This window comes from Mytilus galloprovincialis, chromosome 12 (genome assembly GCF_965363235.1).
Source record: "Mytilus galloprovincialis chromosome 12, xbMytGall1.hap1.1, whole genome shotgun sequence".
NCBI classification, from domain to species: domain Eukaryota; kingdom Metazoa; phylum Mollusca; class Bivalvia; order Mytilida; family Mytilidae; genus Mytilus; species Mytilus galloprovincialis.
Window position 1 is genome coordinate 55165998 of NC_134849.1, and position 63113 is coordinate 55229110.

Sequence of the window (63113 nt, forward strand, 5' to 3'; positions counted from 1 at the left end):
TAATCTTTACTACAGCATTCTGATTGTTATTAATTGCTACATATTACCGCTTTTTTGTAAATCGATGTTTGTTTACATTATCAACAAATGTGAGTAACATTCTAGGTCGAGTTGTCGTTCGTGGTGTATAGTTTGTTCCAAACCATTGTTTGTTTCTGGTACAGGTTGGCAGTTGTTTATCAACAATAAAGTTGTTGCAACATAAACACATGTTATTTTCAGTGTGTATGTGTGTTTTTTCTTTCTTTCTAATTAGTTATGATTGTTTATAAAAGCAAAATGTTTTTAAATTCATTTGGAAGACAGGATTGTCATGTAATTGTTATTTCCCTTGTTTAAAAATAGAAATTGCGTGTTTCTATATTTAACGATTTGCATTACACTATTTAGTACATATTTGTTAAATAATATAGATATTGCTGTTTTGAATTCATTGTTACAGAGAATTATATATGTTCTAAAATTCAATATTTGCATCGTTGCTTATCATTTATAACCTTTGTTGAAAGACTTAATCATTTTAGATAAGTTGTTTGAAAATATTGTTGGTTACAAACTTCCTTCTGTTGTTTGATTGAAAGCAGTCAATGGCGCTTTTCAAGGACAGCCAACGCTAATACTGTATATGGTTGGTAACAACATTGAATGATTGAGATGTTTATTGATATAAAAATAAAATATCTTGTATACATGTGCCCCATGTAAAAATTGTCGGATAAGAGGATGGTATCACGGTTTCGTATGCCATGGCAGTGAGTGACTGTTAAATGATACATATGTAACTGTCAGACAGAGTGTTCTGGTTAGTGTCGAAAAGAAAGCAGCGATTGAAAACAGAAATATGTTCATGCTAGGGCACATCATCATAATGGCGCTCATACCAATCTATTGTCATTTATTCGCCCGTCTTTGTACTTCTTCAAACAGTTACCAAATATTTGCAAAATCATTTTAAAAAAGCACCATATAGTTAAAGCGTAAACCCGTTAGTGATGGTCGTTTTCTATTCTCTTACATGTAGTGTACAGTTTTTCTCGTAGTGTGACAGTTTCAAACAAACCGAATTATTTCAAAAGTGAGATTTTTAATTGACATCCAAGTAAAATCAAGTTTGAATGATTTGTAACATATAAAACATTTCCAAAAGAAACACTGAATGACTGGTTGCTAAAAGTTAAAGAGCATGCAAAGCATTTGAGATAAATGTTTGTTTTTTTTTTTCTTATTCAGGTATGATAGTTGGAATTGTTGGATCAGTAATCATTATAATACTGATAACAGTTGTGATTATAGTTTTCATGTTTAGGAGGTAAGCATCATTGTGAATCGGCCTGATAAGGTGTCCACAGGGTTATTACCAACATGCGTATTAATTAGACTCGGGTACGCAATGATAATAATCTTCAGAATATAAAGTCTACACTTACAAAAACAAAAAGTATTCATACGACAACCATTCATTCAAACACACGTGCAACATGCTAAATATATAAAACATTTCACGGCATCAATATCAAAATAATATATCGCTTGCAAACCTTAAGTTTATAGTAATAACATCAAATGCAAAATATGTACAAAACGCAGGTTGCAACTGTTTGCGTGGTCTTTTCTTTTCATTTATACGAAGGTGTATTTTGAAGAACATGTGTATTGGTCACGGGACTATGTCATCCTGTTTATTTTGAGCCACTAATTATATCTCAATAATGTTAACACTGATTTAGTTTGGATCCTTTGTTTTTCGAAAGCATTCACTTTTTTGTTGCGTATATTTTCAAACAATAATTATTTTGAGGTTTTGATGGTAAAATGTCTTGCACACTCGTTAAAAAAATAAGATTTTTTTATTAAGATGGGGTTATCTGTTTCAGTCTTTTAATTTGTTATTTTAGGATACATTCAAGAAAACTTTTATCGTTGAGTACAATTGTTAATGATGAGCCAAGCACAAGTAGAATGGATAGTAATACAGCTACTGCGACGTATGAACAGTTAAATAAGACATATAAAGACAATATTACACATTGCCAATCTTATTATCAATTGATTGTACATGAAGCAGACAAAACCATCAAACACAACACCAGAATTTCAAGAGAGGAAGAAGGCAAATACGAATCAATCGAAGAACCAATTGAAAAATATAATAACGCATTAACTGCGGAATACGAACAGTTAGAACAGAATGAAACAGAGAAAACCACAAACGTGTATGATCCATTGCATTATACACCCGTAGAAGATTCTGATCCGACTAACGCCCGATCTAACACCATTGTTTCAAGAGAAGAAAAAAGAAAATATGAAAGAAGCCAAATCGAAAACGAAACAGATACAAACGTAGTTACTTTAGAATATGAACAACTTGATATTACCAAAACAGACACAAGCACAAAAACGTATGATCAGTTACATGTTACAAACACTGCAGGAAAACAAGCAACTAACGACCTCCCAAAACTTATTGTTTCAGGGGGGAAACATACGAATGATGAATCAACCAAAGATAAAAACGAATTTGATTCGAGAATAGTTCCTTCTGAATACGAACAATTAGATATTACAGACCTGGATAAAAGAACGAAAACATATGATCAGTTGCATTTTAAACATGCTGTGGTCACTGAGCCAACTGACGAACACTGTTACAATTAAATTTTAAGAGAATTACATGTACAATAGGGGACAAAAATAATATGAATACCAGTAAAGACTATTCTTATTATGAACAGTTAGAAGAAAGTGCAGATATATATAAAAGCACGAATTTGTATGACCAACTGCTTGTTGTACACGTGGAAGACTTGACTAATACTAAAGACCATCACGATATTATGACTTCAATAGAGGAACTAACTTGAAAAAAATGAATATTGTAACGCAAACAAATGACATTTAATCGATAGAAAAATATATCAAATCATAATTTTCTAGAGGTTAATTTAACTGGAATATCTTCGGAAATGGCGGATCCAAGGTCCTCAAACTTGAATTGCCACTATTGTTTTTTGTAGAAACAGTACATCAATTTTTGCTATTTCGTTAATTTTTTCGTGCGATTACGCCAAACCAATTGGCTCTCTTCTCGGCCGCTTTACCTCGCGAAAGCATGGCTTATAATTAAATATGTGTAACTACAATCATGTTCCATATTCACGAATGTCACAGACCGAATTTGACCATTTACAGGGTTTGAAATAACATGAGCAATAAGACATTCCGGAGTACCTTAGATCACCCGAAGTGTGTGGTTGAATTCGTGATGCATAGTCTTTAGTTTTCTATGTTGTGTCTTGTGTACTACTTTTTTGTCTGTCATTATGTTTCCTTTTGATTGTTAGCTATGGCTTATCAGTTTATTTTCTATCTATGAGTTCCTCTGATATCTTTCTTCTCTCTTTTTTCACAAGAGATCATATGTTTTAGAATTTAGTAACTCAAATGGCATCTTAAACTTAACTATTAATCAGTACACATCCATTTGTAACCTTCGATTGATTTAGTGTAAAGACGTCATAGACAGTCAGAGAAAAAAACATGACCTGTGCAATGCGAAGTATCGAAAGAATAATCAAAGGTCTAAATGCATTGTTGAATTAGTAACCTTTTGGAAAAAAATATTTAAAGGCTCGATAAGTTTACCCGGATACCAGGGCTCGGTGATCAACATCATCATACAAATGAGCATGTGCTATCCCGGTTAAAATCAGTATTTACAGGTATACCCAAACTTCATAACAAAATTATTGCATATATATATATATATATGTGTGTGTATCTAATTAAAAATAGTACCAGATACGTATACTAAATTAAATTTTGATCTTTGACATACTGTAAATACAAAAGCTGTATTAGGCCAAACGTTAAGGAATTTTTGTTCTTCAATTCTCTTTAACCTCGTACTTTATTTGGCCCTTTAAACAATTTTTGATTCCAGCGACACTGATGAGTTTTTTGAAGACGAAACGCGCATCTGGCGTAAATTTGAAATTTAATCCTGTTATTTTCGATGAGTTTACATACATCGTTTTCACTTCTTATATAATTAGACCGTATAGATGTTTACCTGTTGGAATAGCTTGACACTAGTAATTTTTGTAGCCCTTAATAGCTAAATTTTCGTTGTGAGCAAAGGCTCCGTGTTAAAGGCTCTACTTTGACCTATAATGGTTTACATTTTACAAATTGTGACATTGATGGAGAGTTGTCTCATTTGCACTCTTACCATTTCTTCGAATATCAATATAAAGTTTTTAAATGATCATTGTCCTAGCTGTACAACCAACACCGATGGCGATACATTAATAACCAATAATGCTGACATTTTTGTTTTTTTTATTCAAGACATTTAACGTTCATCTTTAAAACCATATATTTATCTTTTCTAGCGTGTAATATGTTTCCGAAAACATCGGTTGTAAACTGGAAATGTGTATTTTCTTCTTTTATACTTTTAATTTGTATTTTATATAGGCTTTTACAGCGTGACAAAATGTCTCCCAACTGTAATGGGGTAATAGTCAGTTCTCGTGTAAACCTGTCTAGAAATGATCAAATGTAAAATTAAAAACCAATTGTTCAGGGAATAATATTAATTGAAAGTCTACCACATTGATTTTTAAAGTAATTGAAAAGAAGCTAGTTCCGTTTTGCTCAAAGTTAAAATTGGCACCAAATCATAAGTGTCTTCATACTGGTGCGATATATAAATATATATATAAATATATAGATTCCGAGTACTTTTTCATGAAAACAGTGCAATAATATCTACTTCAATTTTCTCAATGCCACTTCCGATCGTCCTTATTCAAGGTCATATGTTATTCCAAGGCTTGTATTTCCTATCATGATTTTCTCGATAGAGGGTTGCTGCTCACAAGGAAGCTATTAAACCAAAAGTTGAAATCATTCCTCTGGAAATTTCATGGACGCCATCATTAGTTGGTTAACCCTAATGGATCACAGATGATATCGGATATGTTCCTAACTACAATCATGATCCCTCTTCACGAATGTCTCATACCGAATTAGACTATTTACCAGGTTTGTAATAATATGAGCAATACGACGGGTGCCATATGTGGAGCAGGATCTTTTTACCCTTCCGGAGCACCTTAGATCACCCAAAGTGTGTGGTGGGATTCGTGATGCATAGTCTTTAGTTTTCTATGTTGTGTCTTGTGTACTACTTTTTTGTCTGTCATTATGTTTCCTTTTCATTGTTAGCTATGGCGTTATCAGTTTATTTTCTATCTGTGAGTTCCTCTGATATCTTTCTTCTCTCTTTTTCGACAAGCGAGTTCCGGGAACAATTGAAAGTCTTTCCACATCGATTTTTAATGTAATTGAAAAGAAGCTAGTTCCGGTTTGCTCAAAGTTAAAATGGCACCAAATCATAAGTTTCTTCATACTGGTGCGATAAATAAAAAAGTTTTTATATAATTTTGAGTGAAATATGGGATATAATATGCTACTTCGGGTGTTGTAAATGTCTCTTCCGGTCTCATAGCTTGATAGCTTCTTTCACACTGATTCCCAAAATATATAGTTGTTATATACTTTTGCTTGTAAATCAGGGGATTATTGGCCACTTCCAGTTTATGGAAAGTCACTTGTAGTCTTTTATGATAATCTAACGTATTTAAATTACAAAATATATAGATTCCGAGTACTTTTTCATGAAAACAGTGCAAAAATATCTACTTCCGTTTTTCTCAATGCCACTTCCGATCGTCATTATTTAAGGTCATATGTCCCCCAACATTTTGTTAAAGGTCATATGGCTATATAACGAGCCAAGTTGAAGTAATACATTTGTAATCAATAAACCTGATAATTGGACATTACAGGGGCACTTACTCTTATGAGATGCCATCAGATTAAATGTAGCATATCTTCATTACAATTAAGCAAACATTTAGCGCTTCTTCTTTTGTGTATATCTTTAAATGTGCTGAAGAAAATGCCAAAACAAAGAAAAGTCCAAATTGAGAACTTGACCTTGACCGTTGACCTTGACCTCATTTTTTGAGTTAGGAGACAGGGGCCCCAGATAAATACATTCAAGGGTCATGCGGTTAACGATTTATGAGTTTAAAAAGTATACCAACAAGTTAATTTGGTAGAGGTAGATAACTCCTATAAAATTTCATCGAATCGCTGCGAACCAAATTGACCAAATATTCCTGAGGATGTAACAAACAAGTTGGAAAGAAAACCTTGTCGATATCTTTTTTTTTTTGTTACGAAGGAGGTGCAACATATTTAATAAACAGAGAATAGGGAGATAACTCAAACAAAAAAAATGTTCGGCTTATATATAAAAGAAGATGTGGTATGACTTTCAATGAGACAACTGTCCACAAGAGACCATAATAACAGAAATTTACCACTATAGATCACAACAATGGGCAAAGCCTATACTGCATAGTCAGCTATAAATGGCCCCGAAATGACAATGTAAAACAATTCAAACGAGAAAACTAACGGCCTTATTTATTTTAAAAAATGAACGAAAAACAAATATGTAACACATAAACAAACGACAACCACTGAATTACAGGATTTTGACTTGGGACAGGCACATACATACATAATGTGGCGGGGTAAAACATATTAATAATATAATAAAATTTCCAAAATCTTTGTCAAGTAGTTCCTGAAAAAATGCGACGAAAATATTCATAAGACGGACGGAATGACGGATGGATGGATGGATGGACTGACGGATGGACAGACAGATGTAAAACAGTATAATATTATCTCCTTTTTTAATGCGAGGGTTTAAAAATCACATGAATAACTGATGACCGGTACACCGCAAATGAATCCTGCATAATCAATAAATGAATGATTTTTTTTCTTGAGGGAAACAAAATTTGTCTTCTTTTAAAACCGTAACATATAAGATGCATTTATGTTAATCTTCATCAAACTGATACAGGTAAGTACTTTGGGTATTAATATTGCCTTTATGATATATGTGAACTCTTCTACCAAATCCAACGATTGACTCAAAATGTATTCAGTCTTATGCCCGTCCATATTGACCACAGTGCTTATAAGAAACATGATGTATTTTTGTGTAATAAGATTGCAAGAAACGGTCAACCTTGACCTTCTGATCCATATTAGCACATTGATTCAACGGATATATGCAAAACAGCAAATTTGACATTTGTAAAATCTTCTCACTTTTACTCTCATATTTGGCAATTCGGTGACTGATAGATAGAGGATTATTGCATGCAGTGCTAGCATTTGTTTAGAAAACAAGTTTATTAATTTAGTTATTGGTTAAAACAAATATAAATCTTGATCAAATCAAGTGCACCTTCAAGGGTGAGCTCGACTTTAGTGACTCATCATGAGGTTATTTGGAATTTAAAGTTTTTGTAAACAATAAACGCTAGCACATCATAGAAAAGCAAGTGAGTAAACTATGTTTAAAATTTTATAACAAAAATCTATGTATTAAAATCTGTGGATTTTCTATAAAACTGTTGGTTTATATGACACAAAGTCCCCTTTTTCTGTTAAATGCAACGAAACATTAAATATAATGCTTGGTACGAAGTTTCCCCTTGGTACTATTATTCATTATATTTGTGGTTTTGATAATATTGCAGTTTGAAAAGTTCGGAATTAACTGGCTACAGAAGGGGTCATAAACCTTAAATAATAATCAGTGTTAATAAATATATGGATTGTCATCAGGTGTTAGTAAGTGACCCACCTCGGGGTGCGGCATGTCTGGATAAGAAACATTTCCTGCCTCCAGCTGTCGGTGTTTCTTATCCATTTACATAAAAGCTCCTTTGTTCTATCAGGGATGATCGGAGCCGGATCATCCCTATCAGATCACCCTAGCTTGAGTTTCGTTGTTTTGCATACTTTCTTTTGTTCTGTAATATTTTTGCGGGAATGTCAAATCCACTATAAAACTTAGAATTATTTAAACGGAAAAGACTATCTATCAAAATTTATGTAGACAAAATCCAGTGTCTATTCAATCTCAATACCTTTAGCATATCAACCCAAAACAAAAACCCCTACACCAGGACGACTGGATACATGTACCAACTAACAATAATTTAACATACTTAAAGGGAGCAAGATATTTCATAAGTAGGGCGATTTGGCAGACAAGTATTCAGTGGGGTTTTAAACTTTTTCTTGTTTAGTGGAAAATAATATGATGCATACACACATATTATTGTTATGTAATACCTTTCTTTTTTAACGTGAAGTATAATAAACGAATTTATCAAAGCTAGCAGAACATTTTTTTCTTAGATATTAGAAGATGTGGTTAGAGGGCAAATGCGACAACTCTCCATCCAAGTCACAATGTATAAAAAATAATTACATTAGATGACTGTATGCTTCATTTTGATACGTTAATCTGATTGGCTAACTGTAATCTCGCGTTTTTCCTTAATCAAATTCATTTCACTTCTACAATAAAGTGCACAGGTAAATAAAAGAAAAAACTTGATATTAATCGTGTTTTCATGATCATAGCGACAAAAATGTAATTATATTATTAAGTATTGAATGCTTCTTTAAGTAATTTCATAGGGTTGTAAAAACGTTTAACGTGCGCACATTTTAAGGATGAAGGGCTTCCGCGCTTCATACAAAATGTACTTCGGTCAACGCTTTTACACCCCAATGAATTTACAAAAAGAAGCATTCAATTCTTAAGTAAACAATTAAATATTAAGTCATAGAACGGCCTTCAATACGGAGCCATGGAACGTTTAACTTCTTACACAAATCTAAAATAAATTACCAAGTCCCCTTGGCAATATCTTTGAACTGATAATTTTTAGAGGTATTTCAACATGTTCAAAAGTGATAAAAATAAACCCTGTTTAACTTCACTAGATATCACGCAATGTGAAGTGCAATATCCGGATGAACACTTTAGTTACAATGCAATTGTGTGTATTTACATATTTACATGTACTTCCTTAATGTTGTGGCTGAAAATGTAGTTTTTAATTAATGAATTCGTAAACATGACTTTATTATTGAAATTCGTTGCAGAATATTCCCGTTTGATCATTGGAATATTAGCACTCTCTGCAATCTGTAATTGCGATAAAGGTAAATACAATAGAAATACAGAGGCTGATATACTAAAGGGACATTTAAACTCATTAGTCGAAAATAAGTCCGAGAATAATTAGATGTCCAACGGCTGTTTTTTCCTGACAAGCTTGGACCGTGCTTGTCTGGCAAACAGCCGTTGGAAGTCAGAGTATTAAAGGACTAGTCAAAAATTAATTGAATATTTTTAGGCTAAATCAGAAACGTACAACATCACACAGTAGTACCTCAAACACAACATATAACACTACAGAATGAGCAACAAAAACCCCACCAAACACTGGGGACTCATGTGCTCCGTAAGGCTAAATAAAATCAGCTCCATGTGTGGCAGCCGTCGTGTTTCTCATATTATTAAAAATCAGGTAATATTATAAGGCTTATTCGGTAACTCACATTCGGGAAAGGGGACTATATTGTAGTTTCAACTTTAATTAGAAACATATCCGATATCATCTGTCAAAACGGATATTGCAACTCGTGGAGGAGACTGCAAAACTTAAACGAATGGAGAAGTTCAACTTCACAACTTGGAACTCTGTGTTTAAAAGCTTCCTTGTGAGCATTTTTTTTTGTCTTTAAGTTTTGTTTTCAACCGACTACCAATGTGTAAGTCAAGATATAAAGCCGACTTAACATTTATTGTATATGTTGTAATCTGTATAACAAGTTCGGTGGAAAAGATCACCAAATATCTCCAGATTATTTTAATTTCATTATACAATTTAGTTTATCAGTAGCCGTACAAACATTGGTTTGATTCATCAATAAGACAGATTTCCACTAGAGACAATAGTATAATATGCCATAGAAGTTTGCATCAATAGGCCGCAATTTGTATCGGAAAAGATCTTTTTGATTTAATCGTCAAGTCTAAATTTAATATAAAAAAAAAAATAGATTGATTTTCTTAAGAAAAAGAAGGCTGTATATTGCTTGGGATTTAACCAGTATAGCTGAATATTATATGCATTTAAATTAAAAACAGATATAACAAAATTTAACAGACTTCTTTAATTTGATTTCCAGATTTTAATTTAACATTTCACAATGAAAGCAAAACATGGTCGGAAGTCAAAGACTTTTGTTTTGTGAATGGTGGGATTCTAGAGGCAGACGAAACCGTCATAAGAAATCATAAGAAAGAACAAGTCAAAATATGGCTCGGTGCTTACAGCTTGATTACTCCATGGGCCGGTGGGTTTGGTAAGTCTATTTGTAAGAAACTATAGCGAATTGACTTAATGACCAACCTGTACGCGGCTTAGTAAAAAAAAATGAGTAGATGCTGTAGATACTAGTTTATCAAACTACTGCCAGTTAAGTCATTTTCAGCATTGTATTGCGGAATACTACAGTCTTGACATACAAAGGACAAGTCCGAACCAAACAAAAGAGTACAATTTAAAAGCAGAATTAGGCTGTTATTTTTGGAATGCGGATTATAGAAATAAATCAATAGAATTTGAACTGCAGACTAAGGAAGAATGTCAGATTCGTTGTCCACGGTCAAAGTATGAGTTTTTTGTCTTCCAGGTAATTTGATTATTATACTTCTGAATCATGTCAAAATCCCAAATTTGAATTGGCTAATACGAGGGAGATAATTCAGCCTATCCAATGACAAACACTCTAATTCTTTCATGAAGACGCTTGATCAATTGTGCGCTTGACGTGATAGTCCATTACTTTAAATTTGAACTAATGACACAACATTCAGTATTATAAATAAAATAACACATAGCTGAGTTAAGGATTGAGCAGATTATTACTTCTCAAAAATAGCATTGGTTTTGCCACGGTTGACAAACGATCTGCTCTATATCCACCTCTCGTCAGTAGTTTCAAATTCATTAATCGATTTAAACGATTTAAAGGAAGAAAACAAATTAAACAAACGCTCACAAGGAAGCGAGATCGAGCACTGTTACACATCACAATTGATACGTTATTCTCGTGCTTGTTCACACTATACGGACTTCATATACAGGAGTGTGCTCCTTACGCAGAAACTGCTCCAACAAAGTTATGAGGAGGACAGACTAAAATTGACACTTCGTAAATTTTATGGACACCATCACGAATTGGTGGATCCATACGATGTGTCTTTAACCAAACTAGCTAAGGACATTTTTACCACATGGTAGATTGTGGTTTGTCATTATGTCGTCTAATCTTTTAATTACCAAACGTGATTTATTCCCGATTGTGACTGTTTTGCTGAGTGTGAATTCCCATTACTATAAGACGTGTTACGGTACTTGTCTATCCCAAATTCATGTATTTAGTTTAAATGTTTAATGTTATATTTGTATTTCTCATCGGATTGTGTCAAATGTGTTGACGTCGTTTCTATTATATTTATGTGTTATGGTAAAGAAAATTAATCACCGCATTCATTTATCAGATTTGATTTTGTTCAACGTAATCAGTACGATATTTTACGTTTGAAGTTAGATTCAAAACAAACCGGACATAACTTTATAATATAGTTAATTGCTACCTTAGTTTGCTATTAATAAGTATTGAAATATGCATTGTTATTAAATGCAATATCAGTATTTAGTTCAAATATGACTTCTTTTTTCATTTTTTAATGATCTGTTTTACATATTCTAATGACGTCATTTTTTGTCATTTTTTACAATTTCAAATATGACGTCACTTGGCGTTAAGGATTAACCTTATTCGGATGTGTCTACATTTTGTGTTGCAAATGTCTGGTTATGTAATGTATTTCAGTTGTTTCCTGTAATTAGTTAATAATTCAGTTTTATCATGTACATCTTTTGAACAGTATTTTTTTATAAATTTACTGTTTGCAAAAGTATAAATTATTCTAAATAATAGGAATGTTCTGGTAACTAACAGAAAACCCTGGCCGTTTTTCGCACAACTTTTTTGATCTTTTGGTTCTCGATGCTGTTCGACTTTGTGCTTGTTTCGGCTTTCAAACTTTTGTATCTGGGCGTCACTAGTAGATCTTGTATGAACAAAATGCACTTCTGGCGTATTAACATTTTGAACTTGTTGCCTTTTGTTGGCTGTTGTTCGTGTGTTTCTTTGTCAATTGTGTTCTCCATTTTATTTATATTGTAGTCCTGTGGTGTTGAGTTGTCATTTTAATGTTATATTTCACATTGCTATAAAAGAGGGAGGTTTGGCATGCCACAAAACCAGGTTCAACCCACCATTTTTTCCTTTAAAAATGTCCTGTACCAAGTCAGGAATATGGCCATTGTTATATTATAGTTCGTTTCTGTATGTGTTATATTTTAACGTTGCGTCGTTTGTTTTCTCTTATTTTTGAGTGTAAATTCACATTGTGATAAGACGTGTCACGGTACTTGTCTATCCCAAATTCATGTATTTGGTTTTGATGTTATATTTCTTATTCTGTGGGATTTTGTCTGATGATTGGTCTGTTTCTGTGTGTGTTACATTGTAGTGTTGTGTCGTTGTTCTCCTCTTATATTTAATGCGTTTCCCTCAGTTTTAGTTTGTTTGGCTTTCCATTTTGTGTTACATGTGTACATGTAGCTGTCAAGCACTACAAGCAGTTTTCGTATGAAATGGACCACGTTGAAGTTTGTTCATTATTCACTCTTCAAAGTAAAGTAATGAATACTGAATAAAATTTGTAGTTGATATTTCAGTACCCTAGTTGACAAGTGAGTAATAAACTATATCATTATTTATAATCGTCGAATTTTGAATAACGAAAAATCAAAAGTGGACGTAATTACCAACAATGATTACTTCAGCGCAGTTGTAATAGTAATCTTATATTAATTCAAAAGTATTCTTATTTCAGTCTCATGAACCTCAATTTTATATCTGATAGGTTTTTTTAAACCTTTCCTTGCCAAGCATATATATATATATATATGAATTTTTATTTATTTTTGTTTTTGTTTATTTTTCAAATAATTTACATTATTGCAATGTTAAACTATTAAGTTTTACCCAACTTATATATGTTACAGGCATTTTCTAAAATTTGGCATTTTGTAAAATGACTGAATTTTCAGGCATTTATTAAATGCATAATCTTGACAGGCATTATACAAAATGACTCAAAATACCTAGTCGTTTTGTAAAATGACTGATATTTTGAAGAAAAATTTAACAAATTGCCTGTTGAGTTTCAGGCAATTTGTAGAAGATGGATATCAGTGACAAAAGTGGAAAAAAACACAATATCTTTCAAAGAAAATAACTAATGGTTCGGTAGAATAAAATTTATTCTCCAAAAACCAGATGTGAAGGATTAAGATATGTTCTTTTTAGGACAACTACGTTATGTACGTTCAGATACCAGTATTGAATTTATGATTTTTTTTGTCAAAATGACAGAAGTACAAGTTGTTCTGTCAAAAGAACAAAATTTACAATCAAATTTTTAGCAAATCTAAATTCAAAACAGTAAAGTGAAACATATGGAGCAGAGAAAAAAGAGGTTTCTTTTAAATTGACTGATTGCTGATTGTTTCCTCTAAGTCGCGAATATGTCATGCATTTTTGAGACGTGAATAAATTTGGTTATAATTCGTATAGGGTATTTCTGCATTGGATTGACATGGATAAAGGACAGAAATTTAGATGGCAGCTTGCAATTGAAATGAAGGTGTTTTGGACAGGGACAGAAAAATACCCCTGCAGAACAGCCATGTAGTTCTAAACATGCAGAAAGTGTTAGATTTAGAGATATATGAAACAAAAAACTGCATTTACCCCTATGTTCTATTTATAGCCATGTTTGCCATGTTGTTTGGCTGCCGGGTTCATGGCACAGATTTTTAAATAGATACTCTAATGATGATTGTGGTCAAGTTTGATTAAATTTGATCTAGTAGTTCCATAAGAGAAAATGTTTGTAAAAGGTTAGGACGACGACGGAAGACAGCTGCCAAGTGATGAGAAAAGCTTACTTGACCCATTTGATCAGGTGAGCAAAAATTGACAAATAACAGTACATTGATCTGATAAGCGTCTCCTGCTTAAGAGGCACCACCCGTCATGGGCAGTGATAAAACCCGATTTTAACGCCAATGTATTTGCAAAAAATCAGGACAAATATTGGGTACAGTTCTGTTATCCAAACATTTTGAAAAATAATTAAAAAAAAATTGTCAAGTTCTGTGCTTGTGTGAATTTGGAAAAATTCAGTTAAATTTATTCTTAATTATTTAAGCTCTTCTTTCTTTTTTAATTCAGTAATTATCATAAATAAAACTGCTCTGGTGTTCAAAGCTCTCACATAAACTCATCATATATACCAGGATTAAATTTTGTATTTACGCCAGACGCGCGTTTCGTCATAAAGACTCATCAGTGACGCTCAAATCCAAAAGAGTTAAAAAGGCCAAATAAAGTACGAAGTTGAAGAGCATTGAAGACCAAAATTCATAAATATTTTGCCAAATACAGCTTAGGTAATCTATTCCTGAGGTAGAAAAGCCTTAGTATTTCAAAAATTCAAACTTTTCTAAACAGTTAATTTATAATTATGAACATATCAATGATGATTGTCAGCACAGAAGTTGTTTTTTCTTCATTTTATTCTATTAAATAATTTCAGGCATTTTGTAAAATGCCTTTCAATTTTTCCAGGCATTTTGCAAAATGTCTAAAAAAAATTAGCCATTATGTGTAATGACTGAATCTTGCAAGCATTTCAGAAAATGCCCAAAGTTTTCAGGCATTTTTCAAAATGCCTAAATTTAGAAAATGCCTGTTACATATACAAAATGATATGTTTTCCATTGATTGACATACTGTTGAGGAAATTAAGGTTTTTATTCTACAATATACTACTTGTTGGTTGTGCTGCTATCGAATCTTTCAACTGTTTGAAGATAATAACATCAATTTCCTTTTTTCTTTTTATCCTTGGTAGAAAACGTAGAACCAGATACTACAAAAGCAACTATTATGAAAAATTGTGTTGTCGTTGAATGTCGGGATAAAAATCGCATTTTAAGCCCAGCCAGCTGTGATGCGCAGTCTGAAGCCCAATGTGGTAATTGTTGTTGATATATGGTTAAAGTGTATGAAATTTATAATGTTATGATAAATTAAGGATAATTAGTTAAAATAACGCGTAGATGCTAACATAAAAATATGTCATTAACTACGAAAATAAGATATTATGGAAACATTGCAGTAAGAATAAGAATCGCCAATATAGATCAGTAAAACTGATCTCTTTTCTACATAACAAACAAAGGTATAAAAATACGAAACATAAAATCTAGAGATTAAAACATGTAGCAACAATGAGCTCTATCACCTCAAGGATGAGCATACATGTATGTGTCTGCTGTTGAACAGTAATCAGTTGTCGTCAGTTTTTGCTTAGTTTGTAACAGTAACCATATCTGAAATTAATTAACACAATGATTGAGTTTCAGAAAACATGGAAGAGAAATCCACTTCAAATTTTTGCAACGCAACTAAATTCTGTGAGAATAAAGACAGCTTCATAAAATGGGACCCAACTTTTTCATGTACAAAGTCTCATGAAAATTTTCACCAGAAGAAACACTGGACAAGTATAAAGCGTTCACACCAAATGTCCCGTTTAACAGCTTATGGTAAATAAAGAGTAGAATAGTGAAAAAATTATCAAATAAAATGTCTATAAATTGACAATGTCTGACTATTTTTTTTCAAATGAAACTTTAAGACCCCGTTTACACTATAAAAAAAGATCATTCCACATCTTTACTGAGATGGATCTTTCGTCTAATGTAAACGGGAAAGATCGATCTTCAAACGGACTTAAAAAGTCTACCTCCAGAGGTGGTTTTAAAAAGATCGATCTTATGTGAATCTATCTTTATTTTAGTGTAAACGCTTAGATTGATCGCGATCGATCTTTTTTTCAGGTGGATGTTATATTTAGATAATATGAAAATAAATCTACGCATGTTTGGCGGCAAAAACACACGTGTTTCAAAACAATGGATGGAATAAGAAAAGTAAACATAGATTCCGCAGTTTTGGGATTATCTTCTAAATCGATGAGTTCTATTTCTTTGCTGCAAATCCTCATTTTCAAACGCATTGACAGTTCGTTTTTTAGCGATTGTCTACACACCTATCTATCTTTAATGACTTGTGATGTATAAACCAAAATGATAATTGATAAATCCATACGAAATCCCAATGAGCAAACTATTTTGTACATCATTTTGCAGTGAGTGCGAGATGCAGAATTTCCTTTAATATTCTACGTTTAGGGTTATTTGTTAACGAAATATAAGCTAATAAGTCAGACCGGTTCTTTTTACGCTGTAGTGTCAACTTTACAAGCGCACTGGATTGCTTGTGCAATGTAAATGCAAACTGATCTTTTTTAAGATCGATTCAAATAAAGGTCGATTCAATTTCACACAAGTTTAAACGGGGTCTAAGAAAACAAAAAACTGTCATATCTTGATACAGCCTCTTTGATCTCGTGTTAGCCTCGGGTGTTTCGCACCGCGGTCAGGTCGAACCAAAGACTTGAAATTTTAAAACGTTTATTTGCTTCTGCTCCGCTACACTCGCGACATATACCAAAAAAGGTATATTATTTCAAAAGGACATTTAAATTTATCAGTCAACGACAAATTCACAACGTCATGGCTAAAAATGAAAAACAAACGAAAAGACTTAAAACAATCTACAAAAAACAACATACACAGCTACGACATATTTTTAAAACAGCATACGTGTACCTTTTTTTAAATAGAAAAAAACATACAGATGAACGCTCTGTGGAATTTTTTAATTATTTGTTTATGTACTGAACATGCTGAATCCGAATGAAAAAATTCCAACTGATCGGTTAGCATACGTTCAATCAGACTATGATATTGTCATTTCAAAATGTTTTAAATTCATTTTATTTCATTTACTATACGGTCGTAAATACAAGACATGAAAAGGCCTTCTCCCCTTATATCAATCCTGTGACTTTTTTTGTTGTTGTTCTGCTTTTTTTAGGGGGGACTATTTCCATTATTTTTTTTATTTTTTTATATATGTTCATATATGGAAAAGTTCCTATAACGGAAGTTTTAACAAGTTATAATGTATACTTCAGATGAGAATATAACATTGATGCCGTTAAAGTGTAGAGGAATTAAAACGTCAGAAGACCTGAATAAGTTTGCTGAATCATCATTTGTTAGCTGTAAAGAGTTTATGATATTTTATTGTAGATATAGTACGGTTATTTTTTAATAATTCAGATAACAACTGTGAAAGTTGACAACCAAGCATTGAACCGTAAAATAATACATTACTGAGTTTACTTAAAAGAGGGAAAAAGATACCAGTGGGAAATTCAAACTCATAGGTCGAAAATAAACTGACAACGCCGTGGCTTGAAAAACAAAAGACAAACAGACACATAATAATACGCAAGATATAACACAGAAAACTAAAGACTAAGCAACACGAATCCTACCAAAAAACTTGGGGTGATCTGTGGTGCTCCATTAAAGTAAGCAGTTATTACAAACCTGGTATATAGTTTACTTCCGTAGGTCACATACAAAATTATTTGCCAATATTTGACATCATAATTATTGTAACTAGAATACAGGCACTAAAATCGAAGGCAGATGACTTAGATTATTAAAAATAAATCTAAATTTTATTTGGTAAATGATAACGTACATGCATTAATAACTGTTACAGATGACAAGGGTAAAACATATTTGTTTTTTCTGTGCTATAATCTGGATAATGCACAGCTAAGGTGTGCATTAACTACTACAGATATACTGCAGAGTTCAAGGGTACATTTACCTTTAGGGGCGGAGCCTGGATTTTGAAAGGGGTGTTATTCCATTTTTTTTTAATATATCATGTTTAATTTTAGAATCACGTGTAGCGAGTCTAAAATTATTTTTTGACGATTTTATGCTAAAACAAGATATGTTTTCCAATCAAACGGTGGACCATATAATATTTTATTGTATTTTTTGTACAATGTTAATCTGAAATCAGTGTTTCACAATCAACCAGCTGCAGATCAATAAGATTTTGTTTAGATGCGACATGTCTTAAAAAACTAATAACGTAGAAAAAAGTTTGGGAGCGGTAGGGGGCAGGGAGGGGAAGTTAAACATTTTTTTTCTGTTTCCTTTATATCTTTAATTTAGGTGCATCGCCACATGGGTAGGTCAACTAAACATATAAATAACATTAGGATAGTCGACCTTCCTACGTCGTTCGGGTTAATAAGAGTCACCCGAGCTGCGCAGATTAAATGCTATATACCGATTTGCTTGGTCAATAACTATACGTCACTCGGGTTAAAGGGTCATCTAGTGCTGTGCAGATTAAATGATATATACCGACTTTCTTGGTCAATAACTATAATATGTAGAATATGTAAATGGTCTATTTTTTGTCACGGGTTGAATTGCTCAAATCCATCTGGACTCAATTTTGGGATTATTAGATTGTTTCCGTTTGCATTTCAGAAAGTTGTGGTGCATTATTTGTTGACATTTCTTTTTGGTTAATTTATGTACGTTGCTGTTTTTGGATGTGTTTTTGGTTTTAGCCATGTTTTTACTGAACCAAACGAATAAGGGCAGTTTCCAGTTTTATATGGACAGAGGAATCAAAACTAAACTGTTTCCTTGTTGTGTCTCTTCTAAATTTTTTTTTAGAGGATTGTACATCATATCCCAACTTTCTCTCCTGTCTCTAAAAAAAAAGTATAACAAAAATCCCGAACTCCGAGGAAAATTCAAAACGGTAAGTCCCTTATCAACTGAATGGCAAATCATAATTATTGGAATATAAAAATGTATTTATCGATGAATTTTATTTTTATTTTGTTACTGCATTCGTTTGACATGTGAATGGTTTAGCACATTTATCTACATGGATTAACTGTATGACGTAATTTACACACAGGGTCACGCCCATTGATAAACAGCGCATCCAATGAATCACCAGGGCGAATAGAAAAGAGTAACACAATCTTAATTTTAGACATTCTTTACGACTCTAATTACATGTTGGTATATTCAGCAAGTTGTTTTTGGATTAACATCTGTACTTTCTGTCAAGGAAAAATAACATCCAAAATGTTGTGCACATTGAATACCCGTCATATATAAAAGTGTTAATTTCAAAGTGTGCAGCACGTGTTGAGGTTATTGTAAAAACACCCCCCAAAAAAATACAGGCATTCCTTATAATTACAAGTACATGTATATTCTAAATTCTAAGGGAGAAAATCCTGAAAATCACATACTGATCCGTCTTTGTACTTATTCATACAGTTTCCAGAAAATCTTATATTATCTCATCTAATATATCATTATTTAGATGTTTGGTTTTCAGGAGCTATAGCTGGAACTACTTTATTAGCCATTGTTGTTGGATTAATGATTTTTGTGTTTAGACGAAGGTTAGTCAACTACGATTTGCTTAATCATAATTATATATATTTTTTTTCAACATAACAAAACATTGAATGCTTTACAATTATAACACATACGAAATATTAGCAGGTATGTTATAATTTAGGGAGGTACAAAATTATGACTGTTATGAACTTGAAAGTCGACTCATATTTCAAGGCTGAGCTGATGCGATGCCTGCTTGAATTTTAATCATCACTTGCTTTTATTTCTAATTGTGTTTCCAAAAATACCATTCATTTAATATATAAGTTGATTTTTTTAAATACGGGTAACATTCTATAAACATTTTAATTCTAAAAGCAAAGCTTTATAAACAAACCACCTCATCTGGCATTGTGTACATAGTGATATACCACTTGTTTTTTCCCATGTGAATCAAATGTATCGTGTATAGAATATATACAATGAGAATACAATATAAAGTTTACATTAAAAGGTCATTAAGATGATGCATGTAAAATGTGCTTGCAAACTCTTTTGTTGTTGTTTTTGCAGATCGGCTAAAACAACATCGAATCTTAAACACGATGAGCATAGACCTATTAATACAAAAGATATTAGAAATGTAAATAACCAAAATCGTTATTCCTACAGTGAGGTAAAAGTGGAGGGTAGCAACCAACACGATAATATGAACGATGAAGGGGACGATCAATACACGACAGGGCCATCAGATGTATATGATCATTTGAATGAAAAAAAGAACAAAAAAATGAAAACAGAGAACTCACATGCTATATATGATCACTCTATTGGAGACAATGCTGAATCTGATTACGACATTACCAAACATGTAGTACCGACAAACCCGGAATACCAAGAAGTACGAATTGGCAGTGAACAGGGAAGCCAGAGAGAGAAACTCTAACTTTTGCTCGTACTGTCATGCATTAACATGGACTTTGAAATCCGTTTCTTGCTTTTGAAGGTTTAGTAACTATCCCATGAATCACATTTTATTTAAATGTGTGAAGCACATAAATATTTAGACATTTAATTAATTAGAAAAAGTGCATAATGTCAATTACTGTGGTGTCTTATATACAAACAAAATCATTATTTTAACAAGTAAATTGACATAACTATGTTGACTAGTGGAATAGTTGTCCGACAGTTTTTTAAAACAGTGCTTTGTTGATGTTTTTTTTGTATTTGTATATTTTTATTTGCATGCATATGAACACAAATACAGAAACTGTTACTTTTTTGTAACCTAATAAATGTACATATTTTGCATTCTTTGTTTTTTCCGATAAGCCATATCTATTAGGTCATCATAAATGCGTTAATGCGTTTTGTATACAGTTGTTTGTCTTTTATTCTTTATCTTTATCTTATTGTCACCGTTCAGCCTTCAACAATCAGTAAGACATGTACCGTATAGTCAGCTATAACGGCCAAGAAACAATGAACAGGTATTGTCTTTATCCTGCAATTAATTTTGTTTATTGTTTTTGCTTTGAAATACAGAAAAAAACTCACATTTAATTCATTTATTTTCGATTTAAAATCCTTTGAAGCCCGCGTGAAAATGTTAATAATGACCGATACGCCGAAAAAAAAATATCGCATGATAAATAATAATATATCGCCCAAAGTTAAAAATTATTTATTTAACACAACAACTCATTTCAAAAGTAAAAAGAAATATCAAAACATTTGGTCAATGTCAGGAAAATATAATTTAAATCTTATATATTAGATAAGATTTAAATAGCTATCAATGATCTAATGAATCATGTTTGTCCGACTTATGACAAAAGCCTTCAGAATTTCGAACTGTTCATGCATTCATTGAATATTGACATTGCTGTTTTGGTGATTTAGCGATGTACTCATTCAAGTTTTAACTTTGAAGATTGACGCGGTAAAAAAAATGAATTTAAATTTTTCTGCTGTTCATGTTTGTCGTATTGCGGATCGGAGACATGAACATGTACATACGGAGCAACACGTCATTCCGATTTCATGCGAAAGTATATATACAACATTCGTCAACAGCAAAACACACAAATAGTCCGGTAGCAAGCGGAGCTTAAAAGCGATTATATGTATAGTATACAAATACAAGCAAACTATTTCTGTTATGTTGTTAATATTTGGGACACCCAACTGCAGTTTAAAAAATAATAAAATTGAGAATGGAAATTGGGAATATGGCTAAGTGACAATAACCCAACCAAAAAGCATCCACACAGTAAGAACAAACAAACCCTGCAATAAATACAAAATTAAGAAGTGTGGTATGAATGTCAATCATACCACCAGAGACCAAACCACATTGAACTTAACAACTTAAGCTCAGCGTATGTACTTTAACAATAAGCCTAGTTAACTTATTACAGCCCCGAAATGAAAAATTAAACGACAAATTTAAAGTCCTGATTTACCTCCATCATGAAACAGGATTCGTACTTACAGGACGGACAAAATCACAAGAATCAAATTCAAACTTAATCATTATGTTTTCAAATACTTTCGGTCTATATCTCCGTTACTTAATCGCCCCCTGTGGTTTTCTCAAAACAAAAAGACAAGAGCTGTGTCTTTAATTGATTTTAAAAGGCACTAGCTGTCAAATTCGTGTTCATCGATTTTACTCAAATTCTCATATTTGATTTATAGCATACTAAAACCTATTTTCAAATAACAATATGTCTGAAATTAACAGTTTACGAAGCATGTACTCGATAATATATCTCAGAATTTCGTGCATATTTTAGTCTAGACGCCACTTAATTAACTATCAAGATGACATCTGATTACTGCCGATAATATCATAACCAGGTATAAAGTTAAAACAAAAACATAATAAAATAGATTGTGACTTCGTGCAATTGGATTTTTATAGGTCCGTTTGTTTTCATATTATTATAGGTTAAATATAACACCCTGTATAACCCCGATACAGATGAAACAGGACGTTGACGCGTTCGAATCGAACACACCATGTAACACTGAGTTCAGACAGTACGAAATTAATACTTTTAAAGAAAATCCAATATCTATTCTTCGGATATTTTGCTCCAACATATTCTTTGCCATAATACTCATTAGTTACTAAAAGGTTTTTCAAATATGTGGAATTTTTATATACAAACATCAAATAAAGCACGACGATATCAATGATAAAACGTGCTTGGTATTTTTTAAATATTCAAAACTTAATGTTTTTTGTACCTTATAGTTTTTACAATATACATTTTTGAAAATTTCATAGTTAAAATTAACAAACTTATAAAGATCGTATATTTGTGTTGTGTCTAGAAACCAAAAACGTTTTAAAATGTCTTTATTTTCATGTTGTGTACGCTTCGTTGTCATTACACCTTTTTATACTGTACGCTTCGTTGACACAATATTGCGTTTGTCAATGAATTTTGCGTGTATGAAATAATGCTTTGATATGATTATGACCAATATGCATGTTTAAAAATAAATAATTTACCACCATAACATGCAGACAACAACGCATAATATCCGTTGTATTGTCGAAACACTCTTGGAGGTATTTTTTACATGTAAAAAAAATCCTTATGTATACGTAAGTTGAATTGGTAGAAAAACATTTACTCGAAAGATGCAAATATGACTAAGCATACAGATACATACGTCCGAATATCTAATAAGATAGCATTTTAGAAAATGTTTACCATACGACAGTCAATGTTTGTTTAAGGGTGGGTTAGGTGCCCGCTAACATGTTTAATCCCGCCATATTCTGTATTTGCCTGTCTTAAGCCAGGAGCTTGTAATCAGTGGTTATATATATTTTCGTGTTCACTATTGTGCAAAAATTAGGCTCTTATGAACTGTTTTACATTTGTCATTTCGGTGTGATTGTTGAGGTGACTATGCGGTTTGGGCTTTGTTCATTGTTGAAGGCCGTACGGGGACCTATAGTTGTTCATTTTTGTGTCGTCTGGTCTCTTGCGAAGAGTTGTTTCAATACCGCATCTTCTTTTTGATGTAGACAGCAATCAAAAACAATTAATGGATTATAGGCTTTTGGCGGGTCCAATGGGGTAATAGATTACAATAGAGTTACATTAAGGCTAGAGAATATATGTATACAATGAACATGTAACGTATAGCCGTCAATAGTAATACAGTTTCTTAAATGTAAAGATATAAAGATGAAGAGATACTTCTTAATATTAACTGATTGCTTTCTTCGATTATGTTTTTTTTTTTGTTTGTTTAATTTTTAAGGTATAAAGATTATGCTTAGTTTCCTCGAACATTACAGTCTTTCTACTGTCTAAAATCTAAATGATTGGTAATTCTGGTACTTTAAGCACCTTAAGGTTTTTTTTATGTTTTTTTAAAAGTTGTGCTGTTACACCAGTGTCCCAGGTTAAGGAGAGGGTTGGGGGCTCACATGTTTAATCCCGCCGCATTTTTTTCGTGTCGGTCCTACGTCATGGGACTGTATGACATAGGTTATATAGATCTGTCATATTTTTTTTCTTTGATAAATAATCCATAAGTTATAAATAAATAACCGTTAGTTTTCTCGTTTTTATTTTTTCACATATTTTTGATATTGGTGTCTTTTATAGCCGACTATATGGTATAGGAATTCCTCAATGTTAAATGTTGTACATTGGACTATATTCACCCACTTCATTTCAAGATAAAGCAGTTGGAATGCCATCTAAGGCATTTGGCAAACTAAGTTCAACGAGCTCATATGTCTGCTTTCGTCTATGCGAATTTCGACCAACATCAGCATTTGCAAGAGCCTAAAATTGTGAAAAGGAAGTCATTAATGTTTTAATGACTGTTCTATACTTTTTTAAACTTTATTTCTTCTGATAAATATTTATTAACTGTTCATTTCATCTGGAATAACGTTGAAAGTCCCAATTTTCAATAGAAACATTCCTATCAGATGTACGCTGGTTAAACACTGCAATTTTGGCTTTGGGTGACTGGTAATTTATGTTCAACTACTTTGACTAATTTAACGGATAAACATTTACAATATAATACGGGAAAAAGGGTCGCCGACATCATCTCGAATATCTTGACAAGAAAGTGATTTGTGACGGTTTTTGTAAACGAACTGTAATGTGATTATTTAAAAACGCACAACGAACGCGACACATTTGTTGGAACGAACAATACAGTAAGAGAAAACTTATTTACTATGATATTGCGTTTATTCTTAGTTCTAGGGAACATTTGAAGGCACGTAGTTATTCAACATATAGTTATTTATTATTGCTTAAGGTATTAATACGCAAAGGTGTATGCACGAAAAGATATTCAGCATTGTTTATCTCATAAAACGTATGAAATTGCACCATGCCTGTGCGTTTTGAATCTAGCAGTTTTATCAAACGTTCTATGCAATATCTAAAACTAACAACAATTGTATAATTGAATAAATAAATTAGCATGCACGTTGACATATTTATATATACTCAAATAAGTTCTAGAGAGACATTCGAAATTGTAGTCATCCCAAATGTTGTCCTGATTATCGCTTCGAACGCGTCAACGTCCGAATTCATTTGTATCGGGGTTATACTGGGTGAATAAGTTAATTAACATTTTTTACCTATATAAGAATGATTCAGTCAACAAAATGGTTCACCTTTGTTTTGTACTTCAATGTTGACATTCTTTTCTTTTAATGTCTGGACACGAATTATGCACGCGTAACCAATCTCTAGCTAAAACGTTAAACTCAAGGTTACATGAGTACGGATTTAATGTGGTCGAATTATTCACTTGCAAGTAAACAATTCATCAGCGATACTTGTTTCGCCTTTTTTGATAAAATTGAATCAAATTGACTGCTTAGTACGAAATATTGTTTCTTTATTTTACTTTTATTAATGATAGAACTAAACGAAATCATATTCTTTTTGTTCATATCTCGTATCTAATACCCTTTTGATATACTGCAAAGCACTTAATTTCAACCTTTTTTGGTGAAACTTGTATGACGTTGAAAGAAATGATTGACCTCTTATGCACATATGTAAATGCTAAAAAATACCCGTGGTAGAATTGGACAATTGTTGTAAAAAAGAGTAGGAACACAGTAATAAGGTTGACACAGTAAGAATTTGTTTTAGACATAAAAGGGGAGGGGTTCGGACTTCGGGCGCCTGTGTTCATACATAAAATGAGAGATGAATCCAAACGTCGGGTGCCTGTGTTTACATAAAAAAGGGGGAATTACATTGTCAACGCCCATTTCATTTTTTGACAGTTCTGCACCTTAGTAAAAAGGGGGATGTCGATGCAGTTACATTACAATACAGAATCCTTATAGATCTGACTATCCTATTTTTTCTTCTTTCTTTCTACTTACTTTCACTTGGATTTCGCGGGCAGTGCGTCGACTAAGCTTGTGCGAAAGGTTTTAAGACACGGATCGATAACGGTCTCCGAATTTGAATATTTTCTCCAAAATTGGAGTTATCTGTGGAAAAAAGATTGTTTCAAAGACAAATTTAGGAAGTACAACACACTACATTTATATGTCACATCACAAATATTTCCGACTATGTACGGTTTCTGTGGAGTTGCAGCTCAATGAAATCGGTATTTTCCTGTAGTAGTATGGATGAACGCTTACAACAATACTTGGCTGGTAATGGATATGATTCCCTCTTCCTATCATTTAACCCTAATGTTATGCAATTTACGTTATACCACGAGACTTCCATTATCGGAAACATTTCTAAAGTATACGGATGGATAAGTACATTCAACATTGTTCAAACAGTACTTTAAATTGTTTGAAACAAACTTTAAGGAAGACACCAAAGGAGGCAATTAAAGTCACAAGTCGAAGAAGACCTACAACATCATGGTAATATAATGAAGTAGCGAAAAGACAAAAACACAAAAGAATACAAAAAAACAAACACTGAGAAGCACTATCACCATAAAATGAAATACATTGAATTTGAAAATATTCAATTTTCTATGATATCGTGTTTCAACAAATATAATAAAACAGATACATACAAACATACTATTTTATCATATAAAGATATGTTATACCTTTTATATTATAGGAAGATGTGGTATGAGCGCCAATGCGACAACTCTCCATCCAAAGGTCAGCAAGATAAAAAAAAGGATCCAAATGACTTGTGTAAAACATTTCAAACCGGAAAACCAACTGTCTAATCTATATCCCGTTCCCTTTTCACGAATGTGACTTACCGAATTTGACTATTTACCGGGCTTTTACATAATAAAATTAGTAACACGACGGTGCTACATGTGGGACAGAACCTGCTTTATCCTTCCGGAGCATCTGAGATCACCCTAGTTTATTTTCGATCTATGAGTTTGAATGTCCCTCTTGTATCTTTCGTCCCTGTTTTATATTAAAAAAAGAACGAGAATCGTTTCACTTTTGACATAAACTAAAAAGAAATTACCTAAGGTAACCCTGATAATACATTTGAAGTGAAACATTTAAAAAGGCTTTTTTCAAAAGTGACCAAAATAAACCCTGTTCAGTAGATATTAATCAATGTAAAGAGCATTTTCCGGTATGAAAACTTTACACAGAAGTTATTATTAACAAACAGTGTGTATTTACATATAAACTTCCTTAACGTTGTATTAAACCATGTAACTTGTGATCAATGGATTCGTAAAAATGAATTCACTGATGAAATTCGTTAAAGACCTATCTTGTTTGATTGTTGGAATATCAGTTATCTTAGCCATTGGTAATTGCGATAACGGTATGTACAATATATATATTTATATATACATAGGCCAAGATACCAGAGGGACATCAAAAGTCGAAAATTAGTCCGAGATTTCTCTGACGTCCAACGGCGGTTTTCCCAGACAAGCTGGGACCGTGCTCATCTTTGAAACAGCCGTTAGACGTCAGAGTATGTCGGACTAGTCGAAAATAAATTGAGTATCTCTAGGCTAAAAAAGAAAAGACAAACCGAAACCCAGTAGTACATAAAACACTACACAGAACACTAAAGAGTAAAACAAACATAACCAAACACTAGGGTATCAGGTGCTCCGGAAAGCTGAACAGATTCAGCTCCATGTGTGGCAGCCGTCGTGTCCGAAAAACTTACGTAGGGATAATTTTAATTTCACCGCTTGGTACTCTTGATTAATAAAGCTTCCTTGTGAGCATCTCTTTTGTCTTGCGAATTCAACATATCCACATTATCAATTTCAAGATGTTAGTCAAGATATGAGACAGCCTTAACTGTATCTGATGAATCCTTCATCTCAAATTCGAAGGAATAGATAAGTTTAGTAAAGTCAACAAATTCTCTCTAGACTATTTAATTCCATAAAACAAAATCAAGTGTGGTACAGTAGTCTAATAAATTTATTATTTTAACTCATTCATTATTAGTTTTTACTTTTCAAAGATTTTCGAAAAGTGGCGGTACGAAGGGTCTCACCACAACAATTTTGCAAAGTTCCATACAATTTTGATATTTTGCAATAGAAATAATAGTGAGAACCAGCAGATACTTTAAGAACCGATCGGGGAAAACAGATTATAAGAACTCCTGTTGCACGTAACACTGGAGTCGTATTTTACTTCAGAAAAAATACATTAATTCAACGGAAAGTTTTAAAGACCAAACAAGGCGGAATCGTGGAAGCCGTGTTCTATATGTATTTTAATTCCTTGATACATATACCACAAATGGAACCATTCAAACCACCAATCTACATTTAAACAACAAATTAATTTTGATAAGCGTAGTTTGTCTTTTGGTATAAGAATTAACACGCTAGTGTTGATTCGAAAAAAAATTTCAATTATAAATGTAACTTGTAGTTTCAAACTATAAAATTAAACTGACAAAGTTTGAGTTCCCTTATATATTCTGACTTTTGACTGAGTTACATGTACCAAGGTTTGCGAGTTGATTTATTTTGTCCGTTTATATTTGTTAAACTGTTACCATGTATCATATAATTTCAAACATGCTTTAGTATTGGGTTGTCTTGGTAGAAAGATTTGACCTGTCATTCAGTAAGTCAGCCCGTCATGTTTTGTTGTTTGCAGGTGCTTCCTTAATATATTCTCTTCTGAATCATTAGAATGCAATCATTATTATAGGTTTAAATAATCCATCTTTTTCCACATACATTGTAAGTAAATGCCTGTATCAAGTCCGGAATATGACAGTTGCTATCCATTCCTTTTATGTGTTGAAGCTTTTGATTTTGTCATTTGATTAGGGACTTCCTTTTTTAATCTTCCCCGGAGTTCGATATTTTTGTGATTTTATTTGTTGATACATGTATATTGCGACATTTATCAAAAGAAGATCTTTATTGATATCAATGTCTCGCAGTTGCTTACCACAGTAAGTGTGGTAAAGAGTTTTCCGGTTGATAGATAAGATTATACAAATATAGATTTGTCGTTGTGATAACAACTATACGATAATGACCTTCACTGCGAAATGAAAGTATATTAGATAAGGGCAGAAGTTTTGTCTTGCCACAGATAAGGATGTTCGCCACACTGTTAAAAGAATGTAATGAATTGATAGAAATAGATAAAACAAGGATATGTAAAGTAATTTACTATACAAATCCTTCGATAAAGGAACTAAAAACGCCAACATATTTAGGATATTAATTTTGAGGAAACTGTTAGCGTTTCTCTCCAGAACTTTCACACATTTTTCATTATTTTTTTGGCACCATTTTTCTATAAAAAAAGTATTAAAAACGAATTGCATTAGATTGAGTTTTTAAATAAAATTATGAATAGAAAAATAAGGATAAGTGGGCATTTTTTTATCGACACTTTTATAAAACTAGAGGACTCCGATTATCTGACAAAAAGTCAAGAACAAGAGTAGTGAACATGCTTAAGCAACATATGGACCGCTCAAAGAGTTGTGTGTATTGCAACAGTTATTACATGTGTATCCTGAAAAGAATTTGACATTCACGTTACGCACGCTGTTCCTACAACCCCTAGGATTTAATACAGAATCTTCGAAATGTCCTCCGCAAAACAAAATAAAAATGTTAGCCAACTTAAATTATGTTGGTATAGCTCTTGATCATATATTAAGTAATATCCAGTATATTTGAGGATTAAAATAACAAAGCTATATAAAAACAACGGGTGTCCAACGTTACATTTATAAAAAAAAAAACTGTTTTAACTCTTATGTACAGTGGTCCTATTTCTTATTCTCTGATTCTCCTGAGACTTGGTCGGAACAACGAAATGTGTCGGTTCTTTGTGGCGTTAAAACCGTTATTTTGCCAAATTACATTTACCTCGGTGGCTGCATATTAAGCTGGAATAAGAAAAATGTCCAACGACGTTTTTCGTTATCTTAACGACTGAAAGTGAATTTTATAGTTAGTTATAGCAGAAAATGAATTAAAAAGAGCAAGAAAATAATAACAGCTACCAAAAGTACAAATACTTGCCTCATTCTTCGTGAGTTCAAATATTGCAGATTCTATAAAATCTTCTCTACGCAGTTGTTTTCCAAGCGGTAGCCATTTTGTCCCTCCTACATTACTTGCGAAAGTACTGCATTTTAAGGTGAAATAATTTAAAAGGTTTACTATTTTTAAATCGATTTCCACAACTTATTAATTATTAAGTAAATTATGATAAAATGACATCACAAAACGAATAGAACCAGAATCAACCAACAACATATAAAAAAACGAAAAAAACTTGCAACAATTACTCAAAGTCCAAAACCCTCTTTGACGCCGCATTTTTAGTGTAACGTCATGTTGTAAGAACATCACAAACAACGTTATTCACTTAATCAGAGACATTCTCTTATGGTCTTCATTTTTTTCGAACGCGGTCCATAGTTATACGTCGAGCAGATTTATACGCACATTTTCACTTTTTAGTTCCTTATTCTGGGAGTTACATACAAAAAAAAAACAAGTTCTTACCTATACATTATTGTCAGATTTCAATTTATTCATGTTTAGATGAATTGTTGATTGAATTTCCTGCACATCGCGCAAACGGATTTGCTTGTCACTACAGTCCTAATTTGATTCAACGTTAAATTGCAATTGTTTATAATGTTTTGAAGCAACAATGAAACAGCAAAAATTGTAGAAAAATCAGCATGTTGATTGTGATTTAACAAAACAGCTAAATTAACAAACTTTAAAAAAAAAAAAAATAACGAAGTCTGGCAAAATTTAAGATTACATTGTATAAAAATTTGAATTTCAGATTTCAATTTAACATTTTACAATGAACGTAAAACCTGGTCGGAAGCCAAAGACTTTTGTTTCGTGAACGGTGGGATTTTAGAGACAGATGAAACTATCATAATAAAGGATCATGATTATACGAAAGATAATGTCAAACTATGGCTTGGTGCTTACAGTTTGATTACTCCATGGTCAGGTGTGTTTGGTAAGTCTCTTTGTAAGAAACTATTATATCAAACTGACCGAATGACCAACCTGCACGCGGCTTAAAAAAAATTTGATTAGATGCTGTAGATACTAATATGTATCAAAATACTGCCAGTTAAGTCATTTTCAGCATTTTATCTCTAAATAGTACAGTCGAATCGTGACATACAAAGGACAAGACCGAACCAAACCAAACAAGACAAAGCAGAACCCCTGTTAACTACTTATATGATATTTTTTATTTTTTTTTTGAAGACTCATTGAAAAATGTTCTTTTTTTTTATTGTTGTATCTTAAAATTTATAAATGATGCAACAATTTTTGTTTCTTGCTGACTATTTTGTTACATTTCTACTGCTCTGTGGACCATGCTCTGAACAATTTTTTTTTTCTTTTTAACTCCTATATTTTAAGAAACAAAAGTACAGTGATTGATTGCAGCATGTTGTTGCATTGTATTAGTCGCTTTAGGAATCGCTATAATTCCAGATATATCATAAGTATTTGTGGTTTTATCTTACATTAGGTTGTTATTTTTGGAATGAGGATGATAGAAACAAATCAATAGAATTTGAACTGCAGAATAAGGAAGAATGTCAGATTCGCTGTCCTAAGTCAATTTATGAGTGTTTTGCCTTCAAGGTAATTAAATCAAGTCTATGACTTGAATTTAGCTATATTTATATTTGTCTTTAGTTACCTCCTATAGGTTTAAAGAGATACGATTGGTTAAATTAATACACGTGGTGACTATGTATATTTGATATATGGTGTCCTAAATAAAACATATAGGGTTAGTTACCATATGGGGTAAGTAAGGAGTTACTTCCCTTTTTAAAAAAAAATGTCACAACCCTTTATAAAAAAACACGGTGTTGAGGAAAATTCTAAAAGGGTTAAACAGATGAAGAAATTGATGAAGAAAGGTTGAAATAAGTTCATAAAATATAAAGCTAACAAGTTGTTATTGTTGGCACCACGGAGTTACTTCCCTTTCAAAACAAAAACAGAATTGTAATAATATATGTTTTCACTAAAACGAGCCAAGGCTTTAACATGTTGAAATGTGTTTAAAGAATTAAGTATATATTAGTCTAATTCGCCATTTAGTTCATCTTTAATTTTCGATGCGTGATTTTACATAATAGAATATCAAAATCATGAAAATTTGATACAATCTTCTTTTTATTACATCTCATTCGTCACAGCTCATGTTTTATTTTCTTTTAAATATTTCTTGTTCTCTGTGTTTGAAATTTATCAACAAAGCGAAAAGAACCAAGACATGAACTATATTTAATTGAAATAAGTTATATTTATAGAATTCGTAAAAATATCACAAAAAAAGTCAACCACACACGTATAATATGATTTCCGTGTTTAATACAAGTGTTTCTGGTAAAAAACATATCAAGAACCATATGACAAAAACACAAAATACAGAATCTTCAAGTGCACAAGCGACTAACATGACTGTGCATAAATCTTCCAATGGTCATGGCAAAGGAAGTTGTATATCCTTATACAACAAAAAAAGTACAGAATAGAGAATACTCACAGTTACTGAAGGTAGTTCAAAGTCATTGACAATTAATTACAATATATGTGATGCAAGCACTTACTTAAATGTTAGTTATTCAGTCACCATTGTAATGCAACTATATATTAAAAAAACAAGAATGTGCCAATAGTACACATGCTCCATCCACACCATCGCTTTTTATGTTCAGTGGACTGTGAAATTGGGGTACAAACTGTAATTTGACCTTAAGATTTAAAAGATCATACCATAGGGAACAAGTTTCAAGTTGGTTGGATTTCAACTACATCAAAAACTACCTCGAACAAAATCGTTAACGAAAAACATTAACCTGAAGCGGGACAGACAGACGGACAAACGAACGGACGAACGAACGGACGCAGAGACCAGAAAAAATTATGCCATAAATAGGACAAAAAGTGTTGAAGTTATATGGGACACAATCGAATAATAAATGATTATCATGATATTTGAGTTTGTTTTTTTTTTGCAACAGGTATTAAATAAAAGATTTTCCTTTTAGTGTTATTGTTTTTTTTTTTTTATTATACGACGTTATCAGTTCAATTTTAAGGTTGTACCAAACACCATGACTGAAATAAATTTTGACAAAATATATTTACTTTGACCCGTTGATAAAATATGAAAATTTCTAAAAAATTGAACCACATACTTTCAGGGAAAATTTTCATTGGATATATAGCAGCTTGACAAACACTAATTTTGATTATATTGAGAAACTTTATATTTCCTCAACAATACAATATGATTAAAACGTTGAGCTGATTTCTGCAAAGTTATCTCCCTGTAGTGTAAGGGACTGTCACACATAAAGGATGTTTGTTTGCTCTTCTTGTTTTTTAATTTTTGCCAGATTTTCGGAATCCTCTGATTTTATCCATTCATTGACATTAAAACAATTGTCTACTAACCTATATTTTTTTCTTCTTAAATTTTATTACTTTAACACAACAAAGCCAGATATGAAAATTTAATAAAGTTCTTGTTCTTTCTTCATAGTTTTTTTAGACCAAAAAAACGATCAGTGTTTAAAGTATGAAAAGTCTAAAGATACTCATTTCCCGCCAAATTTTCAATGGCTAATATATCAAAAACATGCACACGTACTCCTCATTTTATTCTTCTTTTTAAGTTCCTTTATTTATATACTATCATATAAGACAGTGTTTTTTAAAAACTTATTTTGAAATAGAGTAGCGAACATCCTAAAAACTTGAACCACATACTTTCTGAGAAAATTTTTAATGGATACATGTAAATGTATATAGCATAAAACTTTACTGGGTAATCATTGTTGGAATTTCAACTGATGAATGCATCTTTACAAATTTGACACAAACACGACTGTTTTAAAAACATGAAACATTTTAGGAGAAAACCTGCTACTGTTTAAATAGTGAGAATCTACCACAAAGTCATGATGACACATCTCCAAAGAAATGTTCGGACTCTACCGAAACTGACTACGTTTTCATATACAGGCGTAAGTTAAGTTCACATGCTCAAAATAAAAAAAAACATATGTATAATGCATAAGAAATTATAGATAAAAATATAATAACCTTATATGTTTTACTATTTCAGTTTTAAAAAGTAAAATCATAACAATACTGAACTCCGTGGATAATTCAAAACGAAAAGTCCCTAATCAAAAGGCAAAATAAAAAGATAAAACACATCAAACGAATGGACAACAAATGTCAAATTCCTGACTTGGTACAGGCATTTTCAAATGTAGAAAATGGTGAATTGAACCTGGTTTTATAGTCTTTTATAGCGCTAAACCTCTCACTTGTTTGATATTCGCATCACCTTCCATTATATTGACAACGATGCGTGAACAAGACAGACACTATCGGTTAAAATAAAAACCTTATATAAGAACCATAACATGATGGCGGATGTTTAAAGAACAGAGACACGTCATTTGTATCAATGGAACACACAAAGTCACACGGACAAAGCACACTAGCAAAAATGAAAGATATATATATAATACAAACAAGGTATTGACGGGATGTATAAGTACCGAGCCACGTCAAATGGATATCACCCAAAAACAGACCAAACAGTAACACTACTATTAATAAAGACAAATAATTTAATTTTGGATGTAACGTGTCTTCTGATTGGCTGACGTTATTTTGTTATGAGCCCATAGACATAATTCAGTCATGTGACTGTGACGTCATCAACGTTTTTTCATGGTTTTCTACGGTTTAAAATGGAATTTAGAATTAAATTATAAGAAATGACTGTAATATTTGTTCTGTCTATTCGAAACAACATAAAAAATGTGGTGCACACTGTTAAATAACCCGCTTCGCGCGTTATTCAGTGTGCACCAAATTTTTTATGTTATTTTTTCATAGACAGAAAAAAATATTACAGTCATTCCTTAAATAAAACAACAATATAACACGTTATTAAACTTATAAACAACGTCAGTACGCAAAATATATACACAAAGACCATCATGTATTATTTGTGAAGTTGATACGGAATATTTATCAACACGGTCTTGGTACCTTCTGATGATTCTTTTTAGAAAAAGCTTAAAATATAGCCTTTTATCCTTTTAGCAATATAAAGTACGTTATTATTTTATTTTATTTTTGTTTTCTTTTTTTTTTTTTTTTATCTTTTTTTAAAATGATTTACGCTATATCAATGTAAAACTATTTAGTTTTACCATTCTTATATAAACCAACAGGATATGTTTTCTATAGGTTCGCATTGTTGAGTAAAGCAAAATTTTATAGCTATTTAACTGGTGGTTGTACTGCTATTGAATATCTAGACAGTTTGAAGATATAATACTAATTTCTTTTTTCCCAATTTGTAGAAATCCAAGAAGGACCAGATATTGATTCAGATACTTATAACTGTATTGCAGTTGAGTGTAAGAATCTCGGCCGCGACCGCGTTTTTACTGCTGAAAACTGTGATTCCATGTATAATGTGCTATGTGGTAATGTTGGTTGATGCATGGTTAAATTGTATGCAGTTTTGATAATATTATGATAAAATAAAGATATGTAAACAAAATAGGTATATAAAAACATGTCACAGTTAAATACTGCTAAACTCAAGTAGTTCTAGAGAAACATAGTAATATTAAAAATCGCAATACAGATACGAATACTTAATCTCCTTTTGAAAATAACAAAAGGGAACAAAACCCTGAGAAACACAAAATATGAAAGCTAGAGATTAAACGACAAGGAGTCCCTTCACAACAATGATAAATATAGGCGATCTAAAACAGAAACTATATAGTGTTTCTCGTCTTATAACAGTCTATAGTAAAAGAGGGACGAAAGATACCAGAGGGACAGTCAAACTCATAAATCGAAAATAAACTAACATCACCATGGCTGAAAGTAAACATGAAAAAGACAAACAAACAAACAATAGTACATATGACACAACATAGAAAACTAAAGAATAAGCAACACGAACCCAAACAAAAAAGGGGTGATATCAGGTGCTCCAGAAAGGTAAGAAGATCCTGCTCCACATTAGGCACCTGTCGTGTTGCTTATGTGATAACAAATCCGATAAATAGTCTAATTCGATAGGCCACATCCATGAAAGGGAAGGAGATTGAAGTAACGACGTAAGGAACATATCCGATATCATTTGTGAAACGGTAATTAAAATATGCTTTAAATTAACATTGCTAATAAGCTTAGCTTGTATTTCAGATAACACGGAAAATAGATCCACTATAAACGCTTTCAACGCAACTAAATTCTGTGAGGATGAAGGCAGTTTCGTGAGATGGGATCCATCGTTGTCATGTACAAATTCTGAAGAAAGTTTTGACCAGAAACACTGGACCAGTATTAAGCGTTCAAAACAAATGTTCCTTTTAACAGCTTCTGGTAAATGAAGAGTAGGATTGTTTTCATTTGTAAATGCATTTGTCTTTTCAAAGACCGACACATATTTTCCAGGATTAAAGCGAAGCACTTAATCAAAACGTATACCAAAATCAGATCAAAAAAGTAAACAGATGAAGCACATTCAACTATCATGTATAAATCCTCAATCCTGTAACGTGATTTCCGTGTTTGCGATATCAACATTTTACACGTATTACTATAGATATTATCATTTGATAAAGTTATGAAATAAAATGTCTACATTTATATATTGGCAAGGTCTGATTATATTTTTTGGCAAATGAAACGTTAAGAAAACAAAGCACTGTCATAGCTTTATAGAGCCTCGGTGATCTGGTACGCGTGTTAGTCTTGAGTCTGGAGATAGGTTCGCACTCAGGCCAGGTCAAACCAAAGGCTTGAAATCTTAAAACTATTATTTGCTGTTTTCCCGCTAAACTCGCGGCATATACCAAAAAGGCGGACTAATCCAAAAGGGAATTAAGTTGAAGACAAAAAAAACAAAAACAAACGAAAACTAAACACAATTTAAAAAAAGTTTAAAACAGCAAACATGTACCATTTTGTATAGGGCATTATAAAGAAATGATTGCTCCCATTGAAGATCATTCACTCTGCAAAACGTTTTAATTGTAATTGTACTGAATGCGTTTGAAAAAATACGACTGGTCTGTCAGCATACTCTCAATCAGACGAGTATGATATTGCCATTTCAAAATGTTTTAAATTCAGTTATTCCGTTCACTATACTACTACGGTCGCAAATACTAGACATGAAAAGGGTTATTCCTCCCGTCCATGACTTTAATAGGATAATACTCAGTCTGTTATTTTGTTTTCATTTGGTAGGGGGATGTTAGGGTCAGAGTAGCTTTTTGTAGATTATTCCCACTTTCTTGAGTTTTTCGTTTCGTATGGTCAGATATTGAAAAGTCCTTGTCAAAGGTAAGCACAATATTATATACTTTCAGATGAGAACGTAACATTGAAGCCGTTACAGTGTATAGGACTTGATACGTATGGAGACATGTATACGTTTGTTGAACCATCAGTAGTTAACTGCACTGAGTTAAGGCCATTTTATTGTAGATATAGTACGTAGAGGTTTTTGATAAATGAAAGAAAATGCTTAGTTTAAAAGTTGACAACTAAACATTTGACAGTAAATTATACAAACCTGCACAACTGACGCCCATTGCATTGCCAATATTTGATATAATAGTTATATTAGGCAAACGACTAAGGTTCTCATGATAGTTTTCAAAATTCAAATTCAATTTGGTACATAATGCTGCGTTCACACGTGATTCGAATTAGATTTGCATTAACTAATTCCAATTACTAGTTTAATTCGCATTCGAAACGTTATACGTTCGAACGTAAATTCTAATTTGAATTGCACAGCGCGTCAAATTCGCTTTACTGTCCTAACGACATTAACTTTTGAATCGCAAAATTCGAATTACAAAATTAGAAAGTGACCACACCACAGTTAAATTCGAATTAATGCGAATTAACTCATTCGTAAAACGCATTTCTAATGCGAATTAGATATAATGACAATCAGCCAATTCGAATTGAAAAAAGAGGAGTGTGAACGCGATTAGTCAATTCGATTCGCATTCGATTCGACTCGAATTAAATGAACGTTTGAACGAGGCATAATAATACCGAATTCTAAGGAAATTAAAAGTCCCAGGTCAAACGGCAACACCAAAATCTCAAACTCGTCAAAAACATAAAATTGTAAATTTGCTGTATTAAAAGGAAAAACTGTTGTTGGACAGACGGTGTTGCTACATTGTAATTGACAGTTTATCAGATGTTTTAACGCAATTTGAAACGTGCTTGGATTCTTGGTCCGGGTTATACATATCTTAAATGATCGCCAATGTGTTCTATATTCCACGTACTGTTTAAAATATTTGTTTCTGGATACTCCGTCTACTAGTGAAAAGCAACACGCAAAAAAAGGTTTACGCATTTTGGTATTAAAGATTAATACATATGACCATGTACGAAGTTGCAAACTATAAATTTTCCTTTTTTTACACATGAAACTTTATTTTCAAATATGGAATTTAAAAATGACAATAAAGATGAATGTTATTAATATGTTAATGCACTCGCTTTGAACTTGAATGGTCTATACATTGTATATAGAAATAAGAAGATGTGGTGTGAGTGCCAATGAGTCAACATCATATCCAAGTCACACTACTGTAACCCTTTGTTTACTTAGATTTACTGTATGTCGTTATTTATATACAGGGTTACGCCCACTGATAAACAGCGCATCCAATGAATCACAAGGACACAATGTTACCATGGAAATGCCTGACAACAGTCACATTACTCCTTACCTCATACCAGGTACTATCTAAGAATAGAATAACACATTCATAATTTTTTATGCTCCACCTACGATAGTAGCGGGGCATTATGTATTCTGGTCTGTGCGTCCGTTCGTCCGTTCGTCCGTCCGTCCGTTCGTTCGTCCGTCTGTTCGTTCTTCCCGCTTCAGGTTAAAGTTGTTGGTCAAGGTAGTTTTTGATGAAGCTACAGTCCAATCAACTTGAAACTTAGTTCACATGTTCCTTATGATATGATCTTTCTATCTAATTTTACAGCCAAATTAGACTTTTGACCTGAACATAGAAAATGGAAGTTCCAGTTTCAGGTTAAAGTTTTTGGTCAAGGTAGTTTTTGATGAAGTTGAAGTCCAATCAACATGAAACTTAGTACACATGTTCCCTATGGTAAAGTATGATCTTTATAATTTAAATGCCAAATTAGATTTTTATCCAATTTCACGGTCCATTGAACATTGAAATGATAGTGCAAGGTAGGCATTTGTGTACTTTGGACACATTCTTGTTAACCATATGTTCTTTACGTCTACGAAATACGTGTTGGTATATTCAGTCTTGTTCTTAATCATGTGTTTTTATTAGCCTCTGTATTTGTTTCCGTCTATAAAGAAATCAGATTCAAGTCTGGTGCACACTAAATACCCGTCGTAGAGTGTTAATTTAAACTTTGAAGTGTTCACCACATATCATGCATATTGAGGTTATTTTGAAAAAATAAATAAAAGTTTCAGACATTCCTTATAATTAAATTTTAAATTCCATTTTAAGGAAGTAAATCATGAAAATCACATACTGATCCGTCTTTGTACTTATTCCAAAAGTTTCTAGAAAATCTTATCTAATATATTAGTAACTGTTTGGTTTTCAGGAGCTATAGCTGGAACTACTTTATTAGCCATTATTATTGGAGTAGTGATTTTTGTGTTTAGACGAAGGTTAGTCAACTACGATTTTTACAGGAATGACCTGCCTTATCTTAATTATATTTTTCAACATAACAAAACATTGAATGCTTTACAATTATATCAAATACGAAATATTAGCCGGCATGTTAGCATGGAGGGAAGTATAATGTTATGAACTTGAGTTACGACTCTTATTTTTAAGGCTGGACGACGCGATGCTTGCTTAATTTTGAATCATCTGTAGACGCGTGCTTTCATTTCTAATTGTGTTTCCAAAAATAACATTCTACTAGATAATTCATTCTTATAAATACTGGTTACATTCTATACACATGTTGAGTCTAAAAGCAAGACTTTATAAACAAAACCCCCTCAGCAGGCATTGCATATATAGTGACATAGTTTTATCCGATGTGACCGAAATCTACCATAGATACAATGTATACAGTGTTGGAACCAATTTAAAATGTTACATTAAAAGGTCATTAAGATGATGTATGTTAAATGTGATGGCAGCTTTTTGTTTTGTTTTTGCAGATCAACTGAAAGAAAATCGGATGTAAGACAAGATGTGCAAAGGTCTAATAATGCAGAACAGATTGGACATGGAAAAAATCTAAATCGTTATTCCTACAGTGAGGTGAAAGTGGAGGGTAGTAATCAACACGTTAATATGATCGATAACGGGGACGATCAATACACAACAGGGACATCAGATGTATACGATCATTTGAATGAAAATAAGAAAAGAAAAATAAAAACTGAGAACCCACATGCTATATATGATCACGCTATTGCAGACAATGCTGAACCTGATTACGACAGTACCAAACATGTAGTACAGACAAATCCGGATTACCAAGAAGTACGAATTGGTAGCAAAGAGGAAATCATCAAAGAGAAGCTTTAATTTTTCACTCAAACTGAAGTGACTGAACACCATAGAAACTAGTTCTTGCTTTTATGCAAATATAGGTTTATTTGCTTTTCCAACAATCACATTTGATTGAAAGTCGGAAACACATATTTTTTATACTGATTCATTAATAAAATAAAGCATACTGTTATGTGAAATTTCGTTGTATGCTACATTATTTTATGCATAGATCTTTATATAGATTAGACCGTTGGTTTTCCCGTTTGAATGGTTTTACATTACTAATTTTTGGGGCACTGTACAGCTTGCTGTTCGGTTTGAGCCAAGGCTTCGTGTTGAGTCCGTACCTTAATTGACCTATAATGATTTACTTTTATTAATTGTAGTTTTGGATGGAGAGTTGTCTCATTGACCCTCATACTACATCTTCCTATATCTATTATCTGTCAAAATAGGAAGGACCGATAACTCTGCATGGGAGATTAATTAATTTTGTAGTATACAAGAAAAACGGTGATCTCTATCTCAATTCCCATTATCGTGAGTGTGTGTTGTATATATATATATATATCATGATATTAAATGTATCTTTGCTAATAAAAACACAATGCATTTCCAAGATTTTTTTTTTGTTGCTTTATTAAAATTGAGAAAGGAAACGGGGAATGTGTCAAATAGACAACAACCCGACCATAGAACAGCAGAAGGTCACCAATAGATCTTCAATGCAGGGAGAAATTCCTGTACCTGGGGGCGTCCTTCAGCTGGCTCCTAAACATATACTAGTTCAGTGACAATAAACTCCATACTAAACTCCAAATTATACACAAGAAACTAAAATTAAAGATAATACAAGTCAAACAAAGGCCAGAGGCTCCTGACTTCGGTCAGGCGCAAAATTGCGGTGGGGCTAAACATGTTTATGAGAACTCAAACCTCCCCCTATACCTCTAGCCAATGTAGAACACTAAACGCATAGCAATACGCACATTTAAATTCAATTCAAGAGAACTCCGAGTCTGATGTCAGAAGATGTAACAAAAACAAATTAGTCTCTACCTGATGTTGATTTATAAGCATATAAACATTTATTGAGTGTGATTATTTCATTGCCTGTTTGATTTGTTCACGCATTGTTGTCAATACAATGGAAATTAATGAGACTACAAATGAGAAGTTTAGCTAGCTATAAAACCACTTCAATTCAACATTTTCTACATAAAAGAAATGCCTGTGCCAAGTAAGGAATATGACAGTTGTTGTCCATTCGTTTGGGTTTTGATTTGGCCATTTGATTAGAGACTTTCCGTTTTGAATTTTCCTCGGAGTTCAGTACATTTGTAATTTTACTTTTTTTCAAGTCTCAACGGTGATGAAAGTTATTGCAAGAGGTCGTGGTACATTTGTAACGACATTGAAAAAGATGTTTTAAAGTGATTCTTTTGTGGTGTTATTTCTGAATAAGAAGACTTTCAGAGTCGGTGTAATAGATATGTTCATACAATTATCAGGTATTGAGTCTGTTCTTTTTTACTTTTTTTTTTTTTTTTTTTTTTTTTATCTCTGGTGATCGATTGATTGCTAGGTGCTATCAAGGACTTTATATACTAAGAATAGTATATATTAGTATTGAAAGTCCCTGATGCTATGCGCCACTTTAAGCACTAATTCGTGCTTTTCCGATGCGGTCATGCAGTTTTTATATGTGGAAGAAACCGGAGGTCCCAGAGAGATCTATCGTTTGGTAGGAAAACTATCAACCCTTGTCAACTAGGATTGGAGTCGATCGCACATGTCATGTGCGGGATTCGAAATCACAATCAGTTCGACTATTCACTGCACTCGATCATCGATTACTTTAGGTTTTTATTATGATGTGTGATTACTATTTCGTATCATTTTTGCAAATTAATATAAAAACATATACATCCTGAAAGGTAAGTAAAGACGTGTAATTATATATGTATATGTTTGTTGGTGTTCGATAGTGTTCGGTGATCAAAAGACAAGCCATTAAATTGGCAGCAACCAACACACAATTAACAAATCGTAAAGTGCAAAGCCCTTGAATAATATAATCAAGAAGAGTTCTTGTAATTATGTTCTATAATTTCGACAATTAATGAAAGATATCCAACAATGAACAAAGGGAGAAGTCATATCATAAAACTAGAAGAAACAAAGATTGACATGCAAAGAAAATCAATTCAAAGCCCTATGATACAAAAAAGAAGATGTGGTATGATTGCCAATGAGATAACTTTCCACAAGAGATCAAGTGACATAGAAATAGGAACTATACATTTTGTAGGTCACCGTATGGCCTCGACAATGAATAAAGCCCATTCCGCATAGTCAGATATAAAAGACCCCAAATAACAAATGTAAAACAATCCAAACGAGATGTACAAAAAATAAACGAAAAACATATACTAGTAGGTAAGACATTAATAAAAGACAACCACTGAAATACAGGCTCCTGACTTGGGACATGCAAATACATACATAATGTGGCGGGGTTAGTTTAAGCATACATATTTATCTATAGTGGATTGGGAAACAAATTATTGAAACTTATATTAATCCCTTTCCCCTTTGCGGGTGCGAGTGCTGCTATGTAGCGGTATTGGCCTGCTCTTTTTCGAAATCTACAAGGGTTCCATTTATTGCAAGAGATACGGCTCTCTCATAACACGGGTCAGCCATTTATCGTCCCCTTTTGTCAGACTATCATCGTTCCTCAAGACCATACTCGCATATGGTGTCAAGGGAGAGTCGAAAATTCAGTCCCTGAAATTTTCTCCCCGCAACGGGGATCGAACCAGGAACCTTTGTGTTAGTAGTCCGATGTGCTAACCACTACACAACGGCTCTTCAATGTGACGGGGTTAAACATGTAACCGGGATCCAAACCCTCTCCTAACCAGTGACAATGTTGTAACAGTACAACATAAGAACAAACTATAAAAATCATTTGAAAAGGCTTAACTCATCAGATTGATACACATCTAACACAAATACCGAGTGGACGTGGCCGGGTGCGTGTATATCTCAACAACAAAAAGACGTATTAATATTAGAGTACTCGCAGTTACCGTATTCTTGACAATTTGAGCCGCTATCTTTTGTTTTCTTGAGAACTCAGTAGCGGTAGGATGTGTAGATGTGCTAACCACTACACAACATCTCTTCAATGTGACGGGGTTAAACATGTTACCGGGATCCAAACCCTCTCTTAACCTGTGACAATATTGTAACAGTACAACATAAGAATCGGTTGAAAAGGCTTAACTCATCAGATGGATACACATCTAACACAAATACCGAGTGGACGTGGCCGGGTACTTGTATATCTCAACAACAAAAAGACGTTATGATATAAGAGTACTCGCAGTTGCCATATTCTTGACAATGTGAGCCGCTATCTTTCGTTTTCTTGAGAACTCAGAAGCGGTAGGAATGTGTGTGTTTCTCGTTTGAGTTCTTGTCAGTGTAATACAACATGTACATAATAAACACATCGCATGATGCACTAGTCTCGTCTGAATTATTAAATTACATAGACAAAAAGCAGACTGTGGTACTTAACAGTACTAGTTCTTAGTGTAGCGATAAGTGAACACAATAGGGGTCCAGTTTATATTCTTAAATCATACAATAAAAAAGCTGGAATCTACTTAAATTTGGAAATGAAATAGTTTGTCTCCTGTGCCACAGCACCACGTTGGTATGTGTAGGAGACTAGGTACTGAATTTCCATTTGAAACAAAGATAATGTCTACCACATATAAAGAGAACTAGGTTCAGCAACTCGTATGAAATAGATATCGTTCAATAAAATCTCTCAATAGTTAATATATATCCCCATAACCTGGAACAGTGGTGTCACAGTACAGTTTAAGAATAAACTATAAAAATCAGTTAAAAAGGCCTTTATAACTTATTAGATTAACACAAAGCACATAAACAACTAACAAAAACATAGACCGGACGTGGAAGGGAATTAATGCATCTTCAACTTATTACAAAAAAAAAAAGTACAGATGTGAGTCAGAGTACTCACAGTTACCGACAGCTATATCAAAGCCAATAACAGCTAATGAAATAAATCATGCTTCTAAGACTAAAACCTATTACTATGAAATTAATAGTAACTGTTATAAAAATTATCCCAAATGCGCCTGTATGTAATGAACTCATCTGGCACTAATATACGCTATTTAGTCTTAAGGAGGCGATTACTAGAAATATTTAGAATGATTTGTGTGTGGACATAAGGGTAGGTTGACTTGCCTCATTAACGGAGTCAGAACCTTTTTAATAAGGGGGATGGAGCACTGACTGCCATAGGAGCCCACTACAGCCATGTTTCAGTGATTCCCTATGTTTTATAAAAAAAATCTCCCACGAACAGAGGGGAGGGGGATCTCAAGGCCCCCTGGATCCGCATATGGACCTGCACGTAAAGAGTAAAATAAATAAAAAATGTATACAGTTAAACATGTATTAGTTGTTTAGGCGTACACATTCATGTATATTAATATACCACATATCTTTAACATCATCTAAATCCTGTTACACTGTACATGTAATTGCTAGGATATTAGGATTATAAATTAAATTTATGAGATGTATTTTTGTTTTGAATAATTATGTATATCCGTTTCAAAACAATGAAGGTAAGTGTATTGTTATTTTCTTTTTGTAATTTACACTGATAAACTCTATTTTCATTCTAAATCTTATAATTCTCAAATAATTCTGAACACTTCGTGATTCTAATTCCATACTTAGATTTAAGTTGTCAGTCCGTAATGTATACTTTTGCTTTCCTTTTTTTCTCGTAATGAAATATATTGTTTTTCAAGAGGCAAATTACTGTACTGTTTAAAGTTGTTGTTGTCGTTAGAAACAAGCGTGTTAAAGAGAGACAAAGATACCATAAGGATATTCAAACTTACAACTCAAAAACAATCTGACAAATTCAAGAAATGGTGAAAAAAGTTAGGACCTCGGGATTTCATGTCTTTAAGCCCGGGATTTCGGCATCAGGACCCCTCCGACCCACCTCGACAAACAACAGTTCACAAAACACAACATAGTAAACTAATTAAAAATATTGAGCAACACGACACCCATCAAAAACTAAGGGTGATATCAGGTGCTCCGAAAGGGTAAGCAGTTCTGCTCAACACATGGGGAGCCCAGGAAGCTGAAAATAAAAATTCTTGTAACCGTTTAATACTTTTTGGGTCCTTACCATCAATCGAAATAAAAATGTACAACAGAGTCATTTTTTTATAATTTTGAATTCATGTGAAAATCATGTTTGAAAAAAAAAGGATTGTGAATATAAAGTTGCTATAATGTTTTCAGATAGACTCAAAGAATGACAACCAAAAATGGAATTATTTAAACTTACAGTGTATATCGTGATATATTTTCTTCTGCATATATACCCAGGTAAGTGTCTGACGAAATGTGGATAATATATGCATTACATGTACCTATACAGATTTTGTTACAAAAAGTCATGTAAAACCATTCCGTTTTAAAACACACATTAAAATATTTGACAATATACATGAATTTAAATGTGTAAAAAAGAATTTATTATTTATTTTTTGGGCTATGGATATACAATGTATCTGTTATATTAATCATGTTAATGATTGTAAAGTTAAATGCGTTGTTAAGAATTTTTTTTTCTTTCTGAAATGCCTTCAAATAATGTCTCATTTATATTTGTAGAAGTGAGTTAAATAAGAAATTATTATTTATTTTCGGGCTGTGAATATATTTGTAAAATACATGAAACGTTAATTATTTAAACAAGATTTTTTTTCTATATTTTTCGATAAATACTAATACATTTGGGATATAATATATTTTGTGTTATTTACCAAAAACATTCACCTTCAGTATTTTTAGTAGCCGAAACATCTATATCTTACTACGATACCAAACTAACATGGATAGAGGCAAGGGATTTCTGTTTTAATCAAAGTGGCATTCTTGAAAGTAACCACACAGAAATCACGGCCCTTTTAGGCAATAAGACAGAAGATGTGTGGACTGGAACTTATACAACCTGGTCCGAATGGGCCGCAATTTGGGGTAAGTATTTCTTGTGTAATTTCATATATTGAACATACTTGTACTTGTGTACAGGGTTGCGTTCAATATCGTAGCGGCTACATAGGGATACGTAGATGTATGACTATTGAACGTGTAGCTAGCCTAGCTGCTACGTAGATATTGATGGAAGCTAGGCTAGCTACACGTTCAATAGTCATACATCTACGTAGCCGCTACGATATTGAACGCAACACCGTATCAATATATTAGCCCACGATATATTTAGATATATATATATATCGAAAGTAATCTCTTTTCGTCTAGTTCATGATGATGTGCATATACTTACTCTTAGTATCCATTTAAGAAAGAATGAGTTACACAAAAAGCTTATATTTTTTAAAGTACATAATTTGATACTAGAGACGACATTACCCCGCCCACTTATGAATTTGGATTTATGATTTACTTAATAAAGACTTTTAACCTGTACTACTGCAAATTTTGTTTAGTTTGGTTGCCCACGCCTTCTCTCTTTCTCTTCAAACCGGATCTGCATCTGAATAACTAACTTAAGGTATCAGAATCCATCTTTTATTTTTCTATTTTTTTATTACTTTTAGACTGTAATGTGCACCCAGCAACCGTGTCAGCAGTGTTTAAAGACGGCGACTACTCTGAATGTCAAAGATTTTGTCAGGCAACGGAATATTTTGGTTATAACGTATGTTTTCTTTATACAGACCCAACAATATGGTGGAATGGAAATCATAATTAGAAATACGTGTTTTATAAATTACATTTGATCTTTCGCGTAAAAAATCAAAATAAACTAAAACAAAGAAGAAAAGAAAAGAAAATGTAAGAAAGTGATTTCCGTGTGTAGACATGTGTTTCTGGGATCGTTCGATTCTTTTCGTACATTAAGGGAGTTCGCTTCTCAGTTTCAAAATAATTAAATTTTCAAAACACTAGTTTATATTGATAGGGGATGAATAAAGGATTCCAAAGAGCAAAACAGATATATAAGCCATAGAATTTTAGCGGGAAAATATTCTCTCTAGACTTTTCATAGTTTTATCATTGACAAGTTGAAGTTATCAAAAATGTTGAAAAATAATTAAAAGTGTATAAGACTTTTACAGATGGCTTATCATTATACATGTACAAGATTTATAAGAAAAATTTGGGGTCAATGGGCATTTTTTTTAATGCATTCAAATGGATAAAACTAGAGGATTTTGGAAATCTGACAAAAAATCACAAAATATGAGAAGCGAACTACCTTAATTTTCAATATAAAAATGATATGATGAAGTATGAATGCCAAAGAGACAACTCTCAATCAGAGACTAAATGACATAGACGTTAATTAGTATAGGTCACCGTACGGCCTTCAATAATGAACAAAAGCCATACTGCATAGAAAACGAATTTCACAGGATGAACCAGTAAATTTTAATGTGTTCATTAATAGCCATCATTATACTGACCTTAATTAACATTAGCTAAGTTTTCCATGTAAAGGTACAAAATGTACATTTGCACTTTGCAACTCAAGCATTTACTCAAAATTTCTTATTCATATTGTAAACATTGAATAGCTACATGTAAATTTGATTTATTTCTTTACAGGGATCTTTCTGTTACTGTATGGACAAACCACGTGTCTCAACACTGTTTACTTTCTGCAAGAGTTTCCCTAAAGAATTTATCAAAGTCTACAAACGTAAGTTACTTGAGTATAAATTAATAATTTTGGTTACACGGTCGTATTTCATATAGATGAGACCGTTGATTTACCCGTTTGAATGGTTTTACACCAGTAATTTTAGTGCCCTATATAGCTTGCTGTTCGGTATGAGCCAATGCTCCGTACTTTGATCTTTCTCTGAATCTAGTATTGTTGTTGACTGCATAAATAAAGAAATAAAGACAAATGACACCATGCTTGATACGGCAGTTGGCATATGGCAATAAAACTAAACATAATTATGTCTAAAAATAATTATGTCTAAAATAGCTAGTAAATACTTTGTAAAAATCACAAAGGAAAATATACATGTAGTGTTGCACTAAACATTAAACAAAAGCTGATACACAGTACCATACAGTATAAAAGCGAATACGGATCAGAGTAGAAACATAATTGACAGTAAACTTTTTTTTCAAGGTCGATATGTTGACACATTAAATTCAAAAATTTCGACTTAAACTCGAAATTTTGAAGGTTCAAATTTCCAAAGTTTTACTTTAAAAAATCTTAAAATTTCAACTTAAAAAAAAAGGAAATTTTGACATTTTTTAAACATATACATGTAGATGTACAGCTGCTTGCCAATTTTTATATTTTGATGAATGCTGTAGCATAAGTTAGCAACTGAACCCGATTTTATTATACAATTTTAATATTATGAAAGATGACCAATTAAAATTGAAAATGGAAATTGGGAATGTGTCAAAGAGACAACCCGACCATGGAAAAGACAACAGCAGAAGGTCACCAACAGGTCTTCAATGTAGCGAGAAATTCTCGCACCCGGAGGCGTCCTTCAGCTGGCCCCTAAACAAATATATACTAGTTCGGTGATATTGAACGCCATACTAAAGTCCAAATCATACACTAGAAACTAAAATTAAAAATAATACAAGACTAACAAAGGGCAGAGGCTCCTGACTTGGGACAGGCGCAAAAATGCGGTGGGATTAAGCGTGTTTATGAGATCTCAACCCTCCCCCTATACCTCTAGCCAATGTAGAAAAGTAAAAATGTTTTGTGTCTACTATTTAGAGAATATAACTGGAGTTAAGGCACCACTACTATATACACCGGTAGAAGAACTAAGATGTATGTCTGCGCAGTGTCAGGATGGTGATATACTTCTCAGATCAGAAAACTGTCGTTATCTATATGAAGGAATCTGTGGTAAGAACATACTATTAGATAATTTAAATAAATGAATAATCTTTATTTCAAAAGTATAATCTGAACTAACTGTCACATAAATCGAATGCTGTATATCTTTGATTTTGATGGTCTTTTCATACCTTGAATGACAAAATTATTTTATTTATTAATATTACTTTTACCGTTAACCCACTGTTTTTGTGATATACATTTGACGTGCCTCTGTACTTATGTATCCCGTAATACTTTGAACCGCACTATTATTTTATTTATTATTATTACTTTAACTGTTAAGCCAGTTTTTGTTATATCTATTTTGCGTGACTGTATTTATGCATCCCGTCATACTTTGAACGACAAAATTATTTCATGTCTACCTGTGCGAATTTCAAACGCGCAATTTTCACCAGTACTCAAAACCCTCCTTCCTTGATGGGTGCATTTTACATAGACAAATAAAATCGTATAATATAATCAAAATGAGGATGTTAATTTGATGTATGCCTTTTTGTGCTTCTTCATTACATTTGTTGTTTTTATAGTGATTAAGATGATAACATAATGTTGACTGCTGTACCCCTATTTTTGACATTTTTACCTATTGTGTCTGTTTGTTTTTGTTCACGCATCGGTGACAATATAATGGAATTTGATGCGACTGTCATACAAGTGAGAGGTTTAGCTAGCTATAAAACCAGGTTCAATCCACCATTTTCTACATTTGAAAATGCCTGTACCAAGTCAGGAATATGACAGTTCTTGTCCATTCATTTTTGATGCGTTTTGTTATTTGATTTTGCCATGTGATTATGGACTTTCCGAATTGATTTTCCTCTGAGTTCAGTATTTTTGTGATTTTACTTTTTTCTAAAACTATCTGAATTGAAAATAGCATTGACTTTTCGTTATTCTATTAATTCTATTCTATTAAATGCTGCAATATAAAGCAGAATGCCGAACCTCATGTGTAAACATCGTTCAAAGCATGCATGAGATATTTGCCACTGGACGTAAAGTAACCAACAACCAAGCAATGATCATAGGTAAACAGGTTCGTAAAACAATTATGCAGAGGTGTAATAACAAACTGAATTATTTGAAAACGCTGTGTGGTTACAATTTAAAAAGACTATCATTGTCTTTTCAGTATTCAATTGATAAGTTGAACCAAATGAACTTTTAAATGTACCTGTATCCAGACATGCAGCAAACTCCAAAATGGCTTTTTGAAGCGCGTGCATGGTAATTGACAAACGAACTAGGATTTTTCTCAAAACGACCAGTTTAATTCTAAATTATTTGTTTTCCCATACATTATGGGGATATCACTATATTCGACAAACATACCTACATGACAAAAAAAGTATACATGTACAAATAAAACTAAATAAACAAAATAAATTAAAAAAAAAGAATACAGCTGAATCAAACGCTATTACATTGTTCTTTAGATTTTGGAATTAGCGCTGGAACTTATACAATGCAGACAGACGCTGCTAACCTGTGCAACAACTCTGGATCATTTCTAAAGTGGTATGACAAGTCTTTCTGTAGCACAGGCAAAAAGAACCAACTATGGACCAGTGCGACACGTGATACTTATACTAAAGATCTATTAGAAAGTGGTTAGTCCAAACTGTTTAATTTTACTGGCTATTTTCCTTCCTTCATGATATCTTGCAATGCTACGAGATAGGATGTAGTAATATTCTTTTTCCCTCGATCTGTTAATACTCTAGTTATACCGTTTTTGTTGACAGCTTCCTTACTTGCAAGATTGCAAGTCAACATGTGTAATTGACTATAGATTTCATTTTATATATTATAAAAAAAAAAGATGTGGTATGGCTTACAACTCTTAAAATGTGTGCATGGGTTATTGAACTTTCACCATTTAACGAACTTCGGACACAGCAATGAATAAAGTCTTATCCTTACACTGTGAAGATACATCGGCTGTTTTTTAACACTGTGTAGATACGTGTACCTATGATGTGATCTTACAAATTTAATAATTGTCTCCTACTTTGAAGTTGGTGCGGATTTGATTTTCTTTGAAGTTTTTAACAGCTTGTTGTACAGCATTTGGCATGGGATTTTACATGTTTTATCATTTAAATAGATCGTTTCTTGACTGGGTCGATACCTCTGCTGGTGGACTATAAGTTCCCAGGGTATCATCAGCTCAGTAGTCAGTACTTCGGTACTGACATGATTTAACAATCTCTTTTGAAATTGTCCGTTTATAAATTTGAAAATTATTAAGAAACTAAGGTTTCAACTCCCTCAGGCGAATTTGGCCCTTTAATTTAGGTATTTTTGACGTATAGCTCTTCATCGGTTTCGGTACTTATATACATGTACATCTTCAGATTTCAAATGTTTGGCTTTGAGTGTTCCTGATTAAGGTAAATCAAGAAAAGCGCTTCGGACGCAAGAAATTATATAAAACGTGTAGATTTCATTTTTTTTAACCTCTAAATCCACAATGGTGATTTTATTTAAATTACATTGTTGGGTTGTTGTATGATAAACATTTGAACACACGTATTTATATATTATAATAATTAATATGCCTAAATACATTTTCAGACAAAGGATTATCCTTTAATCCACTGCTGTGCCAGTATATGGATATGAATAATTCATTAGTTCGTTCTGATAAATGTATAGATACTCGTACATTTATGTGTCGATTCGGTGAGTACATGCAGTTTTATAAAGCTTGTAAAATTTTAGTCTACAATACCAGATCTGATCTTATTATCTGAAGTGTCAAAGTTTTCGTTAACTTTGCTTGACATTTTTATTATGGTAAAGAAAACTGTTCATTTAATTTACTATTAAACAATTCGGTTCTGCTCAGTTTTCTTTCATAAATTTACAGTCAAAATTTATTTTGTTTTGATTGTTTCATATTTTCTGCTGATGCTTTATAAATTAAAATTACTATACGGTAGGGGTATATAATAAGAGAATTTGCTTAAGAGAAAGTTCAAGGTTGTATATATAACATACAAAAATGTTAACTTCATCATTGTTTCCCTGTTAGATAAATGATTTTTATGCCCCAATTATGGGCATTATGTTTTCTGGTCTGTTCGTCCGTTCGTCCGTCTGTCCCGTTATAGGTTAAAGTTTTTGGTCGAGGTTGTTTTTGATGAAGTTGAAGTCCGACCAAATTGAAACGTACATATGTTCCCTAAGATATGAACTTTCTAATTTTAATGCCAAATTAGAGATTTCCTCCTATTTTCACGGTCCACTGAACATAGAAAATGATAGTGCAGATGGGGCATTTGTGTACTGGGGACACATTCTTGTTTTTTTATAAATCAGATCATAATATCCTTTTGTTGTATCAAAAATGTGTAGGGCCAATTTCCGTTGAACTTAATTCTCATTAGGGTCCATTTCCGTTCAACCTTTTACTACACGCAAGGACCATTTTCTTAAAGTGATAGTATCAAAGCCGTGCGAAGGTACTTCAAGGTTCTAACAGTGAAGAGCTGAGTTCAAACAACCCATTCGTTGAATAAAGAAACAACTTGTCACAAATAGTATATTTAACTTTAAAACAGCGACTAAAAATAAGAAAAAAGGCCATTTCACAAACAATTAAGCTATCGTTATCTCAAGAATGGTGACTTAAAATAAATACAATTAAATCTATTCAGCAATATTAGAATGAAAGTTCAATGCTATTTATAAACTATATAACTTAAGCTTATAATAAGTGAAGGATATATTTTTTCAGAGAAAATAGAAGTAACTACAGTACCTATAGTAAATAAAACACAAACTACCAGAGATACGGATACTACAGGTAACCTAACTGAAGGACGTTCGCTACTCTGTTTTTCAAAAAAACGCGTTTTAAATTTTTAAAGACGTTTGTTTATTGATAGTAAACAAATAAAGGAACTAAACAAACTGCCAAAAAAGTTTGCTTGTTTTCAAGATATAGACGACATAAAAAATTTGGCGGGAAATAATTTTCGCTAGACAAAATTTGGGCGAACGTGTATCCATAAACCAAAAAAAGTATATAAAGAACAAAAGTAACGATTAATCTCCACGGAGTCAAATATTAAATAAGAAGATGTGGTACAGACGTGTATGATTGCCAAAACAAGTTGAACTCTCCGCCAGAGACAGATGACGTAGAAGGTTGGCAACAAAAGGTCACCACACGGCCTTCAAAAGTGGAATTGATTGATTCATTGAAAACTGAAGCAAACAAATATATCAAAATTAAAATACATTGAAAAAAAATGCTAATTCGCATCAATGTAGGATATACATGTTCATCGAGGGACAGCAGCCAAACAGCAATAAACCGAAAGAAAACGTCTACAGATCATTTGGGAGTGTTTTTAACCAATATAACAAACTTTAAATCACACAGAGTACAGACAAATGTCAAACTAATTTACACAACAGACTTCAAAGATATGTCATAAACATTAAAATGTTCAAAACATGCAATGTTCTTTCTTGTGTGTTTTTTTTCCATTCGTTGTGACTTGATATATATATATGTGACATACATGTACAATGTGCTATCTGTTAATTTGAGTTCAACGTTTTATATATATAGATTCCACAACTGCAACAAGTTTATAACGATATTTCGCCACTCGAAAGTCAGACAGTTAAATGTAAATATCTAAAGCGCGAGGCTTGCCGAGCTCTTTAACAAAGTTAAAAGTGGAGAAAAATCGTAATACACGAGTTTGAGTGGTGAAATCTGTTTCTCTTATGATTTTTATCCTTCCTTTTCAAAGATTTGAGGAAAGTTATGTACTTCTGATGTGACGTCATCAGGCATGGTAGCCTTTTTTCATAACGTCACAATAAGAAAATTCGGAAGAAAATAAGAAAAGTTAACGTCACAATCAAATTTCAACCAATCATTTGCCGAGAACAGATTTTTCACTAGTGAGGAGAAATACTTTTCTCACACCGGTCAGGAAATGTGAAAATAGCACAACAATTAGAGAAATTTCTTTCTCCTTTCTCCCCTTAATATTTTCAATTGAGAAAAAAAAAAAACAGTCGATAAAATGATTGGTTGTTAGTTGCTAAACGTCCAGTGGCAAATATTTAATGGATGGTCAGGTTCAGTTTACAAAGTGTATGATTAACTTTATAATGTTATTGTTATCTTATATTTATACAGGTACCATAATGTTGATGTTTATTCTTATTGGGAGTCTTTCGTTGGTAGTACTTGTTATTCTGGCTATATTTTTATACAAGTTCAGGTAAAGTTTTAAGCATTTTACATTTTATGATGTGTTTTAACGAGAAGAGAACATACCAATGTTATTAAATAAGTCAAGGAAGAAAATATTACCGTAGCAAAAAGTAGAAAAACAAACAAAAGGTATACATAATACTAAGCAAATCATAAGATTGCCGACAATATATAGAATCACTGATGATGTCATTGAATAAAGCTCTTTCCAATGATTAAAGGGGTAAAACGTTTCTGGATAATTTTTCTGGCATCTGGTGTGTCAAACCACAATACTTTAAGGTGGTACCTAACACTACAGGGAGATAACTCTGTAAAATCAGCTGAATGTTTTAATTACGTTGTGTTGTTAAAGGGATATTAAGCTTCTCAATGATCAAAATTAGTGTTTGTCAAACTGCTATATAACCAGTGTAATTTTTCTGATAAAACGGTTGGTTCAAAATTTTTAAAATTTTTATTTTTTAGTCAAAGGGTCAAAGTAAATACTTTGTCAAAATTTTAAGAAAATTAAACGAGCCAAATTAATTTTAGTTAAAGTGTTGGGTACCACCTTAAGACTGTTATTTGCTATACCACTAGCAATGAATATATCTGATATATACTTCTTTGTACTTTTTCTAACAAGAAAGCATATATCTGATTGGAATACGGACCCTGATTCAACTCTTCGCTTACCAAAATCTGAGAACGCATCATTTAGATTTTGCTTTACCAGACCGTTTCGAGATCCTCCGTTTTTGTCGTAATAAATACATTTGCATCGTCACATATTTGGCGGCAGATATTAAGTAAATAGAACAAAAAGTTCAGGTCCTTGTAATGAAAGTGTGTACAGGCGATCTGTATTTTAGTCAGAATGAAAAACCATCAATCTTGAATCAAATGACAGTGTGGTTGAACTTTTTATTTGACGATAATGCCATATCGTATCACTTCTGCGGATTCATAATATTCTATTCTTGAGATACCTATGTTCATAGATTTCATTGGTACAGTACATCCAAAATTGTAATTTTCATCGTTGTACAAATTTCTTTAGGCTTGTCTGTATGCTGACACGATTTCAATTTTCATGATATAAAAAAGTTACTTTCAGTATGCACGTTTCGTTGTTCAACTTCTTGTATATAGTTTCGATGTTGATTTGCCACATGCACTCATTTGTAGTAAATTTTGGTTGGAAGATTGCAAATTTGATGAACATTTCTATTACAGCAAGTCTGACAAGAAAAACAAAGTGGGTGTAAACTTCAACGAAGACTCAAATGAGAACAACAGCGTAAACGGAACAATACACCCATCACACCATATCGACACAGAGAATTTTAAAGGCATATCAACAGAAAATTCATTAAAAAGAAATATGCCGATTTTGGCAATTGGAGGCGAAGGCGAAACAAAAGAATCTAGAGACGATTATGATGATATTGAGAATAAAGTGTGTTTCAATAATAGTGTAACTCAGAAAGACAAGAAACAGAAAACAAGTTCTAAACAAAAAAAAATTAAAAACAGTCAAACACAGAGACATTTTGACAACTATGATGATATGGAAGATAAAATAGGGGGTTCAAAACCGGGCTCAGAAAAAAGCACTAACAAATGCAAAGAAATTAAACACAAGAGTAATCCTAAAAAAAGTATCGGATCTGAAAGCTATACAGATATTGAGGAAAACATTTTCAACAAAAAGATTGAAAAAGAGACTGTGTATTCTATGGATACAGCAAAAATTATTGAAGGTCAGGAGTTGCGAATGGATGTTGACTATGACGAAATAGAAGATAGCAATAATGTTTCGGTGCCGTCGACATCGAAAAATGTATGTGCCGACGAACTTCGTCCGAAAGGCTATATAACCATGACAAATGTATGTGCCAACGAACCTCGTCCGAAAGGATACACAACCATGAAAGCGGGGAACGTATCCAAAGATACATTGCACAGTGGCATATTTACTGGTAATGCTGGTAAAGAAGGTTCAGATAAGCATGGGTTTTGTACGAATGTTCCACAAAACTTTACAAAACTCAAAAGGTCAGAGTTCTCAATTCCAGTGATTGATGACGAGTACGCTGAAATTGAAGATACAGGTGAATCAGTGTATTCAAGTGCAAGCCTTATTGGTGACGACTCAGATGAGAACAAATTTATAGAAAGTGATAACCAAGCAAAAACTGCGGTGAACTCTAATACTCAAAGTACATTTGGCGATGACGAGTATGCTGAACTTGAAGCCGAAGGGGATTCGGTATATTCCAGTGCAAGCCATATCGATGACGAATCTGGTGCATTCAGGTCTAATTTAACAAAAAGTGAAAACACAGCAAACACGTCTGTGAACTCAAATATTCAAACTACATACGACGTTGTTAGTCATCCGGTGTATGCCGTTTCTTCCAAGAGTTCGTCTAATGTAAAATCAATGCCTGATCTTGTAACCGAACCTTTAATTTCAACAAACACTTTACCAAAAGCGTCTCCAAGGGATTTTGGACTTATTGCTCAACCTGGATCTTTTGCAGTTCAAGCAAAAGTATCAAATGAAAAACAGCAAATACATATGGACTGCGATGTTAATGAAACCTTTTATGATGAACTGCATACGAACAGACTGGAAGAAAACAAAGATCAATCAATTTACGATCAATCAATGAATCTAGGCACTCATGGTGAGGATACAGTTTATGATAAGCTGCACGGGAACAGTCTTAAAGAGTCAGAAAACTCATCAGCAGACTATGATCATGTATGAACCAACTGGTCTGTTCTGTACGGTACATGTATGATCCTCCGTTATATACGGAGCACTCCTCCGGCCCACTTGGGATACAGACCTACTGCTTAACAAATATTTACAAGGGAGTTGTTATGACTAATATCAATAAAAAGGATTATATATGTGCATCTCACTGGTTATTTCTCCCTGATTTATTTGATATAATATATTATCATTGTCACAGAAAATGGAAGAAAATGATAAATATCAAATATTATGGTCTTCAACTTATTTTTATTGAATTATAAGAAAGACTAAAATTTCTGTAAATGTCTTCTACATGTATTTTGGTATAAAACACACAACAATCGATATCATTGATAGATAAGCGATTGATTGTGTATACAGAAATAAAAAGATGTGGTATATATGATTGTCAGTGACACAGCTCTCAACCAAAAGAAACTATCCACCAGAGACGACAAAATAAAGAACAGAAAGTTACGTTACTAGAGGTGTGGATAATGAAAATGATTGAATATTCTTTACCTAAAAGTTTATAACACGAGGTCTGTTATAAATGCAATGTAGAACTGGGCTAAATACCAAAAATATGTGTCTCTACTACTTGTATGTAATTAAAATTGAGAATGGAAATTGGGAGTATGTCAAAGAGACAACAACCCGACCGAAGAGAAGACAACAGCCAAAGGCCACCAATGGGTCGTCAACGCAGTGAAAAAATCTCGCATCCGGAGGTGGTCTTCAGCTGGCCCCTAAACAAAATTGTGTACTGTTCAGTGAAAATGGACGTCACACTTTAAAACATCAAAACATATTCCTTACTTTTACTTATGGTTGACTTACGGTGTCGTGTTATATTGACTATGATCTTATCGCCTGTGAGTTTTTGGACATCGAGTATATTAACCTCCTAGACTCACAATGATTAAGAATCGGTTATCTCATTTTACCGTTTAACACCTCAGCACTGGTCAAACATCCATGACTCTTTTGTTCATGTCAGTGCAAGCAAAATTCAAACTATCTTTTTTGTTTATTAAGCACAGATATTTGGTAAAATTAACTGTTTCGTGAATTAATAACTTAGGCTAGTTAACTGCACTTGCAAATCTCATGGTTCTCATACGACACTAAATATGCCTGCTTAAAATTGATGCATGTTCCTTTAGAATTTCCATCACAGACGAAGAACTCTACCGTACATGTATATCCTAATTATCTAGTAAGATTGGTGTTCTTACAAAAAAACGTTATTTTACTGCATGCGTCTGCCGAATGCTTCAGTGACTTCACTTTGAGCAATAGTTTGAAAAAAAAAAACATTTTCCTTATCATTGTTTTATGAACTGAAACAGATTGGAGATAATGTCATGCGATTATCAATTTCCAGATAAGCTAAAGCATGTGCCTTGTCAGAAATATTACAGGTTTTATTTTGGTTCGTTTGTCTGTTTTTGAGCTTTTGATTTTGCCATTTGTTAGGAGCCTCAGTTTTAATTTTACTTTGTCGACAGTTCGGTATTTTTGTTATTTTACATAAACATGAATGACTTGCGAACATTGAAATATCTTTTGAATATAAACTCATCATAGATACCAGGACTAAATTTTATATATACGCCAGACGCGCGTTTCGTCTACAAAAGACTCATCAGTGACGCTCGAATCCAAAAAAGTTTTAAAAAAAAGCCAAATAAAGTACGAAGTTGAAGAGCATTGAGATCCCAAATCCCTAAAAGTGTTGCCAAATACAGCTAAGGTAATCTATGCCTGAGGTAGAAAAGCCTTAGTATTTCAAAAAATTCAAAATTTTGTAAACAGTTAATTTATGAATATAACAATATCAATGATAATTCATGTCAGCACAAAAAGTGCTGACTACTGGGCTTGTGATACCCTCGGGGAAATAAATCTCCACCAGCAGTGGCATCCACCCAGTGGTCGATATAAGTTACTTGTCTCATTCGTGCTTACCTTTTGTCCTTTTTCGAAGTCTGTTATGTTGGTTCTTTATATGGTTTCATCGGCTCTTCAACAATTTTTTTAGATCTTAGAATAACAAATACTTTCGTCTAGGGTATTGCTAAAGAGACTTGTCATATCAAAGGGATTATCAAACTATTAAGTTTTACAGAAACAACAAACGCCATAGAAAAAAAAAATGGAGACATGACCAAAATACAAACCACAGTATACCCTATACATAATACAAAATAGAATGCTAAGGGAGCTACCATTTGATTTTTATGGGGGGGGGGGCTAGGATGAAAAATTTTGTCCTGCATTTTTTTTAGTTGTAATATCTGTCCTGCCTTTTTATTTTTCACTCTATTCGGTCCTGCCTTTTTTTTATTAGTTTATCCTGACTTTTTTTACATAAATTGTCATCCTGCCTTTTTTTTTTGCAAAGTGTCTCATCCCGCCTTTTTTTTTTACTCCAAACTCCTGTCCTGCCTATTTTTTTCAAATTTCATCCTAGCCCCCCCCCCCCCCCCCCCCCCTTAAAAATCAAATGGTAGCTCCCTAAACAATGAGCAACACGAAACCCATAAAAACGTAGAGGCTATTCTGTTATGTAACAAATTCTTAATTTTCAAATATTTTGGTAATGAGTATCACTGATGCGACATGCGTATCTTATACAATACAAAAAGTATTGTTCTGTTATCAGAAGGGTTGCGAATGTCTAACAAAAAGTATCAGCAATCAGCGAACTACAAGTACTCTCAGAAATGTACTTTTTGTTTTTTGGAATGTATAAAACCGGTCAACGTCCACTCTTTATTTTTTTATTAGATGTATTTCTATTCCATCTGATGAGTTAAGCCTTTTCAACTAGTTTTTATAGTTGTTCTTATTTTGTGTTGTGACACCACTGTTCCGGGCTAGTGAGAACGTTGAACTCTCAAACACATGTGTAATATATATTAACCCGCCATATTCGTTAGAGTCTTCCCAAGTCAAGAATCTGTAGTTCAGGGGCTGTCCGGCTGTCCTTGGTTTATGTCTGTCCTATTTGTTTTTCATACATTAAAATAGACTGTGAGTTTTCTTTATTGAATTGTTACATGTCGGTACTTTTTACAGCTAACTGTACGTTATGGTTTTTTCTCATTGTGGAAGGCCGTACGGTTGCCTATACTTTTACTTAAATCTACTTCATTTGATTTTTGGTGTATAATTGGGAATCATTTATTATACTACAACTCCTTATTTTAGGTTATTTTTTTTCTCATGGCACATTCTGCTTATTTCTTATTGTTTGGGGTCCATGTAACACTTATCAATTCAAAATATTAAAACGTTTTTAAGTTTTAGATTTTTGAAATTTTGATCAAAGTTTTAAAATATCTAAATTCCAAACATTAGACAAATTTCGAAATTTTGACCAAATAGTTAAAATTTCAAAATTCTAAATTACGTTTTTATATTTGATAGTTTAGATATTTGATCAAACTTTAAAAGTACTAAAATAAAACTTAACGTGCAATTTTGATTGTTTCGCTTATTGATAGTTTGATTTTTAAATTTTTGATTAAACTATCAAAAGTAGAAAAGGTGCGAATAGGGGGAACCTGTAAACTACGAAACGGAATAAAAACGAAACGAAACGAATACTTTAGAACTATTTGATTTTCCCACCTACCATCATTTAGGAGTAACAGTGAATTCTGATGAACTCGCAGTTAGTCAAATATTATGGTAGGGTTGAGTATGTATATATTTCTACTGAACTTTAAGCAATAAAATGGCATAATACACGTGTATTTATTTATCTCAAATTTGATTTTAGTCTTTTTGATTAACATTTAATCAACTATTTCGGTTCTTTTTAAATTAATGGCCTAAGATTATATTCGGCTTTGGGCGTGCCAGAACTAAAATATAGATCCACAAAGGCGCTTCGGACACATGCGATTTTTAAGGTTTTGTTATCATTTTTTTATCGATTCATCATTGCATGAAGATCATTTACTAGTATTGCCTTTTATAATTGATTAAAGTTAAAAGTATTGATACGGAAAGAAATACTAAATGTATGGTGTCGCAATGAACGTTACATGCTATCCAAGAACGTGAGAGGTTGTTGATATCTTTTTGCCAATATTACTATTCGCAATACACGCTGAAAATAAGATTTAAAACAAATATATGTAGCTTGAAGGTTGAAAACATTTTTTAAATTCACACCATATACTAATAAACGTAAATCAGAAACATTAAGCCTGTATATTTACGTAATAGTTGCCGCTGTACAATAAGCGCTCACCTATCCATTTGTAGGTGTCGGCATTTTGAAATGGTTATTTGAAAACAATTTTAAAAAGTTGATTTCAACGATAAACATATGATCAAGTTGAAGTGACAAATCGAAATGGTAATCTGTTTTGGAATCCGAAATATAAATATTATCACTAAGGTGACACAATATTTGACTTTGATACTTCCACGAGGGGCTTCTATGATGTAACATTTTTCAGGTGCAGATCCATGAATTTGAAAATGTGGTCTGGGGCCAAATTAAAAAACGTTAGAACCGATGCTTGTTAAATCTTCTTCCGTTTTTTTAAATAGCGACTAAAAGGCAACAGAATATTTTTGCATCAAGGAATACATGTATACATGTATTTAAGCAAAGTACAAGTACGTCCAGTCAAATGGGGTGGAAAGAGAGTGCCACGCTCTCTGCGCGATGGATTTTGCCGTTTTGGTAATACACCAATGTTGCTGTCGAAAAACCCTGAATTTCAAGTTAAGCATTTACTTGCGGAGCGCTGAAAACCGAATATTTGAAAGTCAAGTAAATATAAGAACCGAAACTATTGAAAAGGTTGATAGTCGTACGATAACTAACAAATGCATTAATAACAAATAATAATAACAAAATCCCTACATACCAAACAAAAATCCTGTTTTCTTTTATTTGCTATTTGTAAACAAATGCGGATTTAGGATCCCTAATAGAGCTACATATACGATAAATGCATATACTTACAAATATCAGCCCAAACGTAGTCTAAGGGAGCAACCATTGTGGATATTTATTTTCTCTATTTGAGAATTTTGTTTTTACGCGAACAATTTCTTTAAGTTTTTCAACGCTATCAATCAAATTATTTGGTTCAAAACTAATACTATAAGGTATGGAAAAAGTCGGATTTTGTTTTGTTATCTACTTGAACAGAATATTTCTTTCATCAAATTGGGGATCAGATAATTTTTGTTTTGGAAAACCCCCCTCCCCCGTCTTGAAGTTAAATGGTCGTTCCCTGACTAGGGCCCAACCTTTAAAAATTCATTGATCCGCACCTGAAAAATGCATCATTACTGAAGCCCCTTGTGGAAGTTCACAATACTTATATTTTCGATTACCAAATAGATTACTATTTATCGTTGATATAAATTTTCACAAAAATTTCAATTTTCCAAATGCCGACACCTACAAATGGATAGATGGGTGTTTTATGTACAGCGGCAACTACCACTACTACATTACTATATTTAGCAGGCTGAAAATAATGTTTATGCTATACGTTAT

At 32.7% G+C, this 63113-nt stretch overlaps 3 protein-coding genes across 8 annotated transcripts; all 3 read left to right on the plus strand.

Annotated features, from left to right (window-relative positions):
- Positions 1-8940: 8940 nt before the first annotated feature.
- LOC143054275 (uncharacterized) lies at positions 8941-20791 on the plus strand. Of its 4 annotated transcripts, none has more exons than XM_076227227.1 (5): positions 14977-15142; positions 15534-15716; positions 17213-17335; positions 19477-19543; positions 20055-20791. In XM_076227227.1, the coding sequence occupies exons 1-5, from the start codon at positions 15055-15057 to the stop codon at positions 20425-20427; spliced, it is 834 nt and encodes a 277-aa protein (XP_076083342.1). In that variant the 5' UTR covers positions 14977-15054; the 3' UTR covers positions 20428-20791. The 4 variants fall into 4 exon arrangements, with proteins under 4 accessions (XP_076083346.1, XP_076083342.1, XP_076083345.1 ...); XM_076227230.1 differs by having other exon boundaries at positions 20154-20791; XM_076227231.1 differs by lacking the exons at positions 14977-15142; positions 15534-15716; positions 17213-17335 and adding exons at positions 8941-9117; positions 10150-10326 and having other exon boundaries at positions 20154-20791.
- Positions 20792-27133: 6342 nt separating this feature from the next.
- Positions 27134-40779, plus strand: LOC143054276 (uncharacterized). The gene is made up of 10 exons (XM_076227232.1): positions 27134-27283; positions 30772-30957; positions 31486-31601; positions 33892-34003; positions 35366-35491; positions 36228-36407; positions 37400-37522; positions 38700-38801; positions 39669-39735; positions 40243-40779. The coding sequence occupies exons 1-10, from the start codon at positions 27196-27198 to the stop codon at positions 40613-40615; spliced, it is 1473 nt and encodes a 490-aa protein (XP_076083347.1). The 5' UTR covers positions 27134-27195; the 3' UTR covers positions 40616-40779.
- Positions 40780-45213: 4434 nt separating this feature from the next.
- Positions 45214-57738, plus strand: LOC143055540 (uncharacterized). Of its 3 annotated transcripts, none has more exons than XM_076228698.1 (11): positions 45214-45261; positions 45959-46045; positions 46505-46699; positions 47284-47384; positions 48296-48389; positions 49452-49586; positions 51020-51193; positions 52161-52268; positions 53326-53394; positions 54751-54835; positions 56047-57738. In XM_076228698.1, exons 2-11 carry the CDS (start codon positions 45985-45987, stop codon positions 57584-57586), a joined length of 2562 nt encoding a protein of 853 aa, XP_076084813.1. In that variant the 5' UTR covers positions 45214-45261; positions 45959-45984; the 3' UTR covers positions 57587-57738. The 3 variants fall into 3 exon arrangements, with proteins under 3 accessions (XP_076084813.1, XP_076084814.1, XP_076084816.1); XM_076228699.1 differs by having other exon boundaries at positions 46514-46699; XM_076228701.1 differs by having other exon boundaries at positions 46517-46699.
- Positions 57739-63113: the final 5375 nt, after the last annotated feature.

Bases quoted from the DNA above. Each gene is read 5' to 3' on its own strand.
- LOC143054275 (XM_076227227.1), top strand. From the start codon at position 15,055: ATGAAAAATTGTGTTGTCGTTGAATGTCGGGATAAAAATCGCATTTTA. The intron at 15,143-15,533 runs GTAATTGTTGTT...ATTGAGTTTCAG, and splicing joins GCAGTCTGAAGCCCAATGTG to AAAACATGGAAGAGAAATCC. The intron at 17,336-19,476 runs GTACGGTTATTT...TTTGGTTTTCAG, and splicing joins GATATTTTATTGTAGATATA to GAGCTATAGCTGGAACTACT.
- LOC143054276 (XM_076227232.1), top strand. From the start codon at position 27,196: ATGAATTCACTGATGAAATTCGTTAAAGACCTATCTTGTTTGATTGTT. The intron at 27,284-30,771 runs GTATGTACAATA...TTTGAATTTCAG, and splicing joins CATTGGTAATTGCGATAACG to ATTTCAATTTAACATTTTAC. The intron at 37,523-38,699 runs GTACGTAGAGGT...ATTTATATACAG, and splicing joins GCCATTTTATTGTAGATATA to GGTTACGCCCACTGATAAAC.
- LOC143055540 (XM_076228698.1), top strand. From the start codon at position 45,985: ATGGAATTATTTAAACTTACAGTGTATATCGTGATATATTTTCTTCTG. The intron at 53,395-54,750 runs GTAACCTAACTG...ATATTTATACAG, and splicing joins CAGAGATACGGATACTACAG to GTACCATAATGTTGATGTTT. The intron at 54,836-56,046 runs GTAAAGTTTTAA...TTTCTATTACAG, and splicing joins ATATTTTTATACAAGTTCAG to CAAGTCTGACAAGAAAAACA.